General features: G+C 45.5%; 1 protein-coding gene across 1 annotated transcript; it reads right to left on the minus strand.

Moving 5' to 3' along the window:
* Positions 1 to 2564: 2564 nt before the first annotated feature.
* On the minus strand, positions 2565 to 47872 carry RNF126 (ring finger protein 126). The gene is made up of 9 exons (XM_088460296.1): positions 47711 to 47872; positions 42927 to 42982; positions 24230 to 24287; positions 23882 to 24120; positions 22220 to 22288; positions 20822 to 20891; positions 20595 to 20688; positions 8792 to 8907; positions 2565 to 4381 (listed from the first exon to the last, which is right to left on the minus strand). The coding sequence occupies exons 1-9, from the start codon at positions 47783 to 47785 to the stop codon at positions 4226 to 4228; spliced, it is 933 nt and encodes a 310-aa protein (XP_088316422.1). The 5' UTR covers positions 47786 to 47872; the 3' UTR covers positions 2565 to 4225.
* Between the last annotated feature and the right edge of the window lie 24217 nt (positions 47873 to 72089).

Raw genomic sequence — 72089 nt, forward strand, 5'->3', positions numbered from 1 at the left:
ATGACAGCATACTGACCACTGGTGCCCCAAGCTAGGGCAGGTACAGTTGGCCCCACTTGACCAGACGCCGCCAATTGTTGTGGTAGCACTGACATGGCTACGACCAGCATCTCCAGTCAAGTCGGCATATACACTGGAGGGGAGAAACTCACAACGGCGTACAACCCTGGGCCTACGCAGCACGAGTCACTGTCCCCCAGTAAGACCGTGCATGTGAAAATTTGGATTTGGCACAAGCAAAAATCTTTTTGTATGGTCCCACCCTTTTCAGGAAATGATCCCACTGTATTGCCCTTCCCAGACATAATAAAGGGTAAGGAATACAGAGAAGAACAGCATTCCAATGGGATGTAGTTAGCATCCCACTATACAGCATTCCAAAGGCAACTATCGTGGGTTAGGCACTAGGGGGAGAGTTAGGCCCTAGGGGGGGGGATGTTAGGGTTAGAGGTATGAGACTTACCTTTTAGTATAGTATCGGAATTCTGGCAGTCAGTATGCGGCTGTCTGTATTCTGACACCCCGGGATCCCATACCCAACCCACTCAAACAAAGCTCTCACAATGAAAAAAACAGAAGCTACAGGGAAAAGGTGCAACAAATGACAGACCAAGTGAGTGCAATTTGAGCAAAATACCACATAGACACAGCTGTCACACACTTTTCACACAGTAAACACTCAGGTCACACAAACAGGACACCCAGAGAGAATGGTCATTACCAACTGTCCTTGCAAAGTATAGAAGAGGAGGAGATAAGTCTGATCCAGCATTTTGTAGGAGGAAGGCTCTATGGATATGGCTGCAGAACGTAGCTGTACTTTTTTAGTCAGACCTTGCACCACTGCAATTTCAGGGCATCAGGTTTACTGGTCTGTAATAGCAGATACAGCCAAAGGTGTCAGACTGTGGCGGTAATTACTGATGGGCTAATCTGCATGCAGAAGCAGTCAGACAAGGGAGCAGAGGGCGCTGCTTGTAAACTCCTCCTCCTGGGCAAGACAATGTGGCTGTTTCCAATGCCTGGATCCTTCAATGAGGCAGTCCATGCAAAGTGAGGGGTGCAGAACAGCCGTCACGGACACCACCCCCTCCCGGTCCCAATGGTTATATTGCGACAAATGGACTTCCATGGAAGAGGTAACTGAGCCTTGTATGTGCCAATCCATCCTAAGACTAATCCTACCACGAGCCTCCGATGCGCGGTGTGTCAGGGGTCGCTGTGCTCATGAAGCCCGGACACTACCCTGTGTCAGATGTGGCGGGTCTCCCGGCGGTACCCTTATAGTTGACAGACCACATAGTCTGACGAGCCGGATGCCAAGCGTAAAAATAATACGTAAAAATTACAGTCTATTATTTTGTGACATTCATGGAAAGCTGTAGTAAATTTACGAGGGTGGATCCAAATTTCAGTTTCCTGACAGTAGTAGATGTATCCTGTATTGATTTTCTGTATGTATGTACTAGAGGTCTTCGTAGAAAACTACAGCACAATTTATTCAGATAATAATAATAAACAGAACAACATCGCTAAAAGTTGAAAGATGGAGAATACTGAATTGACACCGCAGGGTATGAATTTGTTGACCATGCCCCCTATTCACCAGATCTGGCGCCTAGTGACTTCTTCCTCTTTCCAAAGCTCAAGGTACACATTCCTGGAAAGAATTTTGCTTCGGATGACTATGTCAACTGCTGTACAAAACTGGTTTGAAGACCAATCACCTGACTTTTTCCTGAATGGAATCAAGAGGTTGGAGCATCGATGGGAGAAGTGTATTGAAGTAAAAGAAAAAAAGTAAATAGAGTGTCGAAAAATAAATGCCATTGGAACTTAAATTTCTCTGTTATTCATGGACAGGACACAGACGTTTGGATCCACCCTCGTATAGGAATCACATTCCACCATACCTAGTCATTTTATAAAAGGCTGGAAAACAATTGTGATTTTTATGATTAGGTTATATCTTATTTTCTACGTCCAATGGGGTATAGTGGAAAGCCTGCAGTAGAAAGGTGCACTATAGGAGCTTGAGCACTTTAAATCTCCCTTGAAAAGTTCAAAACCCCACCTTTCTATACCCCCAATAGGCAGCCAGGATTTCTGTTCTTTGAGCTTTGTTAGAAAAATACTGAACGAGAGAGGAAGGCTAGCTACAAACAGTGAATAACAAAGACCAGAAATAAGTACAAAAGCATAAAGGGTAGCTGTGCAGTGTCTCTCATTGGACTTGGAGAAACTATTATGTACCTGATAATTAGGTTCTCTAACCCTTCCATGCAGCGTTTTAGCCATACATGTATGCTACCAGGGTGGAGGAGAAGGAAACTGATTTAATTAAAGTATAAAAATGGCATTTGATTTTTCATCCATTTGTGAGACTGGAGACATTCAGGATGCTCCCAAGCTGTCCAAAAGGGAAGGTATGATCAGAAGTATTGGTGTGCAGCACTGAACATACAAAACTAGCATCTTTGGATGCAAATATGTTTATTCTGTTGAATTTTTTAAGTGTGTGTACCAAAGACAAGCTGGTCTCCCAGCTCATCTGTTCAGCCAATGCTCTGTGCTGCATCATCACATTTCTGGAAAAGACAGTACTGCCCCAATGTAAGCCTGGACACTTACCAAATTAATAATCCTAGCAAAGGTCTGTGTGGAAAGCCCTCCAGGGGAGGAGGAACTCAGAAACATACAGACAGCATCTAGCATTTTCTACTGCACCAACTTCACTGATGGAATATAGCCCGAACTGCAAGTTCAAAGGACAGACACTGGTAAAGGTTTACAATTCCTACTCATCTGTAAGATGGCATCACAATGGAAAATTCAAGTACCTGGCACCGTGGAGAAACAGACAGGCAGAGATGGAGAGCAGTAGCCATCACATGTATTATTCTACATATTCCTGGTCTTTGCCAATTAAATTCTTAGGACAATGAGGACTACATCAAAGAATATATAAACATACCGCATCCTTTGGTTGGGAGACTGGGTTATCAGATTATGAACATTTTATTGCTAGATGGAGATACTTTCCATGCCATACCTGTGCAATTTAACTGAAGATTAGGACAGACTGCAGACACACCAGTTAAATGCAAAATGTCTTGCACTAAATCCAGAAAACTGAACTAAAATAGGCATCTTAGTGCAATACACATTTGTATTCATCATGGTAGCAACAAGCAGCCTACCTGAGAGAGAAACGATTAATGAAGGAAATCCATGTAAAAAGAATACGGTAAGAAAGGAATAAATACCGCACTCTGGGCTTGATTCAGATTTGGGAACAGAGTAAGAGAGCAAGTAACTATCTTGGTAAAACCATGCTGCACTGCAGGTGAGGCAGATGTAAAATGTCCAGAGACTTAGATTTTGGAGGGTTGTGTCCAAACTGAAATCTAAATTGCAGTGTAAAAATAAAGCTATCCAGCATTTGTGGGTTTCATGCAAAAGTAGCCAGTATTTACCCTGCATGCAAAAAAAATAAAAATAATTTATTTGCACCCCTTGCATTGCAACATGTTTGCCCAGGTACACATTTACTTGCTTTATCTAACTCCAAAATCTGAATCAGGTCCTATGAACGGTACAATACAATATGGAAAATAACCCACTCATAGGTAAACTATAAAATTAATGTCTGCTTAAAATATTCCCAACATGTAAAAAGAGCGACACATTCTGCAGGTATAACTATCAGACCATGGAACAAAACACGTCCTGTAAACAAAGTGCAGTAACTGCTCACACCAGGAGCAGTATCAATCATACATGTTTAATTTAAAGATTAAAAACTTTAAAGCATTAAAAAATAAAAATGATAAAAAGGAGTTACCGCACCTCTGTATTTTAAAAGAGGAAAGCCAGACCTTAAAAAAAAAAAAAAAAAAAAAAAAGTATAAATTAAAAAAAAAATAATAAAAAGAAAACAAAAAAAAAAAAAACCACACACCCACTCTGTATTTTTGAGCTAGATGTCACACTTTAGGTAAGGAAAAACTAAAATAAAAATAAAGTTGATGAAAGTTTGGTTCCCAGCTGCTCCACTTGGGAAGGAGGAAGAGACACTCAAACTCAACCCCCAGGAGCCTTGAAGTGTCCTTTTCAGTAACCCCTGTAAGGGTTTTCCTTCGGCTCTGAATGCAGTGTTAAAGCAGCAGGCGAGAGGGCAACATAAGGAGCGGGTGCCCGGCAACTGCTCCCCACCCTCTGGTACTCAGGAATTATTGGCAGAGTTATTTTCATCAGTGGGGGATGCTGAGGATGAGGAAGAAGCAGACGAGGCGGAGAAATTCATGTCCGTTAGACCTGGGGGGTTGGTAGCTGTGTTCTGGCCACTGAGACTTTTCCTACACACAGGACATGTATCATGCTATGGAGAAGAAAAAAGTGGATTATAATATGTTCACCAACAACCAAAGAGAAACTTGTTCTTTTACAAAGGGCTTGGAACTCCTTTGATTTAATATCAGCAATCACTTATAATACACAAGTTTAATTTGAAAAAAATAAAATTCACCATAACAGTTAATAATGCACAAAGATACACAGGCCAAAACCTGGTTGCTTCTTCCTTGTAAATAACTGCTACTTTACAACATCAGGCAGTCTTGCAGGGGACAAGTCGATGCTTGAGTCCACAACCTACTACATTTACCCCATTTTCTTTGAACTTCACACAGGTCCGAGCAGCATGCAAGGACTCTCAGGTATGCCAGATTTGTCTGAGAAATACACCTGGGATATATGAAATGCTCACCCAAAAAGGAGTCAAGTTCAAAGAAAATGGCAGCGATTAGGAACATGCACTTACTATTGTTTGCAACTGCAAACAATAGCAGGGTGTACATTTGTCAGTTTGTACAGATCAAAGTTAAAGCCAATCGTGCTTTTTTCTGGAGCCCAATTCTCTAACCCAGTGGTTCTCAAACTCGGTCCCCAGGTCACCCCACACAGGTCACGTTTTCCAGGTCATCCAGCAGGTGCAGTCATTACTCACTGACACATTTTTAAAGATCTACAGGTGGTTTCATTATTTCACTTTTGATTCTGTGAAGAGACCTGGAAAACATGCGCTGTGTGGGGTCCTGAGGGCTGAGTTTGAGAACCTGTGCTCTAACCCACTGACTTTTCCTATTACTATAATAATTAGCCAGGGCAATCATTTTGTTGCCTGAAATAGTCATGAGAATGTAGCACTAGTAACCAATACATCATGAACTTCAGTCAGGGCACAAACATTATCCAAGCAATTGGTCAGTGATGTCAATGGTTCCTACCAAATTGATAGGCTGTATACTGGTTGAGTCCACAAAATGGAGTCATACATAATATGTAGGTTACATTGTAGAAATAAAACTAAGCTACTTTGTTGAAGGAAAAAAAAAAAAAAAAAAATCTCTACATATTGTGGAATTCTAGTTTGAAACCACAAAATTCCATACAACAACTATTTTAAACTAGCTGGGATACCCGGCATTGCCTGGGTTAAATAATTGACCCTGAAGTACACCTGCAGCCTTTATTTGTTTACATTGTCCTCGCCTATAACCCCAATCCATTGTTCCTGCTAACATGCGCGCAAACAGTGGCGTAACTACCATGGGTGCAAGGGGTGCGGCTGCTATGGTGCCAGAGCCAATTCTGTGGTCCGCTGTTTCCCTGCACCCAGTCGCGCACACAAGGTGGGCTGGTCCAGTCATGGCCACCTAGGGGGCCCGGGTGTCAGCAGTATTGATATGGTGCCGGGCCGCCAGCTGATTACAGCTGATACACTGGCATGCAGACATGGAGGGAGAGCGCTGTCGGTGGTGAGGAAATCAGAGCTCGCAGACCAGCAACCAATCAGCAGTGTTGGCTACTGATTGGCTGCCGGTTTGCAAGCCCCGACTGACTCACAACTGACACCAGATTCAAACAGCGCCGGAATCGTCTGCCCATGCCTGCCGCTGCGCCAGTTGTATTAGCTGGCAGCCCGTCACCAAATCCACATCTGCAGGCTGCTGATGGCAAATAGGGAGGAGGTGAAAGGCTGCTGGAGGGACACAGGGAGGAGAGTTGTTGGGGGGGCCATAATATTTAAGGGGCATTCCTGTGTGGAAAAATGCGTAAGGGGTACTACTATTGTGTGGAATAATGTGTTATATGGGGCACTACTACGATGTGGCATAAACTGTAAAGGGCATTACAGTATGGCAGAAAGTGTAAGGGGCATTACTGCGTGGCATAATGTTTATTAATGATATAAGGGGTACTACTCTGTGTGGGGGCAAATGTATGTTTTTTTTACCTCGGGGTTGGGTCCCTTTTAAGATCTGTGGCCCCAAAGTTCTAGTTACGCCCTTGCATGTTTGCTCAGCCTGTGAGATTAAAAGGATACATTTGTGGCAAATGCAGGATGTTTTAAGCTGGCCATACACACTACAATTATCGGGCGATCCGCGCGATATCCGCTGATCGTCCCGATAATTGTAGCATGTGGGGGAGCGACCGGTCAGTCGGGCATGCCGGATTGTCCAGCATGCCTGTCCGATGCGATATTTACCGGTAAACTGCCGGCCGCATCGGGCAGTGTTTGCCCAGCTGCGGACGACAGACAGACAGACATTTCCCGTGTTCCTTCCCATGGAAGGAACAGGGAAATGTCTCCTCCCCCGGGGGCGGAGCGCAGATGTCAGGCTAATACACTGTGAGAAATCTCACAGTGTATGTCGCGGACATCTGCAGCTGGCCAGATAAAATTTCTGTCGGTCTGACAGACATTTTATCTTGCCGTGTATGCTCCAGCTTAAGGAGGGGCGGTTCCATACATTACATATAAACACGCGTAAAAACACAGCTTACACGCACGACTTATAAGCATACTTACTTATAGGGGATGTAGTCGGAATCCCGGCACCAGTATCCTGACCGTCGGCATCCCGAAGCTAAGTATCGAGGTGTTAGGGGGAGGTTAGCTAGCGGGGTTAGGCACTAGGGGGAGGGTTAGTATTAGGGTGTGGGCAGGGAGATGTTAGGTTTAGGCATTAGGAAGGGGGGGGAGGGGTAGGTTTAAGCACCGGGGAGGGAGGATTAGGGTAGGGAAAATACTTACCTTTAGTTCCTATGGGTGTCGGGATTCTGGCTGTCGGGATGGCGCAGTCGGTATTCTGAACAGCGGCAACCCGATAGCCGGGATTTCATACCCAACCCTACATACACACACAGCACACACACCCACCATGTATATATACACACACACCCTCCATGTATATATACACACACACCCTCCATGTATATATACACACACACCCTCCATGTATATATACACACACACCCTCCATGTATATATACACACACACCCTCCATGTATATATACACACACACCCTCCATGTATATATACACACACACACAAACACACCCCCCCCCCCCCATACACATAAACATCAGCATAATTATCGATAGCTGAGAAGGAGGAGGGTCACCACTGAAGCATACGTAGCAGCTCCCTCTGCATTACCTTTATCATTTGCAGACAGAGAGCTCAGCCAATCAGAGCTCTCTGTCAGTGGAGCCGCGGCAGCTCTGACACGCCCGTAGCCAATGCAGAGACTGAGACCATGCTGTCTCCAACTGTGAAAAACAAATTTGGTTCATCGAGAAACACCCCCTGCATGCATGTATTAAGTGTCCCCATTTTTAGGGATTGTGTGACCCTAATCCTGGTCGGTCAAACTACACCACCATGCCAAATTTGGTGGTACTGGGTCCAAACCTCTGACCGTGCATAGACTAAAAACAGACAGGCTTTCTCGCTTATTATAGAGAGATGTTGTACTTCTCTAAAATATGTGTATGGTTAGGCATAACGATGCAATTTTGCCTGCTATTGTTTTTTTATCAGGGAATAAACAAAGCCTACTCAATGGGAAAAAGGTGGGAGTCCAATACAAAAGCCAAAGGAGCTTACATAATTAGTTGCTGAAAAGTAAATGAAAAAAAAAAAAGTTATTGGCACTGAACACCCCCAACTTCCTCAAATTTATGCTTTTGTTAACTAAAGTTTGCAACAATGAGGTGTCTAAAAGCAGACCTTAATGTTCTGTAGGAAGTGAAGATAATTTTATGCCAACAGATATACAAGCTCTAAACAGTTGAGAAAACAAAGTTTCTGCAGAAAATTTATACTAAAAAGGACAATTACACTAAAAAGGACAGAGTTGGAGCAGGCCTTTATATAAATAATGTTATAAACCTCTTCTGCATGGCCAGATTAACAATGGGGTGGATGGAACTCCAGGCCCCCACATAAAAAAAGGCATATCATAAGTATGAAAATGGCATTTCTAGTTCTCTCACAAGATTATGCAATTTTTCTAGTTTTATGTACTTAGGGAGACATTGGGGTGATAATTCATGAGGTGCACTGGCCACAGGAGCTCCTCCCCCTTCATAGTGTAGGTCTTTTAACCCAGGGCCAATTTGACCCTTTATTCAGAATAATCTGTGCATTAGAACTACAGTATGTCCCAACCTTATTCAGAAATTTACAGGTCTATTTACTAAGCCTTGGATGGAGCTAAAGTAAACGGAGATCAGGTAATAGTCAACCAGCTCCTAACTGCCATGTCACAGGCTGTGTTTGAAAAATGACAGTTAGGAGCTGGTTGGCTGGTAACTTATCTCCATCAACTTAATCTCCATCCAAATCTTAGTAAATAGATCTCTTAGATAGCTATATTCCTGAAGTCAGCAAGACAGAAGTCTTCTCTTGTTCAAGAAAATATGTTTCCACACACTTACCTGCTCTAACCAGGGGATGATACAGTCATTGTGAAATAAGTGATTGCAAGGCAGTTGTCGCACATTTTCACCAACTGTATAATCTTCCTTACATACTGGACATTCCAAGCCAGAACCTGGGGACCGAGATAAGAAAATATACTAATATGAGAAAAGTTTGGAGTAAATAGAGCAATATTTCCAACAACATATTTCTTAGCGGTATAAAACCTGATAAATATTTTGCTTTTAAAGGCACTTGCTCTTACCTGCAAATGACACCCAAGTCACTGACACGCAAAGTAACCAGCTTTTTCTGCACAAGCAACAGCACTTCCATCCTGACATGCAGAAACATTTCCAGAAATGCTGGAATCTTGCTCACAGCACTTCCCAGAATAAGGGTGAATTAGCTAGGTCAGTGGTTCTCAAACTCGGTCCTCAGGACCCCACCCACACAGTACACGTTTTCCAGGTCACCCAGCAGGTGCACAGGTGTATTCATTACTCACTGACACATTTTAAAGATCCACAGATGGAGCTTATTTATTTCACTTGGGATTCTGTGAGGAGACCTGGAAAACATGCACTGTTTGGGGTCCTGAGGACCGAGTTTGAGAACCTGTGGGCTAGGTCATGATGGCTGCTTAAGCAGGGTACAAACTGGGTAATAGATTGTTAAAACAATATAAATTCACAACCTGCGTGTAAAATACAGCAGCTCCGTCCTTTCCTAGAGCTTACACTAAAGTCAAATACAATCTTTATAAAACAAATGGAAAGACCAAAAGAAGCGCTGTTTTCTTATGAACATCAGTTTGTGTGTGGTGAGATGTGTATCAGAAATCTTTAGTCCACACTAAGCGATATCTTCCTCGCCATTTACACAATACATGGAAGAAAGACAGATGGGGAGTTTCCACGATCTATATGCCAATCCACAGTAAACGAGATCCCTCCAACGCACTTACCGAGGTAAGTATTAGACGTTCACATAAAAAGGTATATTTTTGCAGTAATGATCAATCCTTCACCGGCTTAGTAGTCTTTTTATAGCCCAAGGCTGTTGTAATTCTTACAGGTGGAGGTCTTACTCAGTCAAACACAGAGAAAAATAGGTATTCCACAGATAAAAAAAAAAGTGCAAGTTTTATTCGGTGTAATGGGGGGTACCCACTTAGCGATTTTTATGAATGATAATAGTTTGATCGTTTGCAAATCGTTCACAAATCTATTGCAAAAATGTCCAAAACGACCAGCGATGCGCGTGCCCGCTGGTCGTTTAGACATCTATGTTCTCTCCAACATGCTGGTCAACCTGACGATATCGTCAGGTTCAGCATGTTTCCAGATGGTTGATGACCCTGCACTGAACGTCTGCTCGTTCAGTGCAGGCTCATCACACAACTGACAAATGACTGCACGATTACAATTTCGTAATCGTGCAGTCGTTTTCAGATCCGGTAGTGGATACCCCCCTTAACATACACCACCAATCACATATAAATAAAACATATAAATATCAATGAAAAGGTAGATTCGTTCCCTTTTTCCTATAGGGACACACTCCTATATCCACACTGAAAAAATTATTTAGTCGTATACATGCATAGCTCTTATCCATATAGAGTCCTTTAGGATAGAATGAATGTGCAGACCGCAAGATAATCAAACGTGGCAATGCAGTGACGCGTTTCGGCACAAAATCCTTTCTCCAAGTGTAGGGAACAGCAGTGGTAAGGGCCATATTTATACCCCTTAGAATTAGATCACATGACCACCATAACAAACATGGAATACCTATCTAATACACCAAACTCCTATGCTGCTGGGTACAAACCTAAAAGATTTTCTGTCCAATCATCCAACTAGTTGATTGGTTGGAATGAAAATCTGTTAACCTATGGGAGTAAATGGTGATCAGCAATTTGCTCCTAGATGCCAAGAAAACAGATGAAAATGGTCGTCAGACAAGTTTGTTAAATGTTTCATCTAAACAATTTGTTCAAACAACAGTTTGTCCATTTTCCGGCGTTTGGGAGCAAATTGCTGATTGTCATTTGCTTTCATCCCTTACCAGATTTTCATTCCAACCAATCAACTAGTTGGACAGAAAATCTTTAGGTGTGTACCCAGCATAAGTGTGTCAACATTACTTGCTATTAAATGCCATTACACATCATTTTCTGAAACATTACAATGTATATAAATCTATTATTCGATATTGATGACGTCAATGGGGGTGGAGTTTTTACTCAGATTTCCAAAAGAGGCTTTTACGATGGTGAACAGTTCCCAAAATGTACGGCAACGTGTGTTGAATGTACACATTCTTTTAAAAACACAAAAAGAGGTTAAAAAAAACGATTAATCGATAGTTCTGACAAGCATCTCCGGCGTTTGGAACGCACGCCGGAAGTTAAAGGTGGACCGCAAACGTCACTTCCGTCGGAGATAACTGTCCACGTCAATGCCCTCTATCCCGGTACTATGTCTGAGCCCACAGGTAATTCAGCGCCTCCCAGTGGTCAACGGAGGTATCCTCATCTCTTATGGTGCGTACAACACTGTCAGATATTACAGGACGATAAAAACGATAACTATATCGATCATAGCAGAATGGGTGTAGAAGTGTGCTCGTTATCTGACATCTGTAAAGTAATATGAGGTGCAATGCAACCACGAGTATATATGATACTAGTAGGATAGCAATACACTGGTCCTGTCTGATGCTTGGGTAAGCTGCAGGAGCCCTCTGCCTAAATATGGCAAAGTGCAGCACACAACAGTATGTGACCGACCTCACAAATATTACTTTATATAAATATATGTGAGGTATAGGAACCACCCTAACTACACCTGTATTAGGGCAGAATTAAAGAAAAGGTATAGATATATGCTGACAGTTAGGAAAAAAAGAAAAACAGGCAGCGCTAGCATAAGTCACATACAACGAAGAAATCACACTGCAAATTGGCACTACACTCAACTACACAGACTGTAGTAGGTAGGCTATAGCGCTACATACGCTGACCCAAGAGAGGTACGCAGGGGGATTGGACCACGCGGTGTCCTGTAAGAGCGGCGACTGAACCACTGAAGAAAATGGCCGCCGGAGACCTCAGAGGGGGCGTGGCCGGAGAACAGCGCAGAGAAGCCAGACCTTAGAGGAAAGGCGCCCGGAGGAGAGGAGCCGCTGTAATGGGAAAGCTGTCTCCCCTGGCTGATTATTTAACCCCCGGGATGCTGGTTTCCCGCACCAATTGTCCCTGGTGGTCTAGTGGATCACGGCGGCTAGAGCCTGCGACCACACTCAGCACCTCCGGTCTGTCTCCTGAGACCGGAGGCATGACTGCTACCACGAGTGGTGACCCGCCTTACCTGTCCCCATAGCGTCCGGCTGCAGTCTGGGTCCTCCTATGCTAAGCCCATTGGAAGGAGTTTGAAGACATTATATATGTACTGATACATGTTACCAGTCTATATAGAATTAATTAACACATCCTATTGATGCACAGATGAAAACTCAGACCCAAGTTTATACAAACCTGACCGGATGGGTCCACATACATCTAGCCTCCTTGCGCGTTAAACAGCCCTTCTAGTCACGCTATGTTGTGGCGTTATTCGGTAGCGCCGAGCGTATTTTTACCTTCAAATTAGTTTTATTCGCACAACCATTCAACTGGATAGCACAAGCTGCTGATTAAAATTATATGCAGCATGCCTATGTTCTGTCTGCAAGTGCGGTTGTATCTGCATGCAAACGCTACGTTATAGTGTCTGGCTGTAAAGCAGCGTTTTGCATGCACATACACCCGCAGACGTACAGAGAACATAGGCATGCTGCATATCATTTTAATCGGCAGAAGCTGTTTGTGCTGTCTATTCACATCGTTGTGAGAATAAGACGCATTTGAAGGTAAAAAGAGGCACAAAAAGACGCTCGGCGCTACAGAGTCACACTGAGCTCTCGTGTTGTGTGGCGCGACTTGTAGCGCACGGAGGATAGATGTATGTGGGCACATCTGTATAATGGACACTACTTTATACAGAACACCCATCCCACAGTCTTTCTAGGTGGTTCACACCAGGGGGTAAATTTACTAAAGTGAGAGTTTTTAGAAGTGGAGCTGTTGCCCATGGCAACCAATAAGATTCTAGCTATTATCTTCTGGAAGGTGCTAGTTAAATGTTAAGTAGAATCTGATTGGTTGCTATGGGCAACATCTCCACTTCTAAAAACTCACATTAGTAAATATTCCCCCAGGACTTTATATATTAGACATTGTTCACTATAGCCCTACAACATGCATCATAGAAACTTTATAATAGATACATTGCTTTGAGTTAACAACAGGACCTCAGAGTGCTTGCACACCACCATCTATTTACCCTTTCATGATTTCAAGAGGTTATTGTAGAGCAGCTAGAGGTACAACCATACACCCTACTACACAAACCTATAGTTTCCTTTATAGTGAAGAGGGAGCCTGGGGGCTGCTGGGAAGAAAATAACTATTTGGTGTCCAGACTCGCCTCTCCAGGCTATACCCAGAGTGATACATGTGCCCCCTAGTGGAGGAAGAAGAAATTGACAGTGATTGAAGGAATTTTATAAGAAAAATTGTGATAAATTCAAAACCAGCCTGGATCACTAAATATGGATCTCCACAGGCACACATTTTGGCAGGAGACAACATATATTAACATAGGCTGTTACCTAGACAGTTTGCTATATCTGGAAAGATAATCAAATCACAAACATACTTCAGCTAGGTTTGAGAGGAATATTTAGAACATGAGGACTCGGTAACATTCCTTCCAAACTCATTTTCTTACCCCCACTCTTGTCATAAGTTACTGTAAGTTGTTTTTTTTGCTTATAATGTATGTCTCCCTACAGATATTAATACATTATGAAACAAAATTACAATGATTAAAATAGACAGGCAAGCACAAAGTCCTGGCTAGTCCATCAACTGGTGGGAATAGTTGTACTTGGAAATGTGGATTTTGGCACTAGCTGTATGTACGGTGTATTAAAAGGTACATTATAAAGTGGTAGTTATACCTTTTTCACCAAAATACTGGGTCCAGCCCGGGACACTGAACATGGGTTTCAAGCCGTGTCACAGCAGCTTGAACCCAGTTAATACCGCAGGCGGAACCCAGGATATTGCCAGTGCTTACCTCTGCCGGCACTTGGAGATAACATCTCCATGTGCTTGGAAATGCGGCTCTCCCTATGCTGTGCACGGGACGCGGGTTGGATGGGTCATTTCCACCGAGCCTTACCAGGGCCTTACCCGCGAGAGACCCGGAAGAAATGCAGGGTCAGGTCAACCTGGGATTCTTTTCTTAGGAGCCTTTTCCACTGAGCCGTGACCCGGGTTGACACAGCAATAACCTGGGTTTTAGCAGTGGAAAAGTGGTATAACACTAAGGGGGTGGTTCAATTGTTTTGGGTTTCCGCAATAAGTGATGGGCGCCGAAAATAATTGACTAGCTCCAGGTCATTTTAGAGACAAAAGCTATGGACTGTTAAAAAAAAAAATTGAATCGCACCCTAATTTTTTTTTTTTTTTTAATTGAGAAAATATGGAGAGAGTTATGGTAAAAAAATAAATAAAAACTTACCCTGGTTAACTCATTTCTTCGAAGTCCATAGGGTCCACAGGAATACAAAGGGGTGTAGGTGGTACTTGGAGGACCGGACACCAAAAGCAAAGCTTTTTCCTATGCCAGAATGCTCTGGTCCTTACCCCTAAACTCCCACCCACATCCTGAAGGCAAATCAGTTTTGTTAACAAGATCAAGGCAGGAGCAGGATAGGAGACAAGGAAGACTGGTACACTGAAGAATCACGCTCTCACACAAAGGAAACAAGTGACCAAGAGAAGAATCCCATGGAAGCCAGGTACGTCAGGGCGGGCGCCCTGTGGACTTCGAAGAAAGAGTTAAGGGTAAGTTTTACCATAACTCTCCTTTTCTTCTTCAGGGTGCATAGGGCTCCACAGGGAGACAATGGGGATGTCCCTAAGCAGCTGTTCAAGGACAGGGATGCTCCTGAGAGGAGTACCCGGCACCCGAAGGAAGCATCCTAAAAGGCAAATGTATCAAAGGCATAGAACCTAAGAAAGGTGTGGAAAGATGCCGCCTTGCATAGTTGTTCGGCAGATGCGCAGCGGCAGGCTGTCCAAGAGGGACCCACAGAGCGAGTAGAATGAGCGGGCACAGGAAGGCCAGTCTGCGTGTAAGCCTGTGAGATAGTCATGCAAAGCCATCTGGCCAGAGTCTGTCTGTTAGCTGGCCTTCCCTTCTTGTGGAATCCATATAAGACAAAGAGGGAGTCCAATTTCCGGATGAAACTAGTACGGTCCACGTAGATCTTCAGAGTACGGACGACATCCAAAGATGCCTCACCTGCCGAGAGGTCTGGTGATTGAAAGGCCGGAGCCTCAATTTCCTCATTAATGTGGAAACGAAAGAACACCTTGGGAAAGAAGCCAGGGTGCGTTCGGAAAACAGCCCTGTACGGATGAAAGATTAGAAATATGGAGCGACAGGAGAGTGCCCCTAAATCTGAAACCCTATGGGCAAGTGCTATAGCCAGAAGAAACAGTCTTCACAGTGAACTATTTGACATCTGATTCCAGGGGTTCGAATGGAGACTTCTGAAGTGCGTGTATAACCACCGACAAATCCCACGGAGCCACAGGAGGGACAAAGGGAGGTTGTATACGTAGAACACATTGCAGGAAGGTGTGAACATCCAGTAGAGGAGCAATTCTGCACTGGAACCAGATGGACAGAGCAGAGACGTGTACTTTCAGAGGCTAGGCGGAGTCAGAGGTCCAATCCAGTCTTAAGGCAAAGATTCTAGAAACCCTAAAAACCTGAGGGTCATAGTTTCCAGTAGCACACCACTGGAAATATGTATGGCACACACTGTGATGAATCCTGACAGAGACCAGTTTACGAGCTCTGAGCATGGTCTGGACCACAGAGTTAGAAAACCCTTTAGACCTTAGGAGGGATGTCTCAAGAGCCAAGCAGTTAAAGACAGACTGGCCAGATCCAGATGTAGACAGATGCAGAGACAACAGGTCTGGTTGCAGAGGAAGTTGGAGTGGAACGTCTATGGAGAGACTTTGAAGGTGGGAGTACCAATAGCATATGGGCCGGAGCTACCAACAGGACTGTGCCCCCCTCTTGCTTGAACTTCCGAAAAACCCGGGGCAGAAGGGAGACTGGAGGAAAAGAGGTATGCTAAATGGAGGGTCCACCTCACAGAATGCGTCCACGAAGGCTGCATCGGGGTCCCTCGTCCTGGCCCCTTACACTGGAAGCTTGTGGTTGTGTCGTGAGGCCATGAGGTCCACATATGGTAGACCCCATTTGTCCACCAAGAGCTGAAAAACTTCTGGATTGAGAGTCCACTCCCATGCATGCATGTCGTGACGGCTGAGAAAATCCGCTTCCCAATTGAGAATCCCCGGGATGAACACTGCAGAGATGGCTAGGGGAAGCAGTTCAGCCCATGTGAGAATGCGGAACACTTCTGCAATTGCTGACCGACTTAAGAGTGCCTCCTTGGTGATCGAAGTAGGCCACTGCTGTGGAGTTGTCAGACTGTACTTGTCTGCCCTGAAGATGATCCGGAGTCAGGGCTTTGTAAATGGTTCCAGGACGTTGATTGGTAAGACAGCCTCGGTTGGAGTCCAGCATCTTTGGAAGGAGTGCTGGCCGGTCACTGCGCCCCACCCGTGGAGGCTTGCGTCTGTGGTGAGGAGGGGTGACCTCTGTTTAAATGGGACGCCTGTAGCCACCAGGAGAGGGACAAGCGAACCTCCGGAGAGAGGCCCATTGTCTGGGATCTGAGCAGATGGGGCAGCCCGTTCCACCTGGATAGGATCAGGTGTTGTAGGGGCCTGGAGTGAAACTGAGTGAACTCCACCATGTCGAAGGTGGACACCATGGATCCCAAGGTCTGCACTGCAGAGTGAATTGACACTCTGCGACTGGAGTAATCTGCGCACTCAGTGCTGTAATGCAAAGATTTTGTCTGCTGTCAGGAAGATTCTCTGAGCCAGAGAGTCCAGGGGGGCTCCCATATGTAACATTCTTTGAGAAGGAGTCAGGGAAGACTTTCCAGTTGATCAGCCAACCATGCGTTTGTAGAAAGGCAATGGTTACTTGCACATGGCGGTGAAGAATTTCTGGGAAGCTTGCTAAGAGCAAGAGATCATCCAAGTATGGGAGCAGTCTGATCCCTTGACGATGAAAATAGGTCGCCATAACGGCCATGATCTTGGTTAAGCCCCGAGGCCCGAGGATCTGTAGAAGAGCAGAGCTTTAAATTGGTAATGTTGCTGTAGTATAGCAAACCGGAGATACTGCTGATGAGAAGCCGCTATTGGTACATGTAGGTAAGCGTCCTGAATGTCCAGAGACACCATAGCCAGGAGGAAACCTGTACACCCTGATAAACTTGTTCAGAGACTTGAGGTTGATAGGCCAATGAGACCCGTAGTCCTTCTGAACCAAGAAAAGGGTAGAATAATAGCCCTTCCCTCACTGTGATGAGGGGACCAGAACTATTACCCCCGAGAGCAGTAAGAACTGAATGGCCTTCTGGAGCAGCAGGGCTTTGCTTGGGTCCAATGGAGGTCCTGTGCAAAAGAACTGCTGGAGGGGCCGCCTCAGTGTATCCGCGGTAGACCACTTTTACCCAGGCATCTGAGGTGGTCTGACAAGAACTGGGCGAACTGAAGTCGGCCTCCCACCCACCCTGGGAGCCCCCACAGGCATGCCCCGTCAGGCTGAAGGCTTGTCCTCAGATTTGGTAGGAGGATGTCTAGTGGCCCAGGCCTGTTTGGTCCTAAGCTTGGAGGTCTCAGTGGATGCCGACTGCCTTGGAAAGGACTGACCTTTAGCTTTTCCTTGGGGACGAAAGGACCGAAAGGATGACATCCGAGGCTTCGTAGTAGATGCAGAGGGCAAAATGCCGTCTTGGAAGCTGCCAAAGTAGTCACAAACTTGTCCAAATCTGGGCAAACAGGATCTCCCCAGAATAAGGTAGAGACTCTGAATCTGCTTTCCATGAGCGAATCCAAACAATATGGTCGGGCTACCACGGAAGTAGCAGATGCCTTGGACGCTGGGAGACCAGTTTCCAAAGCCGATACACCTAAATAGGAGGCTGCATCTCTAATGTGAGATATGTAGGACAGCTGTTCCCTCAAAGCATCAGAGGGAAATGTATCTTCTAGGGCCTCTGCCCAACTCTCAATGGCTTTTGCACCCAGGGCTTAGCCCTGGCAGGACGAGTAATAGCTCCTGTAAGAGTATATAGATTTCAGGCAAGCTTCAATCCTTCTATCCGTAGTCTCCTTTAAGGTGGTTGCATTATGGATAGGTAAGGTAGCGTTCTGAACTAGGTGTGTCACGTTGGAATCCACTGCAGGGGGTACTTCCCATTTAGTGCAATCAGTGGCTGGAAAAGGGTAAAAGGAAACAGCTTTTAGGCAGCTGAAACCTTTTATTTGGCATATTCCATGCTTCACTCAGAGTGAGGAAACTCTGGCAAAACTACCTTCTGTCGCTTAAATAGTGGCTCTTTTGCCTTAGGAGTGGGTTCTGCCTCTTCTATATGAAGAATAGGTTTTACAGTTCTCACAAGTGCAGGTATATTCAATTTAGAGGGGGGCTCCTCCTCTCCCGAGTGAGAGGTCTGCGTCTTCTGCCTCTCCAGTTGATAACTCAGATAGCTGGGTGGACTGGGAAGACAACACAGAACACTAATACCCCTTTTACACCAGAGCTAAAACCCGGGTTTTTGAAGGGTTAACCCGGGCAGCTCCCTGGTGTAAAAGGGGAGAGAGTTGGATCGCCGGGTCGAGTGACCAGGCAATCCAACCCAGGTAACTAGCAGGGTTTAACACGGGCATAGCCCGTGAAACCCTGCTGTGAGAACAGCGCACTCCAGGTCACGATGACCTGGAGTGCGCTGCTAGCCGGCGGATTGGTCCGGCTTCAGCGGCGCTTGGAGATGACGTCATCTCCAAGCGACCACTTTCACTCTGCAAAAGCCGGGTCTATTCAGACCCGACTGCGGTGTGAGCGACGCTGACTCGGGAATATCCCGAGTCGGCGCCGGCAAAATTCCGGGTCTGATCCGGATAGGAACTTTGTTCCGACTCCGGGTCAGACCCGGAATTTAGGTGGAAAAGGGGTATTAGTAGGTTTACTAGGTAAGAGTCTCTCCTTTTGCAGCATTTGTTGAAAGGCTGTAGAGACTCTGCACTGAGGTAGAAAGTACGTCTACCCATGGGGGAAGCAAAGGATTTGCAGGGAGTACCTGCTGTGGCCATCCCATAGGGGGAGCTACCACAGGGACCACTAGGTGATTGCAATTATTGCCAACAGCTTTGAAAAAGAAGCCATGGGGGGTCCTGAGGGGAGGACGCAGGATCTGATGGGCCAGGTGCCATATATCAAGATGAACATAGACCATTTTGAATGAGATCCTCTGAAGCTAAGCAGGACTTGCAAGACACCAGAGGGAGAGCAGCAGGCTGCTTGTTATTCTTGCCTTTGCCAGACATAGCTGCAAGAATAATGTACCACACGATCTGGCACATTGCAGTCAAAGCCCTCACAAATATAGGGGGGTTCATTGTACTTCACACACCTCAGTATTTCAGAGTTATAATGAAAGACAGGGAAAGGTATAAGCTGACAGTTTGAGGGGAAAAAAAAAAAAAAAAAAAGACAGCAGCACTAGCACAAGTCACATATAATGCAGAGTATACATTATAACTGCAGTGGACACTAAAATCAACTACACAGACTGCAGTGGCTGGTATGAAATAGCACTGAATAACCTGGCTCCTGGGAGAGGTATACAGGGAGACCAAACCCAGCGTTCCCGGAGACCTGTGGCTATAGCAGGAAATGGCTGCCGCGAGTCTCCGAGGGGGGGAGGGAGGAGCAGCTCAGGGGCGGCAAGACCGCAGTGGAATGGCGCCCTGAGCTGTGGGAGGGGCCGCAGGGAGAGTGCCTTCTCCCCTATGCTGACATTAACCACCTGGTCCCTGGCCTTTTTCTGTCCCCTGCTCCAGTATAGGTTATGCCCTGGTGGTCTACTGGAGCCCCGGCCGAACCGGTGTCCACATCAGCGCCTCCGATCTGTCTCCTGCGCAAGCGGGGACCTGCCTTACCTGTTCCCTTGAGTCCCTACTGCAGTCTGGGGTCCGAGGAGCTCTACTAGCTAGGACCACCTGGAGCCCCGCTGAGTGTACCTAGCAGAGGGCTGGAGGCGCAGCGCCAGAGAGGGGTGATTGAGCAGCAGTGCAGATGTCCAGAGGACTGTCTAGTGCTGCTCGTTTGGTCATGAAAAACAAAATAAAAAATGAATCATAAAAAAAGGAGCTTGGGCTGCTTTACAGCAGCCCCACTGTTCTGACAGTGATCCAGCTCCTGCCGGGCACCAACTAAACTGATTTGCCTTGAGACTGTAGGCGTGGTAAAGGGGGAAGGACCGGAGCATCCTGAGATAGGAAAAAGCTTTGCTGTTGGAGTCCTGTCCTCCAAGTACCACCTACACCTAATTGTCTCCCTGTGGAGGCCTATGGACCCTGAAGAAAATTACATTTTAAAAGGGATTCCTTAGCATTTTTTAAACACTGCTATACCAAAAGGCTAACCTTGTACTTCCTCATCTCATGCAATTCCAAAGCTCCTCTTTCTGTTACAAGATAGCAGCATCATATATCCGATTTATGTATCATAAAATGCTACAGGTGACACTTGCACTCACCCACATGTTCCTCCATTATTTGGACTGTAGGAAGGGCTTGGATCTTCTCATTATCAGCTGGAGGTGGACCAGTGTTTTCAAATTGGTTAAGTAGCTAATAGGAGAGATCAAAATAGGAATATTACCTGAGCACCATTAAATGCAGTAACATTTTGAAGCAACTATATAAAAATAACCTCAAAACATTTATAATTCATGAAATAATGCAACGAACAAGCGGCACATACCTGCGTGATTATGGTGTCCAGACCATTGGCTCCCCAAGCGTAATCCATTGGACTGGAATGGAGGACTCCCCTGTGTGTGAGGAGGGGGGATGTAAATCAAGTACAGAGATTAGCAGGCTCCTTATGAGGACATGATATGTCCATTACTATATGCCAAACTGTTACTTTTGAATGGCAGACACTGCCTACTAGTGTTTCTGGCTACTGCAACCCACTTTCTAAGTAAGAAGGCTGTGGAGTATATTTGAGCAGTTAGTTGCTTAATGGGCAATGGTATTCGGTATCTTGGTGCTTTTTTACTGCTGTATTTGCTTGTACTTAGTAGGTAAGGTTGCTCCATCCATACTACAAAAAGCAACCAGACAAACCCTAACCAGCCTAAGCTCTACCATCTGTGATTGAGCACATTGTGGTTTATGAAGTCTACTTATGTCTATCCAGTCTGGCTACTGCAGGGATTGCTGTGTAATGAGTATGTGATTATGTAGGTCCCTTATTTCTTACACAAGGACACCAGAAAGGTGGTATGGGATTGTTCATTTGATAACTATGGGCCTGATTCAGACCCACTCGCGAGCGGCTGTCCGCTCGCAAGTGGGTCGATGTTATGGACTGAGCATGCGCACGACGGAGGGAGCTCCGTCGTGCGCATGCGCCAGACGCGACGAGCGAAGGAAAGTCCTTCGCTCGTTGTGTCCGATCAAAGGGGGCGTGCTGTCAATGTTGATTGACAGCACGCCCCCTTTGGTGGGCGTGCCTCCCTGACGGGGGCGTTCCCACGGGAACGCCTCCCGTCAGAAGCCGGCCCACTGACATCACTAGTGATGTCAGTGGGAGTGATTTTGGCTCTGATAGAGCCAAAATCACTCCGGAGCTTGCGGTTGAAAACCTCAACCGCAGGCTCCGGCTCGCAAATTCGATGGTCGCGATGGTCTCGACCATCGCGACCATCACAATGCACGCTCGTATAGCCTGTGGGTGGTGATCCACAGCTATACGAGCGTCCAGGAGGACGCTCCATGAAAATGGAGCCCGGCCCTCATTCAGAGCGTGCGCTCTGCTCAGAGCGTACGGCTCTGAATGAGGGCCTATGTTCATTATGATTTATACTCCCATCACCCCAATCCACCAACCCCAAAGCAAATCAGCTACCATAATACTGGAACATTCAATTTCCCTATACTGTGAACTCAGAACGAATTGGCTCACACCTTCAGGTAAGGTGAACCTGAAGTGCTGCCTATTTGTTATATGGTCAGGCCAATCATCATGCAGGCTGTCAGTTAGAAAGTGTAATTTTTATTAAACATACCCAACTATTTGTCACCATTTTCCATTTACAAAATAAAAAGGAGGAGAAAGAGGTAAAGGGATAGACAAAGTGAGATTGTTACTTACCATGGCCCCAGTCCTAAATTTGGCATTGCAGTAGGTGCGATGATTCCATTTACTAGCTGTTGTATGATCCTATTTAAGACAAAAAAAATAAATAAATAAAGAAGGATTAATGGCAGACAGTATGAGATCTAATAAAGGTAATTTATAGAGCACTAAGATTGTGTAATGGCCTACATGACTGGACGCTGTACAGCTATATTTAGACCAATTGAGCAATCATTAATGTTAATCACTAAAGCACACAAACAAGTTTCACAACGTAATGCACAGTGTATACTTTCTTTAAAATAAACTCGCTTTACTCACAGACAACTGGGTTTAGAGGTTTGTATATTCTAAAAACTAAGCAGATCCTTCTCAAAAGGAAGCATAAATATATATGTATTAACACATTAGGCATGTCAGCCCTTATGGATACATGGGGGTTTAAGGGTGGGGTGTGTGTATAGCCAAATCTGAAAAAGTACACTTCTACGGATCCCATATCAAAGAATGTAACTTGAGTCAGGTACTGCCAATCAAGTGAACTAAACTATTTCATGATCAAGTGCAACCTCCTCCGGGTAAAAGTAGCATCCAAGCCAATTTGCTCAGGGGGATTCAGGTTTGTCTCAAAACTATGCAAAGGAGTAACAGCACTGGGACGAGGGGATACATTCTGACAAATATAGATCTGTCATGTGGTAAAATGAACGATTACAATAACAAAGTTTGCTTTTATTTAGGGCAGCTTCCCAAAAACACACACAAAATTGCTGTAAAGCTTGGATTTACATAAAATTTCACAAGACTTCTGTAATAAATGTCCTCTGAACAGACAAGCCCAGAGTGCATACGTTCTCTTTTATTGCACAACCAAACACAAGGAATCACCACATAAGCCTCAAACCAACTGCCAGACACAGAGGTGGAGGTGATACAGGACCCAGATGTCCTGCAACCCTTCCTTCCACTAGGAAATCTTCATAACAGAGAATTCAAAATTAACGTGAGGTAGAAAACTGTAGCGTGGCCATAGCTGAATCATGCAACAGGACTGATCCAAAGCACACAAGCAAAAGGAAAGAAGAAGAGTTAAGATTATGGAATGGTCATGTCAAAGTCCAGACCTCAAATTCTGCTCTGGTGGAAACGTGTGCGCATTAACCAACGCCTTCACAAAGCAATGAGCTGAAGCAGTGTTATAAGGAAAAATGGGACAAAATGCCTCAACTACGACATGAGCGACAAACATACAGAAAACGATCATTCCAAGTTGGATCTACAAACTACTGAATTATGGGTTGCACTTCATTCACACATGGCTCCTTCATCGGCTTATATTTGGTCAATAAACAATGGCAAACTAAAATCTGTTACGCACATTAGATTTGATTTATCAAATTTTAGGTACGGATAATTATTTCCTCATATGTAAAAACACATATGAAATAGGTCTGCATTGTTTTAGACATGACTATGATAAAAGCTTAGAAACTCCTCTCTATTCTGAAACTAGAATTCTTCAATTCCAGATGAGCAGTAGGTTTTAAATACAAATGTAAAAGTATACTTTATGGCAATCTAAACAGGTTTTGTAAAGAAAAAGTTTAGAGAAGAATAAAGTTACTGTGACAAGCGCTACCCCATCCCCATACCTAACTCTGCTCAGCTCCTCCTCACCCTTCTAATGTAGGAACGCCCTCACTTCTTCCTGCAGACCGTCTTGTGCTCAGTCTGGCACGTGGCTGTCTTGCGCTGTATCTCTGCCGTGACTGCTGGTCTCTCCTGTTTTCCCCTTCCCGGCTCTCTTCGCCGGGGCCACTTGCTCCAAAGATAGGGAATTCCAGACCTTCGTTAAAGATTCCAAAAGTGACTTGGCCATAGCCAGGAGACAATGTGAATTGGGTTGGTTCCAGACTCTTTTAGAATCAAGTGATTTGGAGAAATGATGTTAACAGAAGAACAAGTTAAATACACCCCCCCACCCCCAACAAAAAAATCCATGTACAATGTTCACAAGATGCTTACCTCAAAAGGATGTCTGTTCTGTTCTGTTCCAGAAGTACTGCTACTGTTTTCTGTGTTCCTACAGAAACAAAGCAAATATGTCACATACTTACCGCAGGTAATTGAATCCACCCTATTATCGCCGATTTTTCGGCGATATCACATCGGCGATAAATTATCAACGATTTTTCATGTAAAAATGGAGGAAACTTTTCTCCATTTTGAGAAATGGGGATAAATTAGCAAAATCCATATTTTTGGGTAAAAATGTGGGGATTTCTTTCTTTGGACTGCCCCCCTAATGATACTTTAGTGGAAAAAAAAAAATTGTAAGTTGTGTACTGTGTCGAAAAATGACTGTTGACATTTCGGTCAATTTAAAAAAATTTTTCGTGAAAAACGTGTAACATATTGGGTCTGATATTTCAGAGGGCTGTAAGGATGCGTCAAGTGTTTTAAACACCGCATGTGGCTGGCTAAGGCGTTTTTTTTTTTTTTAAACCGCTAAAAAAAAAAAAAAAAAAAGCCTGTGCCAGCCACGTAGGATGTTTAAAAAACACTTGGACGCATCCTTACAGCCCTCCGAAATACCAGACCCAATATGTTACACTTTTTTTTTTTCCGCTAAAGTATCATTAGGGGGGCTGTCCAAAAGGCTCTGTAAGAAATCCCCACATTTTACCAAAAAATAGGGATTTTGCTAATTTTTCCCCATTTCTCAAAATGGAGAAAAGTTTTCTCCATTTGTACATGAAAAATTGGCGATATCGCCGGTAACTGAATCCTGCCCTAAGATTGGGTTAAAAAGTTTACATTTACAGAGATATGAAAAGGGCTATGCCTAATAGACATTTTTCATACGCTTCTTGGAGAACCCTGAAGGCATGTGGCCGATCATTGCACACTTCAACCTGATGTTAAAGTAATAAATAACTATGATACTTCCCTTTCATATCACATATTGCTTAGGCTAGCTATAGAAGCTATAGTGGTGTCTCCCAGCGCTTACTCCCTGACCAGAACACTCACATTTATTACACAATGGTACTAATAAAAAAAACAACAAAAAAAAACAAACAAGACAAAACAGGATTTTGGTACTTGCCTTGTAAATCTGTTGCCCGATTTCACAGGGGACACTGGAGCTTACAACACGGAGTAAAGACGTGGGTTGAGTAGAGCCTGCCACTTAAAAAAAATATAAAAGTGTGACTAGCTCCTTCCCCTCTATGCCCCAGAAAACGGAGACTGAGAACAAAAAGAAAGGAGAATAGTCCAACGGAACAGCAAACCTGCGGAAACAAGACACTGCACGCAACACAGGCAGTCACACAAATAACAGCAAACAAACTGCAACAGATCTGGCGCAGAAAATGGTCCATGGAAAAATTGAAAAGCGGGTAAACGGCGCTGGGCAGGCATCCAGTGTCCCCTGTGGAATCAGATTTATCGGTAAGTACAAAAATCCTGTTGTTTTCTCCTTCATCCACTAGGGGACACTGGAGCTTACAACTGGGGACGTCCCAAAGATTCCCTCCTGGGTGGAAGAGCGCTGGGAAACCTACAACACCCTAAAGCCGAAACTAGAATCAGAGGTCGCAAAGGTATCAAACAGATAAAACTTCACAACAGTGTGCAGAGAGGTCCACATAGCTGCACGACAAAGCTGAGAAGCTGAAGCCCCCCCCTGCACGCAGCCCAATAAATACCCACCAAGCGTGTAGAATACGCCGAAATGGATACAGGCAGCAGTAGAGCATTGGCGACATAAGCTTGTTGAATAGTCAGATGGATCCATCTCGCTAAGGTCTCGTTTTGACACAGGCCAGCCGCGCCTGACTGCATCATAGAGGATGAAAAGAGCATCAGATTTACGGATCCCCTTCGTACGGACCACGCAAACTTCGAGCACCCGTACCACATCCAGAGTGTGCGAAACCCCGGAGGAATCAAGCAATGCCGGGACCACAATCGGCTGATTTATGTGGAAAGCCGACACCACCTTTGGCAAAAAAGAAGGGCAAGTACAAAGTACTGCCCTGTCATCATGAAAAACAAGATATGGGTATCGACAAGATATAGCGCCCAATTCAGATACACACCTAGCCAAAGCCAGAGCCAACAAAAAGACCAACATCCAGGTGAGAAACTTCAATTCCACCGCGTCTAAGGGTCCAAAAAACGCGACTGAAGGAAGGAGAGGACAAGGTTAAGATCCCAAGGGGAAGTGGGCGAAACAAAAAGGAGGCTGTACTCGAAGCACCCCTTGCAGAAAGTCTGAACCTCTGGTAGAAGGGTCAAACGACGCTGTAAGAACACCGATAAGGCATAGACCTGTATCTTCAGCGAGCCCAAACGAAGTTCAGCATCTAAACTTTTTTGCAGGATAACAAGATGATGATGAGGTAGGTGAAAAGATGGAGGAACCACACCCTCAACACCAAGACTCATAAGACTTCCAGATCCTATCATAATGAGCAGATGTAACCAGCTTATGAGCTCTGAGCATAGGAATCACTTTCTGCGTATGCCATTATTCCTTAAGATGGAGGTTCCAACAGCCACGCCGTCAAACGAAGCAAACATAAGTCGGGGTACACAAACTGACCCTGGCAAAGCAGTCGTTTGTAGCGGCAGAGGCCACGGATCATCTGCCAAGAGTCCCGAGTACTAAGCTCGATGGGGCCAGTCCGGCACCACCAGGATGACTGTTATGGCTTCGCGATTCAGAACCCGTGGAATCTTGGGAAACGACTGGGAACACATACACTAGGTCGTATGGCCAAGGAAGTAGCAGCGTGTCCGCTCCTATAGCTTTGGGATCTCTTGTTCTGGAGCAGTACAGAGGTAGTTGACAATTGTTCCCGGAGGTCATGAGGTCTATTTGTGGTCTGCCCCAACGGTGGACCAACCGCAGGAAGACCTTGGGATGTAGAGCTCATTGTCCTGGATGAAGATCCTGACAACTGAGGTAATCTGCCTCCCAGTTATCGACTCCTGGTATGAAGATCGCAGAGATGGCCTCGATGTCTTTCTGCCCACTGGAGAATGCTGCGAGCCCCCTGCCATTTCATGTACACCACCGCCGTGGCATTATCTGACTGTACTCGAACCAGCAAGCCCCGCAGGAGGGGAGTCGCGGCAAGGATTGTGTTGTAGATCGCCTGGAGTTCGAGGACATTGAGTGGTAAGTCTCCTGACGCGACAAATGCCCCTGGAATTGGTTGTCTAAGATCACTGCTCCTCAGCCGTGAAGACTGATCCAATTCCAGATGCCAAAACACCCCGCCAGAAGGTTATCTGTCCGGAGCCACCACTTTAGAGAAATGCGGGTCTGTGAAGATAGAGTCACAGACCCGCATAGAAGAGAGCCAGACCATTGGGACAGAAGTTCCAACTGGAACTCCAACTGGAACGTCCAGGAGTAAAACCTGTGGAACTGGATGGCCTCACAGGACACTATCATCTATTCAAACCAGTGTTCGCATATACGCGCTAAAGCGAGTATTTTACCCGCTATCGGGCACTGGGGACTCCCTTTTTTTTTTTTTTTTTTTAAGTACCCGGGTCCCCGGGGACGCGCTGTTCTGTGGCCAATGCCTGACAGCTGGCTGCAGCACAGCGCGTCCCCCTGCAGAGACAAACATAATGCTGTCTGTTAGACTCTCATTGGCTGCTGCTGTGGAAAGCCGTGCTGGGATCAAGTGTCTGATCCCAGCATTGGCACAGCGTCCGTGCCCGGTGCTGGGACAGTGTTTGCTCCCAGTGCCGGGTAAGCCACCGCGGTGGGTACCTGGTGAAGGGACCGCCTGGTCCCTTCCACCAGTGTCGGCGAGAGAAGTTTGGCTCCTGGCGCGAGCTGAGTGCAGCTCGCTGCCTGGAAGCCAAGTAGCGGTGGTTTTTCACGGGCCGCAAGCTTTTGGCTCGCGGTCCAGCAGCCAATAGGAAGCAGACGCGACGAGCCAATCGCGGCTCGTCAAGTCATAGACCCGCCCACTCGCAGAGTCTTGAATAGACGCTGCTGAGCGGGAACGTTCAGTGCGGCGGAGGGGAAGACAAGTGAAGAGTGGCGCGGCAACAGTTTCAGCGGCGCAATCAAGAAGGAAGAGGCGGCGCAATCAAGAAGGAAGAGGCGGCGCAATCAAGAAGGAAGAGGCGGCGCAATCAAGAAGGAAGAGGCGGCGCCGCTGAAGACTGAAGCTGAGGACCGGAGAGAGCATTGCTCTGTGGCATAATGTGTAAAGGGCATTAAAGTGTGGCATAATGTGCAAAGACCGGGCATTTATCCTTTGTTAAATATGCCTATTACCTAAAGCGTTATTCATAGGCTAACCATACTATCGCTTTAAAACGGGATACATGAATTAATTACAAAGGTTCTGTGACTGGCTGACTTCATGCCTGGATTTCACCTGGTTTTAATGAGCCGCAGAACCTGTGTAATCCATGAGTGTCCCAGTTTAAAGTGATGATATGGTAAACCTACTTATTCACTATGGGTTTTGTGAACAGACATGTCATATTACCTGAAAGATCGTGGAGGCATTAAAACATGCATTTAAGGGGCTTGTGGGGATATCTGATGCTGTTGGGGGTATCAGACAGGCATTTTAGGGGGATGTAGGGAGGTCTGAGAGGCATATGGGTAGCTCTAAAGCATAAATTATGATGGGACCCAGAAATGGTCAGGTAGTCCAGGGACCCACAAATTTTGTCACTCACCGCGATCATTGCAGACTCCACGTCCGCTTGCCAAGTGCGAAGCCACTGCTGAAGCCGAAATTCTGGAGCCTACCAGACCAATGTCTCGAGAGACCTCCCACAAATAAACTGCGGATTCCTGGATATGTTCAGCTATAAAGATAAAATCCGCTCTTGGTGTATTAGACCTCAGTCCCTCAGCAAACTGCTCAGCCCATTTTTCTACCGCCTTGTTGACCCAAGATCCAACAAAAGCAGGTCTAAACAGGGCCCCAGCACCCGTATAAATGGACTTGGTTTCCAGTTTCAGCTCAAAGCCTTCTTTCAAGGCCGTAGCAACTGGTACTGGAAGCGTAGTTTTCTTTGAGAGGCAAGACACTGAAGAGTTGTACACAGACTGAGGATTTTCCCCATTTACTCTTATTATCTATAGGAAAAGAATAGAGAGACAAAACGAAGCGGAAGCTGCAACTTCCGATATGGATATTTCCAGGCTGCCACCATCTGTTTGTCTAATTGGGTGGAAACGGGAAAAGCAACAGTGGATTTTTGTTTCTTACCAAACAGGGATGAAGCCATCGATTCCTGTACCTCCAAAACCAAGACTTGAAGGACCTCTAGAACCGCAAGGATAAGCGCCTCCACACCCTGTGAAGGCGCCTCTGGCTCTTGTGAGAAGACCTCAGTGTTCAAATCCTCCAGCATTTTACCATCCTCCTCCTGAGAGGAATTATCCACGTTAGATTCCTCCTCTGGCTGAAGAAACACTGGAAGGGCTTGCTTCCTGGGATGCCGACTTACCACGGTTCCTGAGGATCTAGAAAAAGAACCCATCATTTGAACTAAACTATCCACTGAATAGGCTAATCCAAGCCCACACAGGTTCATTATCTAAAAGAGAGGAGAGAGAAGTACAGGGCCCTTCCCATGCAGCTTCTCTTTCTCTCCGAAAATCAGCCAACTTAGAGGTTAAATCTGCATCTGCATCCAGGAGGGCGGTAAACAGCAGTGGATACAGCAGCTATGCAGCACACCAGAACTATTATCAGAGTGTGACCTGCAGTAAAATGGTGCCACTCAGAGAGCAGAGCACGCTAAACTGAAAGCAGCTTAAACAGAGGCGGTGCTTAACCCTCCTGAGGGAAGAGTAACGGTTGGCAAACTTTAGTCCCGCTCCCTCTCTGCTGGGATCGGAGCTGACATCAGCCGGAATAAAAGACAGTCTGTAATCGGTTTAATGGCGCTAGCGCGGTGTCCGGTGGGCTCACAATAGAGGAGGACTCGCTGTAAGGAGGGAGAGGGTGCAATCAGCTTTAGTTGCAACAGCCGCAGCAGCACTGCGCTGTCACTAAGTAATTAGTCGCCAGCTCTCCTTCACCCTCTATTATCGGGTGAAGGAGGAGGGAAGTAGCTGTGGTCACTCAAGTCTGACAGCCGTATGAAGCACTCTGTCACTAAGCTAAGTCTAATTCACTGCTCCTGCTAATCAGGAGTGGTGTCATACTTACACAGTACTGCTGCAGCCGGGATGCTGGGTTAGGGATCCAGTGAGGAACCCGGACACAAGCAGTTTCCAGCTGTGGTGGGACTCACAGAGACCGGTGTCTCAGATGGGTCCCCTCTCAGGGCACCGACACAGGCTGCAGTAGCCGTGGCAGTGCCCTTCCCAGGCAACTTCCACGTAGCAGGCAGGCTGCCGCAGTGAGCAGTCTGCCTGCCCTCAGATGTAAAAAATGAGATATGGTAAGAACTTACCTTTGTTATCTCTCTTTCTACGAAGTCCATAGGGTCCGCATGGAGAACTTGGAGTATAGGTGATGATGGGAGTCATCCGGGCACCAGAAAATTTTCTCCCAAGATGCACTGGGTCTCCCTCATATAGCCTACCCCCGGGCAAGAGGCACCTCAGTTTCATAGCAAGCCTAATGCCGGAGGAGGATAATAGAGAGAGAAGAAAGTCTGGAACACTCAAGAATCACATTCTCACACAGAAGGAGACGGGAAAACCGGTGACCAGAGCGAAGCCCATTTGAAGCACAGACAGTGTTCTCCCCAGGCTGTTTTCTGCGGGCGCATCGCCCGGCAGACACAGCCTACCGCCCGGCACTTTCCCCCGCCATTAGCAGCCTCTGCAAAAGCTCTCTGGGACTTTGCAAGGCCGCCACCACCACCGCCCCCCCCACTGATCTGTTCCCCTTTTCTGGACACCACAGAAAAATGGCCGCTGGTCATGGTTGGGTGCAGTGAGACTGAGCACGGGTTGGGTGCAGTGAGACTGTGCACGGGTTGGGTGCAGTGACGGTGCTGTAGGTGTGAGGAGTGAATGGAAAGGAGGAGATGTGATAACAGGAGAAGTGCGGGGTAGATCTTTTTTAGTTTTTACAGCAGTTCCAATCAGCCGGCTGATTAATACCCTAAAGAGCTCAGTGTTCTCCCCAGGCTGTTTTCTGTAGGCGCATTGCCCGGCAGAAACAGCCTACCGTCCGGCAATTTCCCCCGCTGTGGAACGTTGGCCTCTGAAGTGACCAGAGGCTAAAGAAGCCTCCGATTGCTTCAGAGGCAAGCGTTCCCAGTAATGCAGTGAGCAGCCTGCCCCGCGCGCCTGCTGGATCTACTTAGATCCAATCAGAGCGAGGCAGCGGAAATGGGAGCGCAAGCGGCGAGCAAGTAAAGGTAAGTTCTGCACAGTGGTGCTGCACTCCCCTGTGACACCTGTGCTGCCTGTATTCAGCGCTGAGTTTGCCTGACTGTGTGTCTTCTCCAGAGGGCTCCCAGCTGCTCTGAACACATTCAGTCTCCCGCTCACGGCCATTTTCTGTTCCCGTCCTCTGGTTCCGCTGCTGTCATTTGCTGGGCTTATTCCTGACAGGCTAGGCTTAGTGGTGCCCCTGGGGACTTGGTTTACTTGCCCCTGCTGCTGTCTCCTATGCATCTCACTGCCTCTGGGACCTTTAGACACTGCATAAGGGACACAAAGCCTGGGGGTACTGCATAAGGGACACTATTTAAGCCTGAGGGCACTGCATAAGGGGCCAGTCTGGGGGCACTACTTAAGCCTGGGGGCACTGCATAAGGGCACTTTTGACTGGAATGGTAAGGGAGGTGCCCCTTTTCCCTGCGCGCGCATAACTGCGAAGGCCCCCACCTGGCTACTTTTTGATGCCACCCGGCTGGAAGACATTTCTGGGCAGAACACTGACAGGTGTGTCAGTGGGGGTGCCCTGTGGACCCTATGGCCTTCGTAGAAAGAGATAAAAGGTAAATTCTTACCATCTCTCATTTTCTACTTCAGGGTCCATAGGCTTCACAGGGAGATAGCGATAGCGTTCCCGCTAGGCTATTTTAGCGGGGCGTGGCGCCCTGCCCTCCTTCTGGAGGGCAAAAAGCACCCTGCCCTCACAGCCTGCGGGCGCCGGAGCTAGAGTTAACACTAGGGAGACCTTGTGTATGTCCCAAAGCAGCCCCTTTAAAGGTGGGGACGCTCCTGTGCAGAGAATCTGCCGCCCAAAGGAAGTATCCTGAGAGGCAAAGGTATCAAATGCATAACACCTCAAATGTCTGGACAGAAGACCACGTGGCCGCCTTACAAAGCTGAATAGCCGAGGCGCCATGGCGAGCTGCCCACGAAGGACCAACAGATCGAGTAGAATGAGCAGTAACAAAGGGTGGAGCTGGAAGGCCCTCAGAAGCGTAAGCCTCAGGGATCATCATGCAAATCCACCTAGCCAAAGCTTAATGGCTGGCTATCCCTTCTTGTGGAATCCATAGAGTACAAACAAGGAGTCTGACTTCCGAAGGGAACTGGTACGGGCCACACAAAGCCTGGAGGGCACGTACCACATCCAATGAGGCCTCACCTGCCGAGAGGTCTGGAGAATAAAAGGCTGGTACAAGAATTTCCTCATTAATGTGGAAACTAGAAACCACAATAGGAAGGAACCCAGGGTGAGTGCAAAGCACCGCCCTGTTCTGATGAAAAACCAGAAAGGGGGAACGACAAGAAAGAGCCCCAAGTCTGACACTTTTCTGGCAGAAGCTAGAGCCAGAAGAAAAATACAGTCTTTGCTGTAAGCCATTTGAGATCCACTGAGTCCAGGGGTTCAAATGGAGGGCCCTAAGGACAACAGCCAAATTTCAAAGGCGCCACAGGAGGGACAAAAGGGAGGCTGAATGCAAATGACACCCTGTAGGAAAGTGCGGATATCAGGAACAGGAGCAATCCTTCGCTGGAACCACACTGAAAGAGCAGATACATGCACTTTCAGCGAGGCAAGGCGGAGACCAAGATACAAACCCGCCTGCAGGAAAGCCAAAACTATTGATATCCAAAACACCTAGGGATCGTAACCTGTGGGACGACACCATTGTAGGAGTGCCACACACTGCGGTAAATCCTGGCAAAGGCTGGTTTACACACTCCGAGCATGGTGTTAACCAGACAGCCAGGAAAACCCTTGGACCTTAGGAGGGATGTCTCAAGCGCCACGCTGTCAAAGACAGACGACCCAAGTCCAGGTAAAGGCAAAGACCTTGAGACAACAGGTCTGGACATTGAGGCAACAGCAACGGAGTGTCTATGGAGAGACTCTGAAAAGCTGAGTACCGGTGACGTATGGGCCACGCTGGAGCCACCAGCAGGACTGTGCCTCCTTATAATTTGAATTTCCAAAGTTCCCGAGGAAGAAGGGAGAATGGAGGAAACAGGTACGCAAACTGGAAGGCCCACTTGACTGACAGAGCGACTACCTAGAGAGCCTTGACATCTCTTTTCCTGGACCCGTACACTGATTGTGTTGTGAGGCCATGAGGTCCACGTCTGGAAGGCCCCACTTCTACACTAGGAGTTGAAACACTTCTTGGTGAAGAGACCATTCCCCGGGACGCACGTCGTGATGGCTGAGGAAGTCCGCTTCCAATTGAGAACTCCTGGAATGAACACTGCCGATATGGCTAGGAGATGACCTTCCGCCAAAGTCAGAATGCGTGACACCTCTGTCATTGCTGCCTGACCTAGAGTTCCTCCTTGATGGGTCGAGGTAAGCCACAGTCGTGGCGTTGTCTGACTGAACTTGCACGGGGTTTCCGTGAAATACGAGTCTGGCTTGTTGCAGGGCCCTGAAGACCGCCTGAAGTTCCAATATGTTGATTGGTAGGTCAAACTACTCTGCTGTCCACCGTCCCCGAAATAAGTGTAGACCCGTCACTGCGCCCCAACCTCAGACTGGCGTCAGTTGTCAGAAGGACCCAGACTAGAATCCAAAAAGGGCGCCCCCTGGTGAGGTGGCCCGTCTGCAGCCACCAAGCAAAAAACCGACGCACCTCCGGAGAGAGCACAATCATTTGAGTATTCATCCGATGGGGTATTCTGTCCCGCCTGCAGAGGCCAGAAACGAACTGGGCATATTTCACCATGTCGAACGTCGACACCAAGGAACCCAGTAACTGCATCGCTGAGTGGATGGACTGTGGAGGCATCTGCATACTTGCGTCTACAAAGTGGAGATCTTTTCCGTAGACAGAAAGCTCCGCTGTTGTGAATCCAACAGAGCTCCCAGATGTAGTATCCTTTGGGATGGGATCAGGAGGACTTTTTCCAATTGATTAACCACCCATGCATCTGTAACATAGATATAGCCAGCTGTAGGTGGTGGTGAAGTCCCTCTGGAGACCCTGCCAACAGTAAAAGGCCGTTCAGGTATGGTAATAGGCTGACCCCCTGCAGCCGCAGATGGGTTGCCATCACTGCCATAACTTTGGCCTATCTACTACACCTCGGCTATTTACCAAACGGCAGAGCCTGAAACTGAAATGTTGTTGCAGTACAGCAAACCTGAGAAAAAGCTGGTGAGCCGAAGCAATTGGAATATGCAGGCATGCATCCTGAATATCCAGAGACACCATAAAATCCCCAGAATCCATAGCCAGTAATACTGAGCGTAGGTTTTCCATCCTGATCCGAGGTACCCTGAGGAAATTTGTTCAGGGAGTTAAGAGTGAGGATAGGCCGGTGGAATATTGAACCAGAAAGAGATTGTAATAACAACCCATTCCCCTCAGGGGCAACGGGACAGGTACAATGGCTTCTGCTTGAAGCAAGGATTGTACGGCTTTCTGGATTTATAAGGCCTTGTCTTCCCGTGAAAGACTACTTCTCTTACCAATGTGTCTACGGTGGTCCGACACAAACACTGGGTGAACTGAAGAGGTCGGCCTCCAACCCTGGTATCCCCCAGAGGGAGGCCCATCCAGTTAGGCTGAGGGTTTAATACTCTGACTTGGAAGCAGGACGTCTTGTACTCCAGGCTTGTTTCTCAGGTTTGACAGCCCTACTGGAAGCTGACGACCTTGGGAAGGCCTGACCTGCGAGTTAATCCTGAGAGCATAAGGATCGAAAGAAGAAGGTGCAAGGCTTCACTGAACCCGCATCCGAAGGCATAAACGCAGAATTAACAGCTGCCAACGCGTCCACAATCCTGTCCATGTCAGAACTGAACAATACTTTTAAGTTTCATATGAGAGGCTGAAGGCCCCTGGGCTGAGTAGGGCATAATTATTAGAAGTGCATAATTTGTAAAAGTGCATTTCCTACCAAATTCAGCATTGTACCGGCATTATTAGATGACATCTTTAGCTGATATTGACAACTGACACAGATTTCTTCTTAATTGGCAGGTAACTCATCATTGCTGCAGACCATCTAATTTTTAATTACTTGAAAAGTGTACTGCAAACTAGGTAACTCATCATTGCTGCAGACCATCTAATTTTTAATTACTTGAAAAGTGTACTGCAAACTAGGTAACTCATCATTGCTGCAGACCATTAATTTTTAATTACTTGAAAAGTGTATAGATTACTAGACCTAGTTCTTCCTAGCTTTGTGGCATTCACTGTTTGTTTATGTTAGGACATTTATTGCTAGCCATATTAGTGGGAGGGTATTGGGGGATTTTTGGATTTGCAAGCACTGACTATTTAAGTTTCATATGAGAGGCTGAAGGCCCCTGGGCTGAGTAGGGCATAATTATTAGAAGTGCATAATTTGTAAAAGTGCATTTCCTACCAAATTCAGCATTGTACCGGCATTAAACCGAATTTAAACAGAAGGAGACCACTCTAACCTGAATCTATTCTTTAACAAGAACACATGGACAAAGTAGATCAAGAAATGTAAGTTCACAATATCTACACTACAAGCAACTGCTGTCTGCATCACCTGGGCAATCTTCTCTGGCCTCTGTTTGCTCACTATAAGAACTTACACCTGCTATTATTTGTACTGACTCGCTCGTTTCACAAACAACTCTCAGCTTACTGTATTCAGTGCCAATTTTAGTATATGTCTTAGAAATAATATCTTCCCACCTCTCTTCTTTTCCTAGCCTGTCATCTGTCTTCTAATTCAGTTTACTTTAATATCCCATTTCTCCTCTTTTCCTCTGCTCAATAATAGTTTGGAAATTTTGCAGGCACATTTTCCTTGTTACTTGCTTCTCTGCACTCATACTTTATTCCCACATCTAGTTTTCCTCCCCCTACCCAACTCTTCCACACCATTATTATGTGTACCTCCACTCACTGTCTACCTAATACTCTGCTCTACCCCCTTTTTCCACCTATATCATTTCCCCCTTGTCTCCTCCACCTCCTCCATCCTTTATCTCCCCACCTCTGTCTGCCGTCCTCCCTCTCCTCTCCCACTAATACACTTTCATTCTCTTCTACCCCTCCTTTGTCCTAGTACCCCACTGATAATCCTTCCTCCAAACCACCTCTCCATGTCACCCCATACCACCCCCATCATATTAAACTCCCTCCCTGCCAACCACCTACAGGTTCCCTTCCCAGCTCTGGTCCCCGCATAATCTCTCCACTACATTCATCTCGGCCACCCATATTAAACTCACCTTCTCGCTACAGCAACCCAAATAATCTAATTCACATCTCTCCCACAAACACTGTCCCTCTATCCTGTGCCCTCTGGAATGCCAGATCAGTATGTAACAAACTCGTACCCACCTATGACCTTTTCATCTCTAAAAAATTGCATCTCCTAGCCATTACTGAAACCTGGATTTCACCCTCTGACACCTCTTCCCCTGCTGCTCTCTCCTCTGGGGGCCTCATCTTCTCTCATACCCCTCGGCCTGGGGGTCGCCATGGTGGTGGGGTAGGGGTCCTTCTATCCCCCGGTTACTTCTACCAACTCCTACCCTCTGAACCATCTCTTACTTTCTCTACATTTGAGGTTCATGCTATATGCCTCTTCCAACCAGTTCACCTTAGAGTAGCTGTCATTTACCGTCCCCCTGGCCCTCCTTCCAAATTCATTGACAACTTTGCTTCCTGGCTTCCTCACTTTCTCTCCTCTGACCTTCCCTCTATTACCCTAGGTGACTTCAATATTCCTATTGATATCCCCACAGAAGCCTCTGCCTCCAAACTCCTCACCCTCATGTCTTCATTTGGTCTCTCTCAATGGACCTCCTCACCTTCCCATGTGAGTGGGCATTCGCTTGACCTGGTCTTCACTCACCGTTGTGATATTTCTGATTACTCCAATTCCCCATTCCCCCTCTCAGACCATCACCTTCTCTCTTTTAACCTATCCCTCTCTCCTTCCCTTCCTCTACCTCTTAAGGCCACTATCACTAAGCGTAACATTGACGCTATTGACACAGTTTATTTTTCTTCCCAGCTTGACTCACTTCTCTCCCCTATCCTCTCTCTCTCCTGCCCTGAACAAGCCATTTCTCTATACAATACCTCCCTTACTTCTGCTCTGGAGTCTGTTGCTCCGGCGATCACTATTCACCCTCGCAGATTTACACCTCAACCCAGGCATTCCAAATGCACCAGATACCTGCAAAAGTGTTCGCGAACTGCCGGACAGTGGAGAAGATCACGCTCTAAGGCTGATTTTCTCCATTTCAAATTTATGCTCTCATCAAACAGTGCTGCCCTTTCCCTCTCTCTAAACAGTCATATTTCAAGACCCTCATCTCCTCTCAGTCCTCAAATCCCCAACGTCTCTTCACCACCTTCAACTCCCTCCTCCGCCCACCCCCTCCTCGCCTCCCCTCCTCGCTCTCTGCCCTTGATTTTGCTACCTACTTTACATCTAAAATTAACTCCATACGTCAGGACATCATATCCCACCAGTCCCCCTGCTATCCACTTCAGCCTCTCTTCCCAGATCACCCCTCTCCTTCAATTTTACCGACTTTCTTCTCCCCTGTATCTGGAGAGGAAGTCATGTCCCTCATCCAGTCACCCCCCCCCCCTTCCACCTCCCCCCTTGACCCTATCCCTTCACATCTCCTCCGCTACCTCTCTCCTTCTGCCTGCTCCCATCTTGCCCACCTCTTTAATCTCTCCCTATCATCAGGCACTGTCCCGTCTGCATTCAAACATGCCCTTGTCTCCCCCATACAAAAAAAAAACAACCCTTGATTCTAACACTCTCTCTAACTACCGTCCCATCTCTCTCCTCCCTTTTGCTTCCAAGCTCCTTGAGCGTGTTGTTTTCAAGCGCCTTACCACCTTTCTTTCCTCTCATTCCCTCCTTGACCCTTTTCAGTCTGGCTTCCGCTCTCTCCACTCCACTGAAACTGCCCTCACAAAAGTCAGCAATGACCTCCCTGCTGCTAAATCCAAGGGCCACTACTCTCTGCTCATTCTCCTTGACCTTTCTGCTGCTTTTGACACTGGGGACCACCATCTCCTTCTGCAAATCCTTCACTCCCTTGGTCTGCGTGACACTGCCCTCTCCTGGCTAGCCTCCTACCTCTCTGACCGATCCTTCTCTGTCTCCTCTCATGACTCCTCTTCTCCCCCACAGCCTCTTGCAGTGGGTGTTCCCCAAGGTTCTGTTCTTGGACCTCTCCTTTTCTCACTCTATACATCCTCACTAGGTGAACTAATCAGCTCTTTTGACCTCCAATATCATCTCTATGTTGATGATACTCAGATCTACCTTTCCTCCCCTGACCTCTCTCCTCACTCGTGTCTCCAACTGTCTCTGCCATTTCTTCCTGGATGTCCCAGCGATTTCTTAAACTTAATATGTCTAAGACTGAGCTTATCATCTTCCCTCCCCCCTACATAACCACACTTCCCACCATTATCAATTGATGGCACAACTATCTCCTCTAGCCCCAAAGTGCGCTGTCTTGGAATTATCCTGGACTCCTCCCTCTCCTTCAAACCACATATCCAGAATCTCTCACAGTCCTGTCGCTTTCATCTTAAAAATATTTTCAAGATTAGACCCTTTCTCACCCAGGATGCCACTAAAACCCTCATACACTCATTGGTCATCTCCAGATTGGACTACTGTAACCTTCTCCTATCTGGCCTCCCCAAATCCCTTCTCTCCCCTCTCCAGTCTGTCCTCAATGCTGCTGCTTGGCTCATCTTCCTCTCAAAACGCTCTGCATCTGCCTCCCCTCTCCTACAAGCCCTCCACTGGCTCCCCTTCCCCTTTAGAACAAAATTTAAGGTTCTCACACTCACTTACAAAGCCCTCAGCCATTCCTCTCCTATTTAAATCTCTGACCTCATCTCCCTTCACTCTCCTGTCCGCCCTCTTCGTTCAACAAATGCACGCCGCCTCGCATGCCAATTGAATACTTCCTCCCACTCCCGCCTACAAGATTTTGCCCGCGCTGCTCCCCACCTTTGGAACTCTCTCCCACTTCCCATCAGACTCTCCTCCTCTCTACAATCCTTCAAACGTGCTCTCAAGACCCACTATTTCATCAAAGCCTTCCAGCTCTCATCTTAACTTGCTGCTACATACTCCTCTCTCCCTGCCTATCCCATCTGTTTCACCCCTGTCTGTCTGTCCCTCCCCTTTAGAATGTAAGCTCCTATGAGCAGGGCCCTCTACCCTATTGTGCATCTCCTTACTATAACTTCCATCTACTTCTTACTCTCTACCAGGGCACCTAACACTTGATTGCTTTGCATTGTTGCTTATCTGGGTGTTATGGTCGTGAATGTAGCAATGTATATTATCCATGTCCTGTAATTTATTGTACTGTACTGTAAGTCACTGTAAATCAATCTGTTTATGTACTTTGTAAGGCGCTGCGGAACACTTGTGGCGCCATATAAACGATAATAATAATAACAATAATAATACTTCACCAGTGTATGGGAAGCATTGTAAGCCCTTCTTGGAATCAGCCTCTGCCGTCCAAGAACGCCACCACAGCTGCAGCCGAGACACTGGTAGTCAGAAGACTGATATCCAGAACAGCCTTTCCAATATGTGTGGCTGCATCTCTGATGTTACAAACGAAAAAGCCTTTGAGGCCTAGAAGCATTTGATGGAAGCTATAGAGACTTCCGGCAAACCTCCACCTTCAAGGAAGAAATGGAAGGCATAGGTAACGTAGCACTTGTAATTAACCATATTACATATCCATTGCAGGGGATGAGTTCTATTTTGTACAGGAAATGGATAACACGCAGCCAAACGTCCCTGAAGTTGATACCTCTTACCGGGCGTTCGCCAGGCTGTAGCCCTGCGATCAACTAAATGATCCGATAAAGGGAATTCCGCAGAAGTAGCCCTTTTTGTACAAACAGAGCCTGCTTGAACAGAGGATCTGGCTCGACATCCTCTATGACCCAGCGGCTCTGACAGTTCACACCAAAGCAGGAATAGTAACCCCCAAACAGAGTCTCCATCACCAGTGGAGGGTACTCAGGGTTAGAGACATCGGCAATCTATCCGGCATCAGACGACATCTCAAAAATGTGTGTGGACTATGCTGACACCAGAGGATGCCTAGACGGCTTAACTGCTTTCTCCTCCTGCAACAAGTCTGTAGCGCAGTAGAGGTAGCTGCCATCTACCCCTGGCGGGGGCACAGGAGGAATCTGCATAGCACTAATCTGTTGTGGCAATCCCTGTAAGGGAAAAAAAAACAGACTGCTGTGGTAACCACATAGAGGGGAAAACAGCTGGCACCGCTAAGGGGCCCATAATAGTAGCCAAGCCCTGAGATAAAAGGAAGCCCTTATAAAGGGATTCCTACACAGGGACCGGGACATTAGAAGGGCCTGGTGGATTATACCACCTAATCCATCCTGTACCATCACCTCCTCACATAAACCTGCAGCACCTGGCCTGCAAAATAGAGAGTGGGTGCAGCAGAGCGCACATTATTGTCCCTCCCAGACGTAGCTGTAGAGCAATATCACACACGATACGACCAGCCTGACGCTTGGGCAAACTGCTCCGATATGGCAGAGTGCAACGTACAACTATATGTGACAACACCCGGAGAGAGAGAGAGAGCACTTTAGAAAGAAGAGATGGCTTTGTACGCAAAACCCCCTGATCCAAATGAAAAATTACCAAAGGTGGTCTACAAGATAGGGCGGCAAATTCAGAAAATCTTCTGGCCGAAGTGATAGCCAACAAAAATGCCACCTTTAAAGTACGGATGTGCAGGCTCGGTTCTACTCGGTTCCGTGCGTTTTTTTTTACAGAATCTTATTGGGTATCAGCTGTCACGAGTTTTGGATAGCCAATAAGATTCGGTAAAAAAAAACGAACTGAACCGAGTAGAACCGAGCCTGCACATCCCTACTTTAAAGTAAGGTAACAGAGTTCTACTGACTCAAGAGGTACAAAAGGGCCCTTCTGAAGAGCCTCCAATACCAAGTTCAAACACCAGGGTGGAACAGGGGGCACATATGGGGGTTGAACATGAAGAACCCCTTGTAAAAAGGTTCCAACCACCTCTGAGGTCTTGCCCTTTCAGAGAAGACAATCGAAGACCTTTAGACAATTCATACTGAAGACAGGATAAAAGACACGGTAAGTGAAAACCAATGGCTGAAAGACCTCTTCCTTCACACCAGGAAATATAACGCTGCCAGACCCGATGGTAAATTCTGGAAGTAATAGGTGTACGAGCTTGTATCATAGTCCGAACTACTGGAGGGAACCCTCGGGTTCTTAAGATAGAGGGGGAGGAGCCAGTCACACGTTTAGATTTATTTAAGTGTCAGGCTCTACTCAACCCACGTCTACACCCAGTGTTGTAAGCCCCAGTGTCCTCTAGTGGATGAAGGAAATGTTTTTTTATTTTTTATCCAAAAAATAAAAATAAGCATCTATTTTAAAATTATTACAGCACTGTTAAAAGCATACACACCTAATAGTGATATACAATACAAACGGTATAAATAATAAATGTATTATCTCTATTACGGTCAGGGAGTAAGCGCTGGGAGACACCACTATAGCTCACATATCACTTCAACAGATCTCTTTTCTCCCTAGCAGCTGCAAGACTAGTGATGAGCGCAGCCCTTCCTATAAACTTTCCTAGCCCACAAAAAGAAACATTGATAAGCTCTGTTGTTCAGTCTTATACCCTTTTTCCACTGCCCCAAAAACCCGGGTAATTGCCATGTCAACCCAGGACGCAGCTCAGTGGAAATAGCTCTAAGGAAAAGATTCCGGGTCATTTCTTCCAGGGTCTAGAGCAAGGTTTACGCAGGTAAAACCCAGGTTAGGCTCAGTGTAAACATGTAACCTGGGTCATCCGACCCGGGACCATTTATAGCATGGTGATTGGGTGAAATCAGAAAGTGTCTGTGACAGCTGTCACCGTGGAGGGAGAATTAAAAGGCTCCTCATATGGTCCAGAGTCTGCGCCACAGTAGGAACGGGGTGTTCCAATCACATGTCAGACCCGGAATTTTGGGGGAAAAGCGGTATTCGGCAACACCAAATCAATCAACTCAGATATTGCAGTTATATAAATACAGTACTCTGTTATAAATTCACTTAATGCCAGGGGCATCCTCCTAAATTTAAAACAAATATTCACATCTATGTTGCCCACTTTGCATCACAGCAAAAAAGTTGACCTACGTTCCATGTTGGAGGCACAGAGCTGTATACTTCATTGACAAAATGACCTACATTAGATGTCAAATAAGAGGTTTAATTGTTCTTTAGCATTGTTTGAACTGAAAGCCAAACAGATACCTTATTTCTGGGAGCTCCTCAATGAACCCGGACTCACACCTGGGGCATGTGTACTCCTGCCAAAGAAATATAAGGTCAGTTTAAGTATACAACCCCTAAATAAAAACCATGTTCTGCTTAACAATAGAAAATTCAGCAATTGTCAGAATTGGATCAATGTTGCATAATCAATACCACGTGTGGGGCCAGGTGGAACACTATGATTTATGGCACAGTGCTAATATTCAACATTTAACTAATTTTGCACTAATGGTTATACTGTTTTTAATAATGTAGGGTTAAAACTCATAATTGGCAGCTTTGAAAAAATTGCCGTTTAGTAATTAAACCCCAAACAGCATAGGCAAACACAGGGGGGATTTACAGTTGTCTGGAAACCCCCCTCCCTAACCCACACCATGATAACCATAATAGATATAGCATATTATTCAAGATACCCTCAGTGTCACAAATGAAATAATTAGCACCAACTGTTGATCTTTTAAAATATGTCAGCCAGCAATTAATATACTTGTGCACCAACTAGGAGATCTAGAAAACATGCACTGTTAGGGGTGCACTGATCTAGACCATCTATAGGGTGAATTATTAATATGGTTTAATAGTACACTATCCAGTGCATAAGACCATCTGTTCATCTAATGTATGTCCAGGGCAGTGCTAGGTTCTTTTTCTGCCCCCCCCCCCGCCCCAGATTCCCAAACTTGCTCCAATGATCTGGAATGGAGCCCACATCTGAAATAAAAATTTTCAGCTCAGACGGGATGGCCCTACGTCCCATATAATGACATACTGTGATTGCTGGTCCTGTATATGGTACAGTATATCAGAATCATTTCATACCTTTGTATGACGTATAATATAGCTGGTTAAGTGCCGATTATGCCGTCTTCATGGACTGGCCACACTTGCTTTAAAATTAAACATTTGGAAACCCCTCTGTAGAAATCCTGGGTTTGCCACTGAGCAGGGAAGGACTGCAGACTAAATAATCACTCCATACATTTATTTGACAAACATGAGGGCTTATGTAATAGTTTGCAGTCACTGTGGGAACTCCTGCGAGTCTTCCTGTATTATTAAAGCTGCAATAATTTTAAATGCAAAATCAAGCAAGTTTTTCACCGATCTGCAAATGATAGGTTCACTAAAGTATACACTGTTACCAAACAATATGCAGATACCAAATCTGTGGGGGGGTTTTATACCACAGAACATATGGGATACCAAATCTGTGGGGGGGGTTTTATACCACAGAACATTCCACTTCAAACTAGTTTTGTCACGATACTCTTGCTGCTATAGACTACTTGGTGGTAGATTTACTTCCCCGAGGTTTGTCAAAGCCACCTGTAATCGTCGGCTTGACTGATGGATTTAAAGCAACAGCCTGGTTCAGCATTTATTTATTTTGCCATTTTAAAACTGTCAAAGTCACCAATGATTGGCAGCTTTGAATAAAAATGCTGAACAGTAAATATACCCCCTTGTTCCAGGATTTATCAACTTGGCTACAAAAGAAGGCGTTTTATATAGTTTTGTGGGGGGTTTTTTATTTTGTCAATTTGACCCCTTCCGTTTTTCATTCCTATTCTAGAATGCAAACAGTCAGGATCTTTCTATGGTCTTTATGCATGAATAATAAAAAGTACTCATATGTTCACATAAAACAAAAGGATGTTTATTTTACAGGTTAAAACGTCTAGAAAATGAATTGCATAGTTAAATTATGCTCCCCAAAACAATACTGATAGAGAATGATTAAAGGCAACAAGTGTTGTCAATGATTACTCAGTGAAAAAATAATTTCATTATTGAATTAACAACTGTTGTGTATGTAAGCTCAATTCCACCACTGTGATGAAAAAACAAAGATCCAGTATCTCAAAATATCGAGAAACTTTCTCAAAATATTGACTTGGTATCTCAATATTGACTTAGTATCTCAATATTGACTTAGTATCTCAATATTGACTTAGTATCTCAAAATAATGAGAAACATTATTGAAGTTTTCATAAGCCTATGTGGCGTTTCCATGAGGCAAAGAAACAGAAGCAAGTGTTCAAAACAAAGCTTAGCAGACCAACATGGATACAATCATTGAAGACTATTTTAGGCGTGGATACACAAATCGTGAAATTTTGGTGATTTTGGAGCAGTCACATAATATTACACTGGAGAGAAAGCTACAAAAAAACATCTTTGGTGGAGATGAAATAAGACTATCATCACATATCCATCATACAGTGTATACACCCCAAAATGAGAGCGTAGAAAGAAGCGAAACAACCACGCAACCTTGCGTGCAAAAGACAGTTGATTTTATGCTTACTTTGCTTATTTTTTGGGTTCATCACATTCAAATAAATAAGGTAGATACCAGCACTACCCAGCCCCCGCCCAGTTTGTCATTTGTACAAGTACACAATACCTGCATCACTCACATAAGATTACCTTGGTGTCCAGAGCACAATAGTCTATCTAAGTTGTTTGCTCTGCATCAGTGCCCCAAAACAGTGCTGCCTCCCTTTTTTTCCCGATTGCAAAGGCAGGAATGCTAGCTAGTGCACATGACTTTAGCTGTCAGGCCTAACTCAAATAATTGAGAAATGTTCTCAATATTTTGAGATACACAGCGGCGGAAATGGGCTTCCATAGTTGTGAGATGAACCTCCACTCTCATTCCAATGAGGCGGATGTAAGCTTGGGTGCAAATTCTGCATGGGAGAAAAATTAGGTCTACACTTGTATACACTAGAATATGTCTGGGATACTCATGAATTTCGGTGAGTCTTCACAGGCAATCTGGGCACCCCCACGACATTCTGCACACTTCATTAGTAAAGTGGGTGGTGGCATGATGACACATTTCACAACAATTAGCGTCTAATGGACCCGTCCACACTGCATGAAGCTGAATATTGCAGCATTGCACTGTAGAGTGCAAGGCAATGATAAAGCATTTCAAAATCACCACAACTTCCGCACTTGCTACTTTGAACTCCTCAATGGGATCTCTTTAAAAGCCCCCATACATCAGCAATTGATTGTGTATAAAAATCTGCAATGTATGGGCTTCACAGAACGCAACCAAAAAGTGATTGGAATTGTTAAATTAGATTGTCCAACATGTTGGATTTCACAGATCGATTGGGGCTGTAAATTGCTAGTGTACAGGCATGATCAGCAGATTTGCAGACAGTTACCAGTAAAATGATAGGCGTTTCAAGATTGGCAGATCTATGTTTGCTGCAATCGATCTGCAAATCACTGAAAAAGATCTGTAATGTATGGGCTCAGATTGCTAGATTGGGAAATCCTAACATCAGGCAATAAAGCTTCAAACTGTTCAATCGTGGTTTTCAGATTGCTGATGTATGGGGGCCTTAAGGCAGCGGTTCCCAACCACAATCCTCAAGGCACACTAACAGTCCAGGTTTTAAGGATATCCATGATTGAGCACAGTTGACTTAAAGTATTTTGATTCAAATGTCTGTACTCAAGCATGGATATCACTAAAACCAGGACTGTTAGTGTGCCTTGAGGACAGAGGTTGGGAATCACTGCTGTGATAACAGCTTATTAAAAAAAAAAAAAAAAAAAACCAGGCAAGTTTGTATGCGGCACACATATACTGCCCAGTATTATTGTTTTTCACTTTCTCCCTGTAGCACAAGATATATTTTTTCCTAAGTACATATATTGCAGCAAGTACTTGGCTTGTACCCCACTTTAAATCAGTCCCGATGCAATTATAACTGATTAATTAGGGTCCTTTATAGTAGTTATAGAATTGTTTCATGAACGACTGAAAAAATATTTTCTAATGTAACTTCAACTCTCACATTCCCAGACACAGTATTTGCTTTTCTTGACATGTGTTTTACTTAAATTGTTCCTAAGGGTTTTTTTTCCTGGGGGGGGGGGGGGGGGGTTACTTGCTGCTCAACATCAGCTTCTAGTTCATTCACTAATATTTCAGATTATATACACATTTATTCTTCGCCATGCATCATGTAAGGGTCCTTTCTTCTCTATTTGTTTATGGTGGTGGGAAAGAAAGGTGACAAGAGGAACTGAAGAGTAAGGGTTTTCAAAGAACAAACAGATATATGGATTGAGGTGTTCACCTAAATGAGGTCCTCTCTCGTTATGACAAGCCAATATACCGACCTCACCGTCCCCTCACTAAGCCTGCTGTCACTGGGTCATACAGTGGAAAACAGCTTGGCCGCTGCCATCTGCTTTACTGAGACAGGGCCATGCTGCTTTCTAGAAGCATTGTCAGCCATCTGTAGGAAATTAGAGAGCAGAGATTCCTCGCACAAGAGGAGTAGAATACATGACACCAGAGCAGGTGACCGAGTCCGTATTTCTTCCCCCCCCCATCTCCGGATCTGACTCCTTCCCGGAGGACATGAATGAGGCCTAGTACTGTATATATATGGAGTCTCACACGCTGTAACATTATATATATGTATTAAATAATGCGGCTCCCGGAAGCCGAGAAGTACGGGCGAATCACGACCAGGCCAGACAGGAGCCTAGAGGCGGCCTCACGCAGCCATACAGGACCCCCCCGGCACTATAGACATGACTTATGAATAGGCCCCCGCCTCCATGTCTCCCTGCGCGGTGCAGTCACCAGCCGGGCTGCCCGTCTCACAGCTGACAGCCTGGCAGGAACTGTGACCAGGGCTCTATGACTCCCCTCACCCAAAGCCTGCAGGTTCCTGGTCTCCAACCCCCGGGACCTTCTCTTTCCCTGTCCAAGGCCTCTCACCGGGAGACGGGGTCTGATCTCGACCGAACAGTTATGACAGAAGAACCGCCCGGCCTCTGGCAAAGCCTCCGCCATTTTCCGCTGCCCTGGAGATGACGCACGGCAACGTCAGCACGCCGCGACCACTGGACGGCGAGAGAGAAGGGATTCAACACAGATAAGTGAAAGCGCGGGAAATAAAGGGTCACTCAGGGTGGAGCGGAGACAGCAAGAGGTCAGCCCGAGGGTGATTGATATGTCTGCCAGTGACAAGTTGTTAGGGGTGGCTTGTAATCATAAATTAGGGCTGCCCATCGCTGGTCTTACGCGCGATGAGCAGTTGAATCTACATAATCGATGGTAAACCTAACGATCATCGGGGGTTGTGAACCATCGATGCCCGGTGGCCATACCTAAATCATATCAACAGATTATACAACAAGGCCATATTTAATATGGGGCGAAAAGTCACTTCTATATCCCCGTATTCAATTTCATTGACTTTTCGCCGGTGCGAAAAGCCAATGTAAAAAAACGGGGATCAATTTTCGCTTCCCTATAGCAGGCGAAAATAAGTGCAGAATTGGGGTTTAGGGGTGCAGGCTTAAAAAATAGCCTGCACCCCTGGGAATGGTCCCTAAAAATGTTCTGTGTTAAAAAAAAGTTTTAAAAAAAAAAAAAAAATCGGGACACCCCAAAAAATTAATTACAATTTTGGGGTTTAAAAAAAAAAAAAATAAGGAACACACTTCTAAATTAGCGGAATGGAGTCCAGAGGGATTCCCTTATATGCGGCAGGTGTTTTCTTCATTGCAAGAGTAGCGGCAGGTGCATTTTTGCATAATTTTTTAAAATCATTTAAGGGACTTAAAAATATGCTTGCACCCATTTTCATGTACCCCAAATTTGATAGACATAGTTTTGTTTTTTTTTTTTTTAAAAACCTACATGCTATTCTGCATCACCTTCAAAGCCGCATTTATGCACCTGCCGCCGCTATTTAAAACCTGACTTTCTTCTGCAGGCAAAAACGGGGGTACCCATAGTGATCCCCCATGTCTGGACATCTTTAGGGGGGGGGGGGTCCTAGGTTAATTTCCCAAAAATTCCCGTTTTTTTTTCGCCGATCCAAGTTTCGTCGGTACCGGATTTCGCCTACTTTGAAATTGAATATGGGGAATAGCGGGCACACAATACTTTTCCACCGGGAAAACAGATGAAGGAGGCGAAAAGTCCAGCAGGCGAGAAGTCTGGACTTTTCGCCTCAAATTTAATATGGGCCGTATTCAATTAGGAGCGAAAAGTCCGTTATTGGCGATAATTTATCGCCGATGACATAATTTTCGCCATTTTCATTATCCCCATATTCCATTTCAAAGACTTTTCGTTGGTGCGAAAAGTCTTTGTAAAAAAACGGGGATAAGTTTTCACCACTGATCAGGTGGGGAAAAAAAGTGCAGAATTGGTGTTTTGGGGTGCAGGCCTTAAAAAAAGTACCCTGCATCCCTTGGACTGTCCCTTAAAAGGTATCTGTGCCAAAAACTTAGAAACACCCCAAAAAAAGTGGTTTAGTTTTGGGGTGAAAAAAATAACATTGGGGGACTAACTTAAAAACTAGCAAAATAACCTCGGGGGGGGGGGGGTCGGGGTCCCCATGTATGCGGCAGGTGGATTTTTGAAGAATTTTAACAAATCACTTTAGGGACTTAAAGATATGCTTGCACCCATTTTTATGTACCCCAAATTTGATGGGACTAGTTTTTTTTTTCAGAAAAATAAAGCTAAATGCTATTCTTCACCACTTCTTTAATGACGCATTAATGCTACTGCTGCGGCTGTTTAAAAACCCCAATTACCTTTAGCAGGCCAATTCGGGAGTACCCATAGTGATCCTCCATGTCAGACCATCTTTTGGTGGGTTACAGGCTGATTTCCCCAAAAGTGACAGGACTTTTCGATACTTTTCTGCCTGGTCCCGTTTTCGCCGATTGCTAATTGAATATGGGGATAAGCGGGCACACGCCCCATACTTTATCCCCTGGAAAAACGGCGATGATGGTGAAAAGTCCGACATCTGACTTTTTGCCTCTAATTGAATACGGGCATAAAGCTATATTCTTATTCGGTCATCGTTTTATTCACTTCTTATTCGTGTTACAGCTTCTTATTCAGAACATGTTATATTAAAAAATTAAATCAAGTCGGATCACTAAGTTAACATTGTATAAACGAAAAAGTGTGTCCCTTACAAAAAATTCAGTTGTATTTTGACTGGTACAACAAGATTTTAGGCATGAAATAGGGCTGTAAAGTGGGCACAGGTTCTATTTTTTATTAATTTGAATAACCAGTTTTTCAAAGGTTAAATTGGATTGGGCCACAAATTTGACACTTGTAACAAACAGAGGGTGGTCACTTACACATACCTCTCAATTGTCCCGCTTTTGGTGTGACAGTCCCACTATTCAGGGACTGTCCTGCTGTCCCACCTGTGGGCCACTGTGTCCCGCAGTAGGGGAAGATCACTCTCACCGCTGCACTGCAGAGCAGGGCAGCAGGTGAATAAATGCTGTGCACATGCGAACAGCATGTCTTTACTGTGCGCGGATAGCTTGGGTGCAACACAGCATCTCCGGGAGTGCTGGGCTCGCTCCCACAGTGATGAAAATGGCGACATACAGCTAGGCCATGCCCCCTTTACTGCTAGACCACACCCCTTTTTCAGACACGCAGGGACTTGATTCCAAGAGGAGAATATTTGTGAGGTATGACCTACATATGACCTAATTGTACGGCGTGGGCATAGGTACTAATTTTATCGATTTGAAATATTAGCTGTAGTTTTGCAAGTGTTAAATAGCTCACTTAAATCAGGGCTGCCGATATTCTGGCTGCCCCTTCCAGGAGGGGCAACCAGATCGGCATAGCAGGGGGGCGTGACCAGCACAAGGGGGCGGAGCGGAACAGATTACCGGTATTTGTGGGCAGGGCCACACATTTGCATAATTTTGGCCCCGCCCCGCTACACAATGCTGAGATTAACGGCATTGTGAACCAGGGGGCAGGGCCAAAATGACGCATCACCGCCCCCCCCCCCCACACACGGCCTGCCTTTTCGGTGGGCCGAATCGGGAGGGTAGGCAAGTATGACTTAAGTGCCCACTTTGCCACTCTATTTCATGCCCAAAACCTTGTTATACTAGGCTAATTGAAAGTGGGTTCTATGCAAGTAACCACCCTCTGTTGGTTCCAAGCATTACATTTGTGGCCCAAGGCTATTATATAACCCTTGAAAAGATACATCTAATTATTCAAATCAATAAGTACATGTGACTACTTTGCTACCCTATTTCTTGCCTAAAACTTATAGGGCCAGGCAAAATACAATTGGGTCATATGTAAATATGTGTCCCCATACATCTGGAATCAATATTCCTAGTGGTGCAAGATGCCTGAAATAAGTGGGCGCCAGGTCCCATGCCAGTCTGTTAGCATCGGGCAGCTTTCTTTGATACATTATGTTTTAGCCGCAATGCGATGAGACTTGGATGCACCTGGAGACTGTGCTGATTTATTTGATATGCAACACTAGTATATCTGTATGTGACTGAGTCTGTGTACGAAGCACAAGGGAAATTGGCTTTGAAAATAGCTGCGGCCCCTGCATTGTAGCACTTCATATACAGATTCAGTCGCACACAAATATATACAAGTGTCACATATCAAATGAATAAGCGCAATCTCCTTGTGCATCCTAGTCACATCGCATTGCGATTAAGATGCATTTTCGCAAAAAAGTCACCTGGCGCTAGCAGAGTCGAACGGGACCTGTCACTTAGAGGGGCTTTTTGGTGAGACTACAGCTTGAAAAGGAGATGTAATAATCATGGGAGACTTTAATCTACCAGATGTGAACTAGGTGGGGTCTTTTGCAAGTTCCCCTAGAAGTGGGAACCTTCTCAATGCCTTGCAGGGAGCATCCACCAAAGCAACTGGTGAGGGATACCACATCTCCAGAAGGATATAAAAAAGGGCAACTAAAATGGTGCATGGCCTACATCACTTATCATACCAGGAAAGACTAAAAGATCTTAATGTATAGTTTGGAGCAGAGAAGGGAAAGACGGGACATAATAGAAACATTCAAATATATAAAGGGTTTAACAAGGTACAGGAGGGAAGCATTCTTCAAAAGAAGAGAAGTACTAAAACACGAGGACATGCACTGAGACTGGAGGGAGGTATATTCAAAGGAAATTTGAGGAAAAATGACTTCACAGAAGGAGTAGTAGATAAGTGGAATAGCCTCCCTTCAGAGGTGGTAGAGGCTAAGGGGTCTATTTACTAAGCTTTGTTAGGAGATAAAGTGAACGGAGATAAGGTACTAGCCAATCAGCTCCTAACTGACATTTTTCAAAAACAGCCTGTGACATGGCAGTCAGGATCTGATTAGCTGGTACCTTACCTCCGGTCACTTCATCTCCTAACAAAGCTTAGTAAATAGACCCCTTAGATAGTAGAGCAATTTAAACATGCTTGGAATAAGCATAAGAATATCCTTACAAAGAACTGAGGATCACATATGTTTGAGGTTATCAAAAGGTAAAAAAGGGCAGTCTAGATGGGCCAAGTGGTTCTTATCTCAGACCCTCCAACATGACCCCTTCCTCCTGGTACAAAATGTTCTGCTCCTGGATTTCTCTCTTAATTGATGATTACAGCCACCTGTGGTGAAACACCTGCCTCATCGATTAACTAGTTCAACACAGGTGGCTGCAATCATTTATTAGGTGGGAAGTCCAGGAGCAGAGCATTTTGTACCGAGTGGAAGGGGTCATGTTGGAGGGTAGGTTATCTCATACTTGCCTACCCTATAGATTCGGCCGGGAGCCTCCCGAAAATCAGGTGCCACTCCCGGGGCGGGAGTGGCACCTGATTTTCGGGAGGCTCCCGGCCGAATCTATAGGGTAGGCAAGTATGAGAAGGTCAGGCAAGCCTCCCCCCCAATTACCTGTGAAATCCCCACAGAGGGGACCGGTGACGCGAGTCACACTGAATCGCGTCATTTTGTCCCTGCCCCCTGCTTCACAATGCCTGTAATATCTGCATTGTGTAGCAAAGGCGGGGCCAAAATTATGCAATCATGTGGCCCCGCCCACAAATGGTCATCATCTGTCCGGTCACACCCCCCTTCCCTGCCGATCTGGCTGCTCCCTCCCGGAAGGGACAGTCAGAAAGTCGGCAATCATGGGTTATCTGCCGTCAAATAGTATGTTTCTATATAAATATCTGAGGATTCATCTATAAGTGATCACCCTCTGTTGGTTGCCAGCAGAGCCGTAACTAGACTTTTTGGTGCCCTGTGCCAGAGAGATCATTGGAGCCCCCCTATTTTTTAAATAGGGACATAAGATAGAGTAACTGAAAAAGGGCCATGGCCTCATAGGGAAGGGCCAAGGAAGAGAAAGCGGAGGCCAGGAGATGCTGGATATAAAATAAGAGGAAGCTACAAGCGAGAATGATAATAAATAGGAAAATTGACAGGACCAAACAGCGCCCCCTGTCCTGCGGTGCCCTGTGCCATGGCACTGGTCGCACTACCCTAGTTACAGCCCTGGTTGCAAGTGTCAAATTTGTGGCTCAAGGCTATTTAAGCAACATTACAGCTACTGTACTCATTCAAAATAATCTAAAAACTGGTGTCTGTGCCTGCTTTGGCAGCCTATTTCATGTCCAAAACTTGAGCCAAGCAAATTCAAGTGGGCCCTATGTATGTGACTACCTTCTGTTGGCTGCAAGTGTCATTGCAGGCATAAGCAGAGCCTTACCAGTAGCAGTGACCCTACAGTGGTTCCAACCCTGTCAATGTGGAATCTGAATTTGCAATCGGTACGTATGTTCCCTGTTCTCCCTGCCTTCCTTCTGGATTGTCTTCTTCCCATGCCTTTTGATGTGGATGGTCTCCATTAGCCAGCATTTTCACCACATCATGTTGGAAGGAACAGCTGAAGCATGTGCTGGAGCCTTGAGAGGGTGAATATTTTTAATGTCCTGGACAAATATCTGGTGCCAAATGTAATAGGGTGTCGAAGCTGGATAATTGGCTGAGACAAGATCAGTTTAAATTGGATCACAGCGACGCCATCTTGCGACTGGCCGCAAGACGCCATCTTGGAAATGAGATCGCAAGACGCCATTTTGCGAATGGCCGCCTAAGCGCCATTTTAGATAAACTCACACTTTAGTACATGTGGCGATATTACTATTAGCATCATGCGATTGCATCTTACACCATTTCTCATACACACATTAATATGCACAATAGCGCTGTTAACTAGTCGCATATTAGTGAATGCATAAGATTCTGTATGAAAATGCCAAATATTAGCTTCATGCACACGCATCTGCCCCAAGTTAACTAGCGTCTGTACATCAAACCCCACATACTCACACATTACATATTCACATACAAGGTTCCATAAGCTTTAAGGTATAAGATTCAAGTATGCACATTTATTATAATTGCTAGGAAATAATGATTATTTCGTAACTAAGGTTTTATATGTGATAAGTAAGCCATGTTTGGTATTGTACTGATGCGTACTCTCTCAACAGTATTCCGGTAATATCGATGGAGAGATCGCAACATGCATTCTCAAATTTTGGACCGCAGAGACTTCAAGCAACAAAATGTACATTATATGAACAACTGTTAGGATTTGCATGAGGTGGGAAACCAGAGACCACCAGTTGTTAGAGGCTGGACTGTGTCTATTTGAACCAACCTGTTAAATGCCTTGTAACATATACCATCTCCTTTAGGACCAATGGTATTAGCAACAAACTTCTCTATTGTGTTGTTTATTCCTGGGGGGTATAAATATGTGTGCTCTGACCCTGGATTCCTAGTCTTCGTGCTGAATGCTGATTGACGAGGGGTTTCTTGCTGATGCCTACATCTGGACCAGAGAGCGCTGCATATGTATAACTGTACTAGGGTCTGTATAATTTGCGCTAAGATTATATGAGGATCATAGCGTGTAACTGCTGTACTTTTTACTTGAATAATACTTTGTGCTTTGGAACCACAGGTTCTAGGTCTGGAGTCTTTATTTACTGTATGACTGCGTACGCAAAATAGCGTCATCCTTAGAGGTTTATAGGAAGGATATTAGAAGGTATAGACAGGGGTATTCATAAGGTTCAAAGGCAGTATCGTTAAGGGTGAAAGTTTAGCAGTAAACTCACATTGGTCGAGTTGTTTCTTCAAAATGGGAAAACATCTGGATGAGAGTTTAAATCATGAGAGTTTTTTTAGTCTAAAAACATGCGAGATTACCTGTTCTCGGACTCTATTACATTGGCCCCAATCCTCTGTCAAACTCGGGGTTCACACCCACCATATTGCAGTCAGACACGTTACACATGGAGCTCCTGCATTAAAAATCTGTGAATTCTAACTTTAAAACCTTTGCAACTAGGCAGATGTATGTAGTGTGCACAGACATATCCAATCCCCTGCAGAGAGATATCAGGTCACAAAGAGGAGAAAGGTACAAGAAAGAGGGCCTTTTTCATTTCACAAGACAGTTGTCAGATTCTTCTTGCTGGAGGATACCCTCACATTTATCATAAGCACTTGTCTCTGCTCAGGTGCATCAGAACTACAGCTCCTGCTGACAGCAACTCACCTCTATCTCAGAGGGTCTGATTCAGAAGTGCACGCAGGGGGGGACGACACAAAGGAGACACCCATACCAGGGTCAGAGAGGCCCACAGGATCAGGGACAAAAACAATGGGGCAGCAACATCTGTTAAAACTTTTTAAATTGTTGTGCTGTTGCAGCAGTCGTCCAGCCGATGCCCTGCCCACTGACACTCGCCCCCCCCCTTCCAATGTCAAACACTGACACGCAGGGGCTGGGGCTCCTCCTGGGCCCGCATACCCCTGCAGCCAGCACCGCCACCGTGACTAATCAGTTCTCAACCCTCCTGCTTCTTTCCTGTTCCTCTTCCTCCTCTGTTGTTCAACTCCCCTCTCGCGACAACCCCTCCCCCATTGCGACAACCCTGACACCCCCCCATACACACACTGTGAGTCCTCCTCAGTGGTCCAGCTGAAAGTGTAGGGAGAAAGCCAAGCGTTATGACTGTCCATTCGCACAGCCTTAGCATATAGGATAATGACTATGTTATTGTCATTTTTAACATATATATATATATATATGTGTGTGTATATATATGTGTGCATGTGGGAATATATAGCAGCATGGAGGCATATAGGGGAAGAAAGTGTACATGCATAGACAGTATGATAGTTTTAAAAATAAGGGAGCTGAACGTGTATTCTAATTGAGATAAATGTATGGTGTGAGAAGGATGTTGGAAGCCAGTGAGATTGTTGTGGTGATCGAATGGGAAGACTGGGCACTGAGTGGGATGTGGGAGCCACATAACTGCTCAAACCTCAGTTGCATAGACTGCTTGTGTGTATTACAATGAGCACACAATTCTGTGAATTAGCAGCTCCACCATTTTGTGAGTGGCAGCAATCTCATTCTGTGAGAGTGCTGAATCTGCAGTTAACCACAGGGTGTGATGGCATACCATATCTGTATCGCGCAAGGAACACTTCCATTAAGGCGTCAGCCTTAATGATCGTAATTTCATTGCTTTTTTTAGTTTGAGTGGCACAAATTCAGTAGGTTTTGTGAAATTTAAGATCATGTCTAAGAAGCCTTAATGGGACATGTAAAACCGTAAGGTTTTTTGTCTATGGAATTTCATTGCTTTTATATAATTTATTAACCATCAGGGTTTTGACGAGCAAACCAGGCCACCTGCAGGGCAGAAGGACAACAAATAGGTATTCTAACACAGGTGGAGGAGCAGACAGCACACAGGAGGTGTTTTAAGGGTGCAGAGGGTAAGAGACGGTTGCAGGGGCAGGCTGCAGGTGTGTGGGGCAGTGGCAGTAGTGGGGGTGCGGAGCAGTGGCAGCAACGGGCGTGCACAGAAGCATCAGTGGGCGACAGAGGGACTCACTGGTGCTGGGCATGCAAATCAATAAGACACAGATGCATGGAGTATCAGTGAGATCCATCCATGTATTGTTTTAAAAAATGAATGTGTAATTTAAAAAAAAAATTGCGTGCATCCACAGCACAACCAGCATTGAGCTTTGGAGCTCCAGCGCTGGTTGTGCTAAACACAGGGGACAAATGACATAGGGGTTCCCTGTATTAAGTACAACCAGCACCAGGCTAATCAGAGCCAGTCTTGGTTGCCAAAATACAGGGGACAAGCAACGTAGGGGTCCTCTCGGAAAAAACTGAATTTTCCCATAGAGAAATTGCGATGGGGCATGGTGTTTAAAGGGATACACCTCAAAAGCTATTGGAGGTACGGAGCTGAAATTTGGCATGGGCTGGTAGAACTGTCGCTCGGTGCTGCCTGCCAAATTTCAGGGCAAAAACAAAAAATGAGGACATGGGAGTAATTTAAATTTCCAACTGTCAGTATTTTCTGACACACTCAGTTAGGACCACTATTCTGCTGTTCTCTATGGGGGATTTTTGGGAAGGCATAACTCAGGATAGGGGGCAAATTTACACTTTGGGTTTGTTTTATTAGGTAGCTATTGTTCCAGGGTATGTGCTATTGGGGTTTAGGTAATTGAGAAAGTTATAGTTTTGAAAGTATTACCTCACTTCGTAGAGATACGAAGTTTCAACTTGATGCGTCGGTGCCTCTATCATGTGTACTCACTGATGGCTTCACTTGGGTGCACCAAGATGGCAGGTCAGAGCGGGCGGTGGGCTTGGGGGAAGGAAGCAGCTGTAAGCTGCGGCCGGAACACGGGGGATAACGGGCATTAGCTGTGGCCGGGACCCATGGACGTTAGCTGCGGCGGTGGTGCAAGCGGAAGGACCCGGGGGAGGTAGCAGCAGACTGATGCAGGCTCGGATCTGAATGATCCGTGGTACCTGTATCTGTGTATGAATAAACACAGAAGCATGGATGGGATCAGTGAGACCCGTCTGTGCTTGTTTAAAAATGAAACCCATGTTAAAAAAATAAATAAATGGCGTGCCCCCCCCCCAAAGACCAACCAGCTCCGGGCTTTAAAGCCCAAGTACTGGTTGTGTTAAATACAGAGGACAAACGATGTAGGGGTCCTCCGTAGGAAGCACAACCAGCACCAGGCTTTCCAGAGCCAGTCCTGGTTGCCAAAATATGGGGGACAAATGACATAGGGGTCCCCCGTATTAAGCGCAACCAACACTGGACTCTGAGCCGGTTCTGGAAATACAGAGGGAAAAATACGTAGGGACCAGAACCAGCACCGGATCCTTTCTAGCGTGGAGGGGGGGGGGTTATGCCACAGCTGGGGGAGCCCTTTCACCAGGCCCCCCCGCCGAAGCATCACCTATGACCGCTAGTCAGCCAAGGCCTGGGATCCCTGGGGAACTGGGGACCCCCCCAATAAAGGGTTCCCCCTCAGGGCACCCCAGCCCCAGATTGATAACCCGGGGCTATCCCCAGCACCCCTGTGCGGTGGATGCTGGGTTGATTATGTAGTGTGGTGCATATGAAAATATAAATATTGTCTTTTGCAGTAGTACTACAGGTCCCAGCAGGCATCCCCACACACTGGTATTGGAGAACCACAAGTACCAGCAGGCGGGGCATTAAGGGCCCGCTGGTACCTATAGTACCCCTGCAAAAGAAATATCAAAATAAAACAAAGAGACTGTTGTAAAATTTTATTTTTCCGCTACTTCACCTGGGGGGCGGCAGCCTTTAAGTTTTTGATGGCTGCCGCTTCCCCCAGGACTTCCACAGCGTTTTCATCTGGAGGGCGGTGGCCTTTAAGCTCTATTGCATAGCCGCCACCCATCCAGGGCTTCAGCGGCGTCTTCCTGCTTCAGCTGGTCTTCTCTCCAGCTACCCGGCCTACGGACTGAGTGACTGAACGTCGCCTTGCGCTGGCTTTATATAAGCCAGCAGAGGGGGCGGAGCGATGAGCTGAGGCGCCATTTTTTAATAGGGCACGGTCGGCTCTCACCATTAAAGTCAATGGTGAGAACCGCTGATTGGGTGAGAGACGGAAGGCTTGCCTCTCTCAGCCAATGAGTGCTCCGCACCGGGATTTCTGGACTGAAATCCCGCAGCGGAGCTGTCAATCGGGTAGTAGTGTCCTTAGAGGACACTACTAATATTCGTGGCTCACGTAATTTGTTTTTTATTTTTGCCAAGACCCTGGATTGCCTACTTTGGAACGAAGAGGACAGATCCACGCATAGGAGGAGGTGAGTATGGAATTTTTATTACCGGTACTCCATTGGATTATCTACTGGAGAAGAGGACAGATTGGCTTCAGGGATACTAGGTGAGTATGTGAGATAGTGTGTATGCATGTGTGAGCACATGTGTGTGTGCATGTATGTTTTAATAAAATTTAACTTTTCTACGGTGTGTGTTCTGTAGTTTTTTAATATTGCTTTTGTTGTGGAACTACAGGTACCAGCAGGCCTGTAATGCCCCGCATGCTGATACTTGTGGTTCCTGGGCAGTGGGCGCTGGGGACAGCCCCGGGCTATCAGCCTGAGGTGCCCTGGAGAGGGGGACCCCTTTACAGGGGGGGGTCCCCAGGGATCCCCGGCCTGGGCTGACTAGCGGCCAGGAGTGATGCTTCGGCTGGGGGGCCCGGTGATAGGGACTGGTTCTGAAAAGCCTGGTGCTGGTTGTGCTTCATACGGGGGATCCCTACATTGTTTGTCCCCTGTATTTAGCACAACCAGTACTGGGGCTCCAGAGCCCGGAGCTGGTTGTTTTTTTGGGGGGAGGGGCTATGCCATTTTTATTTATTTTTTTTGCACAGAATTTTTAAACACAGAAGCACAGACGGGTCTCACTGATCCCGTCCGTGCTTCTGTTGTTATTATTATTATCATTTCTTTATATGGCGCCACAAGTGTTCCGCAGTGCCTTACAAAGTACATAAACAAATAGGTTGATTTACAGTACAGTACAATACAATACAGGACATGGATAATATTCATTGCTACATTTGTGACCATAACGTGCAGATAAGCAACAATGCAAATCAACCAAGTGTTAGGTGCCCTAGTAGAGAGTAAGAAGTAGATGAAAGTAGAGTAAGGAGAATCACAAGAGGGTAGAGGGCCCTGCTCATAAGATCTTACATTCTAAAGGAACGTGTTTTTTAAACACAGATGCAGGTATTATGGATATTCCAGATCCGAGCCTGCATATGTGTGCTGCTACCTCCCCGGGGTCCTAACGCCTGCTACACTGCCACCGCTAACGCCCGCTACCGTTCCCGGCCGCAGCTGACGCCCGCTATCCCTTACTGCCTCTCCCCCGCATCCTGGACTCAGCAAACGCCGGCTTCCCTCCCCCCTGTCCTGGCCCCCGCCGCAGAGTTCAGCCATCTTGGTGCACCCAAGTGAAGCCACAGTGAGTACACAAGCTGAAGGCTCCTACTGAGGCTGCGCAAGGAATTGAAACTTCCTATCTGTATAATGGCAGATTTGTGAGGTAATAGTTTAAAACTGTAACTTTCTCAATTACCTGAACCTCAAAAGGCCCTATTCTGGAAAAATAGCTACCTAATAAAACAAACCCCAAGTCTAAATTTGCCCCCTACCCTGAGTTATGCCTTCCCAAAAATCCCCCATAGAGAACAGCAGAAACAGTCAGGTGCATAAATATTGGGACATTGACAGAACTTTCATATTTTGGCCTCTATTCACCACCACAATGGCTTTGAAATTAAACAAACAAGATATGCTTTAACTGAAGACTTTCAGATTTAATTTGAGTGTAATTACATCCAAATCAGGTGAACGGTGTAGGAATTACAACGGTTTCTATATGTGCCTCCCACTTTCTAAGGGGCCAAAAGTAATGGGACTATCAACTCAAAAGATATTTCATGGACAGGTGTGGGCTATTCCCTCGTTATTTCATTAGCAGTTAAGCAGGTAAAAGGAGTTGATTCTAGGTGTGACATTTGCATTTGGAACCAGTTGCTGTCGACTCTCAATATGAGATCCAAAGAGCTGTCACTATCAGTGAAGCAAGCCATCATTAGGCTGAAAAATCAAAACAAACCCATCAGAGAGATTGCAAAAACATTAGGTGTGGCCAAATCAACTGTTTGGAAAATTCTTAAAAAGAAAGAACGCACCGGAGAGCTCAGCAACACCAAAAGACCCGGAAGACCACGGAAAACAACTGTGGTGGATGACAGAATAATTATTTCCCTGGTGAAGAAAAACCCCTTCACAACAGTTGGCCAAATCAAGAACACTCTCCAGGAGGTAGGTGTATATGTGACAAAGTCAGCAATCAAGAGAAGACTTCACAAGAGTGAATATAGAGAGTTCACCACAAGATGTAAACCATTGGTGAGCCACAAAAACAGGAAGACCAGATTAGAGTTTGCCAAACAACATCTAAAAAAGCGATTACAGTTCTGGAACAACATCCTATGTACAGATGAGACAAAGATCAACTTGTACCAGAGTGATGGGAAGAGAAGAGTATGGAGAAGGAAAGGAACTGCTCATGATCCAAAACATACCACCTCATCAGTGAAGCATAGTGGTGGTAGTGTCATGGCTGCCAACGGAACTGGTTCCCTTGTATTTATTGATGATGTGACTGCTGACAAAAGCAGCAGAATGAATTCTGAAGTGTTTCGGACAATATTATATGCTCATGTTCAGTCAAATACTTCAGAACTCATTGGACGGCGCTTCACAGTGCTGATGGACAATGACCCAAAGCATACTGCAAAAGCAACCAAAGAGTTTTTTAAGGCTAAAAAGTGGAATGTTATGCAATGGCCAAGTTAATCCCCTGACCTGAATCCGATTGAGCATGCATTTCACTTGATGAAGACAAAACTGAAGGGAAAATGCCCCAAGAACAAGAAGGAACTGAAGACATTTGCAGTAGAGGCCTGGCAGGGCATCACCAGGGATGAAACCTAGCGTCTGGTGATGTCTATGCGTTTCAGACTTCAGGCTGTAATTGCCTGCAAAGGATTTGTAACAAAGTATTAAAACGTGAAAGTTAGATTTAGGATTGTTTAGTTTGTCCCATTACTTTTGGCCCCTTAAAAAGTGGGAGGCACATTTAGAAACCGTTGTAATTCCTACACCGTTCACCTGATTTGGATGTAATTACCCTCAAATTAAATCTGAAAGTCTGCAGTTAAAGCACATCTTGTTTGTTTCATTTCAAAGCCATTGTGGTGGTGAATAGAGGCCAAAATATGAAAGTTCTGTCAATGTCCCAATATTTATGCACCTGACTGTAAGTGGTCCTAACTGAGAATGTCAGAAAAAAGTGACAGTTGGAACTTTAGATTACTCCCAAATCCTAATTTTATGTTTTTGCACTGAAATTTGGCATGCAGCACCGAGTGACAGTTCTACCCATCCGTGCCAAATTTCAGCCCGGTACCTCCAATAGCTTTTGGGGAGTATCCCCTTAAACACCATGCCCCCCCCCTACGGAATTCTCTATGGAGATTTCCGTTTTTCTCTATTCAGCCTTATTATAAGGTCACGACCGTACCTTTATAATACATATATACACGATGTTAGGAACTCCCACACAATGAAGCAGGCGGCACTCCTCCGGTCTTCATAAATTAAGTTATATGTGTTTATTAGGTCATAAGCCGACGTTTCAAGGCCACAACGGCCTTATCATCAGGGTGTGGATAAAATGATTCACACCCTGATGAAAAGGCTGTAACTTGATTTATGAAGATCGGAGGAGTGCCATCTGCTTCATTGTGTGGGAGCTTCTGACATTGTGTACTTATCCCTACTAGGAAGGCACCCTGGCATTTCATTGCTTCTATATGAGTGCCCTTCTACATGTGACTATATAATTTCCTATATATATATATATATATATATATCTATATATATATATATATATATACATATATATATATATATAAAACCACAAGGCCAGCACTCCCGTCCTAAAAAAACCATTAAATTGCGTCCGGTGTCCTCCGTTTAAACTCCCAAGCAAGTGGGAGAGAAACATGTAGACAGTCACTGTGGGCGGCACTCTGGACGGCTACTAAATGAAACACACAGACCGCAGGTTAAGCAGATCTGCTTAACCAGCGGTCTGTGTGTTACACACACATATATATATATACATACAGTGCATCCGGAAAGTATTCACAGCGCTTCACTTTTTCCACATTTTGTTATATTACCTCCTTATTCCAAACTGGAATAAATTAATTTTTGTCCTCCAAATTCTACACACAATACCCTATTATGACATCGTGTAAAAAGTTTATTTGCAAATTTAATAAAAAAAAACTAAGAAATCACAGGTACATAAGTATCCACATGTTGAAAAATAACTCATGATTCATTAGACCAGGCCACTTTCTTCCATTGCTTCATGGTCCAGTTCTGACACTCACATGCCCATTGTGGTGCTTTCAGCAGTGGACAGGGGTCAGCATGAGCAGGGTGTGGACAATGTTTAGGTAGACAGTACAAGTTAGACAGGCAATAGGTCGACAGGGTCTAAAAGTCGACTAGTAAGGTTGACAGGGTCATTAGGTCGACACATAAATTGTCGACACATGTTTTTGTTTTTTTTTCCTAGCCCTAAACTTCACACTAACCCTCCCCTTGGTGCCTAACCCTCCCTTCTGGTGTCTAACCCTAACCGTCGGGTTAGGTGCCTGACCCTGACTGCCCCTTCTAGTGCCTAACCCTAAAGGTGCATACACACTAGGCGATCAGGAAAGACAGTACGATTACGACATCGTAATCGTACCGTCGTTCCTGATCCCCTGTAGTGTCTGCACTGAACGATCAGTCGTTCAGTGCAGGTACTGTCCATCATTCCTGAACATGTCAATCTGTCGTTATCGTCAGATTGTGCTGCATGTTCAGGTGATGGACAATGTCGGAAACGACCAGCGGGAGTGCGCATCGCTGGTCGTTTCCGACATAAAAGTGCACGATTACTGAGCGATTGCACGATTACGATGTCGTAATCGTGCAGTCGCTCAGTAATATCGCCCAATGTGCACCCACCATAACCCTCCAGTAATTGCCTAACTCTCCCTCCTGGTGCCTAACCCTAACCATAGGGGTAAGTGCCTAACCGTCCGGTATATGCCTAACCCTAAAAAACTATAATGTGTCAACCATTCATGTGTCGACCTAATGACCCCGTCGACCTTCTTACTAGTCGACATTTAGTGTCCTATTTACCTTCCACTTGCGGAATGGCCCACTGTCCCCATACACTAGTATCACAGATATCTCCTACTTACCTTCCACTTGCGGAATGGCCCACTGTCCCCATACACTAGTATCACAGATATCTCCTACTGATCTTCCACTTGCGGAATGGCTCACTGTCCCCATACACTAGTATCACAGATATCTCCTACTGACCTTCCACTTTGCGGAATGGCCCACTGTCCCCATACACTAGTATCACAGATATCTCCTACTGACCTTCCACTTGCGGAATGGCCCACTGTCCCCATACACTAGTATCACAGATATCTCCTACTTACCTTCCACTTGCGGAATGGCCCACTGTCCCCATACACTAGTATCACAGATATCTCCTACTGACCTTCCACTTGCGGAATGGCCCACTGTCCCCATACACTAGTATCACAGATATCTCCTACTGACCTTCCACTTGCGGAATGGCCCACTGTCCCCATACACTAGTATCACAGATATCTCCTACTTACCTTCCACTTGCGGAATGGCCCGTTGTCCCCATACACTAGTATGGGGACATAATTAATCAAGCTCCGAAAATACTAGTGAGTGCGGGAGCATTCGCTGTCTGCAGCGCACAGATTATGAAGCGCTTATTTTTATATATGAAGGAATTTTTATTAATAATTTTATTTTTCTGATATATGCGCCTAATTATATATATTATCCTTCTGAGTAACCCTATGGTCGCACAGAATGGCCACATGAACTGATACACCAGAGCCACTGTTTATGCTCATGCGATCGTAGACACTGGCTGCGACATGCCCCATTTTTTAAACGCTCCCTAGGACTGGGCCTGATTCAATAAGGAACGCAGTTTCTAATACGCATGCGTATGCATCGCAGTGCATGTGCGCGAGCCAGACACTACTGTCAGAACTGTGTACACAGAGGCAATGCAGACTTATGACAGAGTGATTGACAGGAAGTGCTGTTTGTGGGTGGTGATGGGGGTGGCCGTGCGAACGCAGGCGTGCCGTTGCATGAGCGTGCATAATTTAGCCACTGCAATACCAGACACTTCCTGAGGTCTCAAAACGTGCGCAGAAGTAAGCAATGTCTGAGTGAGGTCTGGGCTTCCTTTACGGTCCGATGTTACTCAGTGTTACTGATTGTTTCCTTATGTTGCCCTATTATACGGATGTGAGTAAGGGGAAGTGGGCGTCCTATGTTAGGCTGCGTACACAATGTGAATGCACACATTTAAATAGCACCGCTGATATTAGCAACAGTGGTTCATGCGTATAAGCAGAATTGCGTTCTGTAGTGAATCAGGCCCACTGTGTGAAAATAGTAATTGCAAGCGATGATGGTAATGGACCTTGACGCATGTGTAGTGCGACTCATGCATGTGCAGTTTGCCGATAATCACTCAATCATTGACATTGCATACATCTCTGAACCAGGCCCATTAGTCTAGAAGTACTCCCAGATAATCCGTCTGATATCTATTTGCATTCGACGTTCCTCCACTCCTTTAAATTGTTAAAAAAATACTTTTCCAATTGGTAACAGAGTTACTTTTCATAGTTTGGGAGGATTATTGAAATTAATATTCTTCTGTATATTATGTCATTCACAAGCATTACCTATATCGCCTCCTGATTATTTACAGTCCTTTCAGTGTCCCTGCTCCAATTTAACTTGGTGGGACTGTCAAGCTAGAATGAACCCGTCTGCTTTCTTTTATCCTAATCAAAAAAAGATATCCAGGTTCCCAACTTTAAATTTTACTATGAGGCATCTTTATTTAATTGAATTGTCGACTTTGCAAATTATGGGTAGATATAGAAGGTCTGTCCATGAATATGCAAACTAGACTGCTCTCAAATGCCCCTTGATCAAGTTGAATTTATGATGTTGGGCTCTGGTCTGGACCAGATATAATTCCACTTGCACACTCAACCTGACACTGAAGCCAAAGGCGGGCTGGACAGGGGGTCATCTGTCCTCCTAGCCAGATCATTTTGTACATTCCTTGCCTGGGCTACCGGTAGCCACATGGCCACAACTGTTTCTTGGCTGTGTGTCCACATAGTTATTGGGTAAAATATGTTCTGTCATACCCAGTAGATGTCTCCTAAAATCCTCAGTGGTGGATGGTGCCAGCCATTCATCAGTATCAGGAGGTGGTCGGTGAATGACTAGAGCTATTCAACAATCCGTATGAGTTATACATTGGGTATGAGTTATGTATATTTAACTCATATGCTGGATGCCCATTGTATGAGTTGTACATTGGGCATCTCAAAAGCTGAAGTCCTTCAGAGTGACTGCATGGGAACTGCATGAGGGGCAATTAATTTTGGTCACCACCAGAGATTTGATGTCTGCATTTTGTCACAGAGCTTGGGGGGTTGTTCGGTGTTAATAACCCAGCTGAGGTGTGGTGTCTGCATTTTATAGGAGCCTCCAAAATACAGTTGACTTTGAAAACTACTGACTAATATGTATTGTATTTTGAGCAGTGGTCACTAGACTTTGCTAATTAAAAATAGGTACAACATTTCTCGCATCTATATAATATACTTGTATAAAATTATATTTTTTTATAACTTTAAAGTAATAAAGGTAAAAACTTTATTCTGTGGGCAGACCACATGCCCTCTAGGGGGTTGACTTGACCCCTCAGTGGGGCACAATCGCAAAGGACTACTTTTGCATTCCCCTGGTGGGCTTTTCATGCCCTAGTCTGACACCACACACAGACATGTAAACACATATACAGACATACATATGCAAAAACATATAGGGTTACAGGAGGAACACCTCTATTGGGCTTTAACCACTCAGGGGCCACTGTGCTACTGCCTGCCCTTATAGACAGACCATATGGTTTACTATAGGAATCATTTATGAAAAACTGCCCAGGCCCATCATAGCAATAATAAAAAAGTGAAAATTCAGTAACCCTCTTGTTACCCCAACAGTGTAGTAGATGAGGGTGGAGATCTACCAGTGTGCATGCACAGGGCATGATGATGTAGTAACAGCATGATGATGTGACAGTGTTTCTCTCCTGGACCCATCTAGGAGCAAGCAGCATCTGATTCACGGCACCCATTGGAACTGCCTGGCTGTCTGCTGAATAGTTAAGAATCTGATAACGTCAGGTACATACTGTTGGGCCGTTATTTATTCTGTAGAGTTATTAAAAAATATATGCTTCATGTGTAAATATATTAATTGTCATGGGGCAGGGAATATGTTAAACAGAGTGTGAGTGACTGTCTGATGGCTCATGATTCTGTATAGCCAGGACCCAGCACCAAGACACACACTTGAAAATAGTTCAATTATTATTTAAATACATTTTTTTAGGGGGGTAATATACTGGTGCACATGGAATGAATCAGCAGAAGATACTGCTGTTAACCGCTAGATTTGGTACTATTGGAGCCTAGCACGGTCTTCTACGTAATTGTATCCCTTAGTCCTCGAAAAGCAACTATTAATTTGCATTATGTTATTACTCGAGCATGTCCTATTATGTGAATTGGGGGCTAAGTGTGACATATAATATGAACTGGGGTGCAGTGTTGCGTATACAGTGAGTTAGGAGCACAGTGTATCGTGAACTGGGAACACAGTGTGGCATACAGGGGCGTATCTATTATGGGTGCAGGGTGTGCAGTGCACACAGGCCCCTGGGTCCAGGGGCGGCCCACACCGCACACCCCGTACCCATATTTTCTTATACTTACCTCTCTGAAATCCCACGTTGGCCGGAGTAGAGCTACACAAAATGCCTGGAAAATGGCCACCATTTTCCCGGCGTTTTGTGCATGCGCAGTAGGGAAAATGCTGGGAAAATGGCTGCTGCATCATTTTCCCGGTGTCCTGCGCATGCGCAGTAGACTCCGGGCACAGAGTAGTGCCTGGAGTCTACCGCTGTTGTCAATTCGCTGATAGCCACCGGGGAGATAGGAGTGGGCCCCGGGCAGGGAATGCACATGGATCCCCGCCTCTCTTAATTCGCCTCTGGCGACATATAATGTGAATTGGCCAGAGTGTGATAAATAAAACAAACAGGCTAAGCGCTTTCTTTTGGGAAAAAATACAAACAACAGAAATGTAGGTCACTAAAAACAGCCCTATACATACCTAAATGGTAAATGATAATAGTCCCAAAATGATAATGTTGCCCGGAACGCTGTAACCTGCTATGTATTTTATGTGGAACAGGCAGTCTACTTGCTGCCGCCGGACACAGCAACACTGCTGTAATAATATGTCTATGATATAGATATATATAGCAGCAATACTATGCTGGAGAATGTAACTGGGGCTGCCCGACTTGAGCTTGTGCTATACAGATAAGAGAGAACTCGAGCACGGCACGGAGATTAGCTCCGGGGAGAGAGAGCAACTGGGGCTGTCCGGCTTGAGTCTATATTGTTGGGTGAATGGGTAGTTTCCTCATTTTATGGTAAGTACATTGTAAAATGCATTTACTCAAACTTTCCCAAAGGTTTTCTTCAAGCCTGCAGGTAGTTCAGCTGTATATCCTCTATGAAGGAACATAGGTGACACGGGCGAGGGCATGTGTTCAGTCTATGACATGAAGAAAACCACATGGCTTACATCTTGCAACAGAATAACAACAACACTATCAAAATAATAAAAATAAAAAGATACAGCTGACAATTGTTTCCGAGGATAGAGGAGCAAAACATCATTCCATATATAGAAAGGGGGTACATTAGGGAACTACTATTCAAGGAAAACTAAAAATTTTTCTCCCCCCTACTCCTTTCTCTACAAAGACTGGTGATACATCAAAATAAAGATGAAAGTATTCCTCTGAATTATAATCAGCAGCCGGGACAAAGTGTCAATTATTGTTATAATAAATCCACAACAGTATCATATAAATGAAGTGACATAATGAGAGATTATTAAGGGAATAATCCCTGTGACTAAAATAAACAACGATAAATTGATACACTGAATCTAGAAAATACTGTTTGCAAGAGAAGAACGGTAATGCTGTACAAATAAAAAGATACAGCCAAACAATCACTGCCTGGCAACTATACTCAGTAACTATAAACTACTTACCATAGTGGGAAACTATTATTAATTGATTTCCAGTATCAGAGTATAATTTATAATATCTCTCTCCATGTATACTATAATTTAACATCACCCCATACACTTAATACTTGAAAGTGCTATCCACAGACTATAACTAGTCCGACGGCAGCTAGGACAAACCTTTTAAATCTATGGGGTCCCCGGTCCAGAGGCGTATCTATAATGGGTGCAGGGTGTGCGGGGAACACGGGCCCCTAGGTCCAGGGGGGGCCCGTACCACACCGCACACCCTGCACCCATAATATTACCTTGCCGGAGTCCAACGTTGGCGCGGGGGTCCGGCGCTGTAAAACGATTGGAAAATGGCCGTGGCGGACACTTTCATATCGTTTGCGCATGCGCAGTACAGGGAAAATGGCCTCCGCGGCCATTTTCCCGGTGACCTGTGCATACATTATAGACTCTGGGCACACTCTAGTGCCCAGAGTCTATAACTCCGGTGCTGGCCGCGCACAGCTCAGTGCGCTGCCGGCCACCAGGCAGAAAGGAGGGGGCCCGTGTCGGAGACTGCACACGGGCCCCCTCCTCTCTAGAAATGCCCCTGATGGGGTCTATTTACTAAGCAGTGTTAGGAGACAGAGTGAAAAGTGATAAGGAAGTGATAAGGTGTCAGCCAATCAGCTCCCACCTGCCATCTCACAGGCTGTGTTTGAAAAATGACAGTTGGGAGCTTATTGGCTGGCACCTTATCACAGACTTATCACTTTTCACTCTGTCTCCTAACACTGCTTAGTAAATAGACCTCTATATCACTATTTTTCTATACTTAATAAACACACATTCAAACTTCAATAGTATCTTTTACTTTATTTTATAAATATTCGCCTAAAATCATTTTCTCTCTTCTTTCAGTAGGATCATGTTATTTTTATAGTAATCAATAAAGATTTAACATTTTAAACATTTTTTCCAGATAATTTTGATGATTAATAAATACTGGATCTAATAGTGCATTCGATAGCACAATCTTGCCTTGTTCCTTTTGTTTCTCTAAATATAACGTGAATTGGCCAGTGGGCCTGATTCAGAGCCGGACGCTCTGATAGAGCGCTCGCTCTGAATCAGGGGAGTTTTTTTTTTTTTTTTTGAGCGGCCTCCTGGCCACTCGCATAGCTGTGAGTAACCACCCACAGCTATAGCGAGCGGCCATGATGATGGTTGCGATGGTCAAGACCATCGTGACCTTCGGGCTTGCGACGAGACCCTTGTGGTAGGGTCTCGTTCATCGCAAGCCCCAGAGAGCTCTAAGAGAGCCAGAAGCTCTCCACTGACATCACTCGTGATGTCAAATGGCAAGCGTTCCCTGGTGGGCAAGCGTTCCCTGGTTTGGTGGGCGGGCCGGGCACCCACCCCCCCGGCCCGCCCACCAAACGGGTAGAGCTGTCACTCAACATCGACAGCTCTCCCCCTTTCGTGCGAGACCCGGAGAGACGGATTGCCCGTCGCTAGCCGGGTCTCGCGCATGCGCACGACGGAGCCAGCTCCATCGTGCGCATGCGCTCTGGGCCACCAGTCTGTATAGTGCTGCTGGTCACATGGGCCACTCCCATGACAAGGCCCCTATGCAAAGCAATACAACTAGAACACCTCAAATAAAAAACAAATGTTGACAGAAGCGATTTTGTGGTGGGCGAAGCAACGGCCAACAGATAGTTAACAATAATGATCATTGATCCCTATATTATATCTGTTTATAAAATGATTGTGTCTATGAGCACATAACTCTCCCGCCGATGAACATTAGTAGTATTGTTAAAAAATAAATCATATTTAAAGGTAAATATATAATTTGTTCACACAAAGGCAGTGATCTATCAGTTGCTATCAATCATTCTGTCGAGCAGTTATGCTACTGATGACCAATATGTTGACTGAAATTTGTTGTGGAGCCGAATGTATATATATTTTTGTCCTATAGTGAGTAATGGTTGGAGTTATGTGCTTGTGCCCACTTGCTAAAATGAGACCAGTTTTAATTGTTCCTCTACTTCTGTAAGTTTGTTAATAAAAAATGCAGAGGAACTACATTTAACCTGAGCAGACTTGCCGACTTTTAGATTTGTCTCCCCGGGAGTTGCCCGGAGAGGAGTTGCAGGTGTGCGAAGAAAGTGGGGCCAAATTTTCAGCGTCAGCCTGCCCCTTTACAGCAAAATACTGTGAATACCGAGTATTTAACTAAGGGGCATGGCCAAATGACAGAATTCTCATTGCGCCCCCTACCCGCTGACTGCCGATCTCCGGTAAAATTCACTTCATTCTGTCCACTTTACTAGAAAGTGGAAGGAATGCTGGAGAAATGCCTACTGTTTCGGGGTGCGGGAGTTATCCGAAAAAAAATCGGGAGCCACCTGCAGGTTCCGGGAGAGTAGAACCTGTGTCTCATTTGTTATCATGATGCAGCTGGAGGTTTCGACAACAGTGGGGCATACGTGGCCTAAGAGGTAATACCATTACCCTGAGACATCCTCATTAGCCAGGTATGTCCTATTACAGCCGAGTTCCCCAGCAGCATCATGTTTAATATAGTGTTGCAATAGGGGGGGGAGAAGTGTTTTCTGGGTGTGGTATGTTGGGTTGATAGTTATCATGTTGAACTGGTCGAAATGTCGGTATGCAGCATGTCGACAGTGACCATGTCCATATTCATCATGTTTACACATATGACATGGTACAATGTCAATCTAACATCCTGGTGGTCCAGCGTTCATTTGCCTGGTCCCAAAGACTGCAGACACTGCAGCTCAGCTTCCAGATTCAGACGGTCATGTAAACGTCAGTTCTGGCACAGACGTCTGATGAGCAACGGTTTGGGTGAGTATTCTCCACTAACCCTAATCCCTACCTCTAACCTTTCCCCTAGTGCCTAACCCTCCTGGCGATGCCTTAACCTAACCGTTGGCATTCTGAGAATGTCGACATTTAACATGACGACATATCAGATATCAACTTTATGAGCATGTTGACATTCTGAGTAT

The sequence above is a fragment of the Taudactylus pleione genome, unplaced genomic scaffold, assembly GCF_031769625.1.
Source record: "Taudactylus pleione unplaced genomic scaffold, aTauple2 ptg000044l, whole genome shotgun sequence".
NCBI lineage: Eukaryota > Metazoa > Chordata > Amphibia > Anura > Myobatrachidae > Taudactylus > Taudactylus pleione.

Coding starts and splice junctions, on each gene's coding strand:
- RNF126 (XM_088460296.1), bottom strand. CDS start 47,785: ATGGCGGAGGCTTTGCCAGAGGCCGGGCGGTTCTTCTGTCATAACTGT. Junction 42,983..47,710: donor AGATCAGACCCCGTCTCCCG/GTGAGAGGCCTT, acceptor TTTCTTTGGCAG/GAGTACACATGCCCCAGGTG. Junction 22,289..23,881: donor GGCGTTCCTACATTAGAAGG/GTGAGGAGGAGC, acceptor TGTCTTAAATAG/GATCATACAACAGCTAGTAA.